Source organism: Mytilus californianus, unplaced genomic scaffold, assembly GCF_021869535.1.
Source record: "Mytilus californianus isolate M0D057914Y unplaced genomic scaffold, xbMytCali1.0.p SCAF_10, whole genome shotgun sequence".
NCBI lineage: Eukaryota > Metazoa > Mollusca > Bivalvia > Mytilida > Mytilidae > Mytilus > Mytilus californianus.
The window spans coordinates 62,906,000-62,978,088 of NW_026262582.1; the positions used below are offsets into that span (position 1 = coordinate 62,906,000).

Genomic DNA, 72,089 nt, shown 5'->3' on the forward strand with positions numbered 1-72,089 from the left:
AAAAACAATGCATAAGGATTTGTTCACATATATACAAAAACTGTCATGACATTGCAATGTCAAGACAGAGGTTTGTAAAAGGGCATACTGCAACACACTCATTTTAAATTTCTAATGTATCTGTTTTTAATAGCTTTCTCATTCTTAAATACTTAATTCTTAGTAATTCATTTTAGCAAATGTCCACCGTTGTGCACTTAATACATGTATTGTACGGTATTCCTATGTTACTTTTATAGGGTACAAACACAACTACAGTACTTAGGGGTAATTGTTCGTGCATACCTCGAAAATTTCGCAGTTCCAGAGATGACGACTTATCCTGCACCATAAAAGTACTTTATGTAAGTTTAAGAATTTTAGGAGTGCCCATTGACTTGTTACAATTTTTGAAGTTTTGGTAATGCAGATTTATCAATAAAATGTGCACCATTCACTTGTGTACATGAATCAGAAAACTAATTTAGTTAAATCCAATATAATTACATCAATTTAAATTGGAATTATCCGTATACAGATCATAAGTGAATTTCCTACATATCTTTTTGAAAACAGGCAAATAGTCTTTAGTTTTTGAAACGTTAGCAGTTAATTTAGTGACAAGTCTAAAGTCAAAGTTTTGCCTAAAACACCTATGACCATTTGCTGTACACTTTCTATCATCTTTTTTCAAAAAGCTATAGAACACGAGAGCCCCTATGCTTGAAAATACATGTATACCACTCTTTAACAAATGCATCTTATCAAATATTGCAAAAAAAAAATCTAATTATGCTGACAAATTTAATGGAATTGCAAAAACGAAATAAGAGTTTCTAATTCTTAAGGAATATCGACATGATCAATAATTTGTTTACTCATACACTTTATATTTGACATTTCAGAACTTACGGCTGGTGGGTAAAAAGGTTAAAGAATAGTTATAACCCAAGGAGACGAATCCTCTTTAAAATGGAAGCTCAAAAACAGTTGTAGAAGACTCAAATTATGTTTAAAAATACCCAAGGTAGCAGTGTTACATGAACACCTACTCGACTACTAGCAGCATATATACAGGGTATTTTATGTTTGATATTGACTATCTGAGTGCTATGGAGGCTGTGGATTATGGAATTATCGGTGATAAACGAGCCATTGGCGTCAGTTTTGTAAAGAAATTCAGGACAGTGCTTGACTTAAGAAGTTTCAAACGATGAGTTAAACTGTGTTCATACCCACTAGACTTTGTTGTAACATTATAATTTTGAATGTGACGAAAATTTTGTCTGATTAAATATTTGGACACATTTTGCCAATTAAATTATAATGTAACTTTTCGTTGTCAAATGTTATATTTCTAACTTGTTTAACTTGTCATTTTAAAGTTGCTTCAATATTTCACAAATTTTGTACTTTTTTTAATTTTGTCTCTTTTAATCAATTAAAGATGTTTTTAATCAATTAAATTATTATTTTTACAAGACCACAATAATGTTTCAGAGAATGGAACACTTTTTTCTGGAACATGTAAAATTGTGTTCAAGTAGTATACACTATGTGTTCTGGATATTAACACATATTTCTGGAACACAGTCCGAGTGTTCCAGAAGTGTTACAAGGCTTGGAACGCGTAAGGCGTACAATTGTGCTCACAAGGACATGTTCCAGATTCAAACACTAGGCGTTCAAGGAGTACACACTATCCGTTCAAGAATAACACACATAGCGTTCGAAATATGCACACATGATGTTAAAAACTGGAACACCAATGTTAATACTTAGAACACCTTTACGCATTCTAGAAGTGTTACAAAAGGGCGTTCAAAAAGTGTTCAGATTCTTAACACTTTTATGTACAGTGTACCTATTTTATTGCAACATATGCGAATTTCCACTATTAATGTCTCTTCCGTGATTCTAGAGGCCAAAATATGTAGAAATACAAAACGTCAAAGTGCTAGCTGATTAGACTAAAAAGGACCTAATTAAAAAGAATGTTTAATTGGGGCCAGGAATCAGACATTTGCATGCCATTCAAGATGCCATTCAACGTTTTTTCTCCTTATCCTTTTTGTATAGTCATCATTCAAATTGTTAATTCTTGACAAATAGTTCTAGAATGGTTGCCGTCACTGCGCACAATCAATTCAATGCTATAACAATAACAAACGCTGACTAAAGCAGAAATCCAATACAAAAAGCTCATTAGTAATTGAAATTTGCTATTGAAAGAACTCATTTGCTGAGAAAACAAATCTTTTAATGAGGACATTGATAGCTACAAAAATATATTCGAAGGAGGTATAAATTAAGGTTTTACAAGTAACAAATACAGTTTTTGCAATGGCTTTGAAAGAACTTAGAACATTTTGGATGCCACTACTCACCAATTTTCGATAACTATTTTTGATGATGGTCTTTATCAGTGATGTTGTTGTTATTGGTGGGATTCAGGAATACCGATATGCTACATCTATGGTACCGGTCAGTTCAACTATTAACACATCAAGTGTTTTTCAACGTGCAGATGAGTCGATACAAGATGTTTCATTACTGAATTCGTCATACATGTTGCCAGATACTGTTTTCAAAGTACGTGGAAGCCTTGTAATAAACCCTGTACTAAACACCGAAAATCAATCTGAACTGCACCAACTGATTTCGATCATTACTTTCGATGAACGGCTACGTGATATATTTGTGAATATATTTGATCGGAGTACAGATACTACGACAAGCGACATAATTAAACAATATTCAACATCGAATCCGAAACAATATTCAACATCGAATCCGAAATAATATTCATCATCGAATCCGAAACAATATTTATCATCGAATCCGAAAACTGAAATCGAAGAGCTTGTCTTCTTGGATGTGTGTCGAAAATATAGTTCATGTGAACACGTATCAAACCTGACCGTTAAGATCTGTCACTGCGATGATTTATGCCTACTTTACAATGACTGCTGCTATAACGCTGATATCCACGATGATTCTACCGTTTCCAATGATCTTCTGTTTGATTGTTTATCACCTATAATTGTTTCGATGCCGGTTGTAAAAGGCTATAAAAGTTGTGAAAACCTGTCCTGCAGATTTGAAAAATACTGAAATTGACATCAAATGTCAATCAGACGATATTTTTTCATTTGGTCCATGGGTTATTAACGATTCAAATATATTTTTTAAAAATCGTTTCTGTGCGAAATGCAATAACGCTAGTAACTACAATACCTTTGACGTCAAATTCACAAATGCAAAAGATACTGCTAATCAAAACACTCTATCCATAGTATTGGCTGCTTTGCAGGATCTATACAAGGAAAGGGTCGATAACTCATTAGTTGTAGAGTTTATACCACCTGTTGATGCAAATCTTCGCCAATGTGTTGTGACCAGGAATCCGAAAAATGAACGGAAACATTGTTTGATCTACTACACCAGCCCTGTACTAATTACAAGTAATAAAGACAATGCATTTGTCAGGAATACATTTTACATCGATCCGGAATATATGTTTTTGATTTGTGTGGGTATGATTAATCCGTTAAAGATACTGTTGTTGATTTGTATGCAGTATTTCCAATGACTGTATTATTCCAATTTCAACAGAGCTGTAAGGGCGAGGTCGATAAAACACACTTATATATATATATATCTATTTTGTTACATCTTGTGATCCGTTTATTTGGCAATCGCCAATGGCAGTCAGCAGGGTTTAAGAACATCAGTTGTTCGACCTGCTAGTCAAATGGGTTTTGTTAAAATATTCTTTTTCACTCATTTGGTCTTTTGGAAAATGTTGTTTGTGCTGTGTTTAGACCCCTTTACCAAGAATTTGTTTTTACATGCACACGTTTAAAAATTGCGGTTTTTATCCAACGCAATCATAGGTTTGAACGTTGTTTTCAATTTAGACTTGTTTATATTTTTTCGTTTGGGCTTTTATTATATTTGCCTTCGGGTTTATATGATCCGTTCATCCTATTTTGACTCTTTCAAAATTCAAGAGTCTATCCTAAATTGAGGTAAATTATATGGCCTTCCGAATACCGTTTCGATTCCTAACATCACTGAAGAGACATTGATTGTCGAAATCCGGATATGGTGTCCAATTTTTTGCACCTCATGTTTGCGGTATACCATCTTTTCCGCAAGTTTATTGTTTTCTGTTTGGTAATTAATTAATGATAAGATATATTTTGTTACATCTTGTGATCCGTTTATTTGGCAATCGCCAATGGCTGTCAGCATGGTTTAAGAACATTAGTTGTTCGACCTGCTAGTCAAATGCGTTTTGTTAAAATATACTTTTTCACTCATTTGGTCTTTTGGAAAATGTTGTTTGTGCTGTATTTAGACCCCTTTACCAAGAAATTTGTTTTGCATGCACACGTATAAAAATTGCGGTTTTTATCCAGGTTTGAACGTTGTTTTCAATTTAGACTTGTATATACATATAAGTCTATTAAAAGGACCAACCAGCAAATTTACTATGTACCGGATCGTCTAGAATAGACGATACTGTGCAGATAAGGACAAAATTATATAATTCTAGAGATTTGCACAACGATACTAATAAGATGGTATTATACGAAGATGTTGTTATTAAATCGTGTTGACAAATATTACGGCTTAAGACATAGCCTTCTTCAGTGTCAATAATTTTAACAATACTGATTATATGAATAAAAATAGCTCAGTAATACAGGTAAGTTTTGGTCTAATGATTTAATCCAGAGTCCTGAACATCATAATATAAAACAAAACTCAATACTCAAATATACGTGACTGTGTATATTTACATCCCAAAATGAGTGAAAAATAAAACTAAGTATTTTTTATTGATGCCGTTTGGATGATGTACATTTAGTTCCTTTATCTAAAAGCTTTCCCGAACCTGTCGCTGGGCATCACTCCAGTGAATGTTCTGTTCAATCACTAGGATCTTTATGCGGTTAAAATCATCAAGTTTGTGACCAGACTGTCTGAAATGCTGAGAAACTGGGAGAAGTGGCTTCTTAGAGATATCACTCCTGTGGCCATTGAGGCGTTTATGGAAAGGCTGCTTTGACTCACCAACATATTGGAGGCCACAAACCGAACATTCTAGAATGTAAATAACATTCATACTTTTGCAGTTACCATTGCAAAATATCCTATAGTTATTTTTGGTTGCCTTACTGTGAAAAGTTGATGAGTGATGCATCTGTAGGCAGCATTTGCAGCGTTTTTCCTCACACGAACGACATTCTCCAGAAGTAATTCTATTATCAGACACTTCAGCCCGCACCAGCAGGTTCCCCAGACTATTGGGTTGCCTAAAAGCTATCGGGAGGCTCGGGAAAATTCTTGGATAGTTTGGATTTCTTTTCAACTGTTTTCCAATGCGCACGAATGACACAGAAGCTGTTTTTGAGAGATTGGTGGTAAGTAAGAACACATGGAGTCCTTTTATTTTTCTTTTTGTATTTGTATTCTAACAGTTTACTCCTTGGAATAGTTTCCTCTCTCTGAAAACCTTTTTGGATAGTTCTGTGTTTGCAGCCCTTCTCTTCAAGCGGGTTTCGAGTTGACGTAGTTGTTTTATAGTTGTTTCCGTGTTGGAACATATTCGCTTGACTGTGAGTGCCTGACTGTACCGGATGCTCTTAGTACAATGAGCAGGATGACAACTTTTAAGGGACAGATATTGGTGAGTGTCAATAGGCTTAGAATATAAATCAGTGGATATGATGCCATCTGTGAGCGAGCTGGAGGTTCGAGGAAGGTGATTTTGGATTTAGATTTCTCATGAGTAAATTTGATACTTGGATGTATGTTGTTGGCATGAGTGATGAATGTATCTAAATCCTCGTCACTTTTATTCCATTTCATATCCACATCATCTATAGATTTAAACCAGGAAAGCGGTTTTTCGATGAAAGATTCAAGGAGTTGTTTTTCTAATTTTCCCATAAATATGTTGGCATATGATGGAGCCATTTTGGTGCCCATAGCAGTTCCATTCACTTGCAGATAATGATCTCCATCAAAAGTGAAGTTGTTGTTTTTTAGTACCAGCGTGAGCATTTTGACGAGGCATTCAGTAGGTGGATATTTCACTGGTCGGGAATTCCAAACTTCGTTACATGCATCAATGCCATCTGCATGTGGAATATTCGTGTAGAGGGAGGTGACGTCCAAAGAGACAAGTGTCGTGTCGGAGGGGAGTGGATTTAAGACCTGCAATTTTCTAAGATAATCGGTAGTATCTTTGATGTGAGATGGTAAGTCTTCAACATGTTGACGAAGATGGAAGTCAACGAATTCCGATATTTTTTCCGTCGGATGACCGTTCGCTGAAACTATAGGTCTTCCTGGGTTATTTGCCTTATGAATCTAAGGTAAAAGATAAAATCTGCCCGGTTTTGGATTTTCTGGTTTCAAATATTCAAGAGTCTTTTCATCGATGAAACCATCGTTGTGCATTTCTACCAAACTAACAGTTATTTCTCTGCTAAAAGATGTTGTAGGATCAGAGTCTAGTTTTTGGAAGAACCTTGCATCGCTAAGTTGTCGTTTAGCCTCTTGAATGTAGGCAGATTTATCCATGACAACCACTGCACTGCCTTTGTCTGCAGGTTTAATGACGATATTGTTGTTAGATCGTAAGTTTTTCAGTGCAGTTCGTTCTTCATTGGTATGGTTGTCATAATGTTTATTGTTATTTCTAGTATTACTAATAATGTCGGACTTAAAATTGTCAATAAATGATTCCAAGGTGGCATTTTTGCTCGGTTTAGGCATCCAATTACTCTTTTTTATAAATTTGTAGTTGTTCTCGTCTTCTGAAATTTCTGAGTCGCTATCCGAGCTTCTGTTGTTATTCTCCTTCAACGCGAAATATTCCTTAATGCGTAGACGTCTGGCAAAATTGTCAAGGTCTTCCGACAATTCAGTTTCATTGACAGGGGCAGGTAGAGGACAGAAATCTAAGCCTCTCGAAAGAAGAGATGTTTCAGCTTCCGTTAACTGGTGTTTGGAAAGATTGACCACAATGTTGGAGGGCGAATCGGTCTCTTCTGGCCTACGTTTAAAGCGTCTTACTTGTTTCCTCTTTTCATCAGATGGTAAAGAGGGATCAATAAAAAATACTAAGTTTTATTTTTCACTCATTTTGGGATGTAAATATATACAGTCACGTATATTTGAGAATCGAGTTTTAATTTATATTATAATGCTCAAGATTTTGGAGTAAATCAATAGACCAAAACCTACCAGTATTATTGAGCTATTTTTATATTGTTATTGACACTGAAGAAGGCTATTTGTTTAGCCGAAATATTTGTCAACACGATTTGATAACATCTTCGTATAATACCATCTTATATTAGTATCGTTGTGTAAATCGCTAGACTTATATATATTATGATTAGTTCCTCCTATTTTGACTCGTCAAAAATCAAGAATCTATCCTAAATTGAGGTAAATTGTATGGCTTGTTTAATGCCGTTTCGATTTCTAACATCACTGAAGAGACATTAATTGTCAAAATCCGGATATGGTGTACAAAAAACTTTGCACCTTTTGTTTGCGGTATACCATCTTTTCCGCAAGTTTATTGTTTAGTAGTAAATTTATAATTAAGATCCATTTATTACATCGGTGATCCGTTTATTTGGCAATCGCCAATGGCAGTCAGCAGGGTTTAAGAACATTTGTTGTTCGACCTGTTAGTCAAATGCGTTTTGTTAAAATATATATATATACATATATTTATAAGTACGTCTGAACCAGTGACAACTCTACAACAGATTTATCCATCGGATCACCAGCAGTGATGGTGATACATGGCTGTGTACATTCTGTATATACAACTCGTCTTAACATCAGCCCAACAATGTTAGATCTGTAAATTTGCTTTCGCAAATGTTTTGTTCTTCCCTCGCCGGGATTCGAACTCATGCTACTGAGATATCGTGACACCAAATATATATAACAGTGAATATATAAATAGATCAGTTAATATCTGACTGTTGCACTATCCCATATTTTTGCATTTGGATTTGCTCATATCAATTTACATATTTTAGAATTTTAAAACTACACATGTTGAAAAACATAATAATTCAAATGTAAATACTACTTTGGGTATATGGTTTGAATTAGCTATGATATTTGTTTATCAACTTGGTATTTTTAAAGAAACCAGATAAAGCAATGCCATTTTTGCATTACTTTCTTTTAAAGTCCCCGACTGAGTTATATTTTATGTATGAATTTTTAACATATTCTTTTGTGAGAGTGACGGACACAAATAGTATAACTTTTTGCCTATATATATATTTCAAAATTGAAAATATTGTATGAATTTTAATACTGATCTCAAAAGAATTCTTTGATATGTCAAGATCAACGAACCGCAGTGGCAGATCAAGGAGGGGGGGGGGGGGGGCGTGTACAAGGGTTGGAATCCCCTTTTTGTGACGACCAATGCTTTTTTAATATGGACATATGGTTGGAACTCATTTTTTAAAATTGATCCGCCCCTGATATTATCGTACTTATATCAACAATATTTTCTCTTATGTGACCGGTAAATCGAATTACATAGATATAAGAAGATGTGGTATGAGTGCAAATAAGACAACTCTCCATCCAAATCACAATTTATAAAAGTAAACTATTATAGATCAAAGTAGGGTCTTGGCCCACACCGAACAGCAAGCTCTAAAGGGACTAGTGTAAAACCATTCAAACGGGAAAACCAACTGTCTAATCTATATAAAAAACGAGAAACGAGTAACACTTATGAACCATATCAACAAACGACAACTACTTACAGATTCCTATAATTGATTAAGCAGGATTCTCTCTTTTTTCTTTGAAATAGTTTGATGTAAATGGAATATGCTTGGCACGAACTTACAAAAAAATATTTTTTTCTCTTTTTTCTAAAAAGCTTCATTTAAATGAGATATGCTTGGCACCAACTTACGAAAATCAATTTTTCTCTTTTCTTTTTCTAGATAGTTTGATGTAAATGAGATATGCTTGGCACGATCTTACGAAAATAACATTTTCTTCTTTCTTTTTCTAAATAGTTTGATGTAAATGGAATATGCTTGGCACGAACGTACAAAAAAAATATAGAACAGGATTACTCACTGATGTCATCAACAAATTTGTCGAGAAGCATGATAGAAGATATACTGACCATTATGACATGGTCGTTCAGTGATGAAATTAAAACAATGGACATCATATATTCTTATAAGTTAGAAAAGATCGACAATCTATATCATGTAAAAAACGTTTATTTTACTGGTCAGGTAATAGAAAAGGTTTCATCTAAAGAGTCTTTAAACATCGATAACCATCTTAAGAAAGCCAAGTGGCTGATACGTGTTTCCCGCCAAAACGGATTAACCTATGAAGTAAATGCTATGTTTGTAAAAAGGAATGAAATATCATGGGACAGTACTTCATTTAGTTTCAACAGTAGATTGAACCAATTAAAAGTTGACATCAAAGACAACTTCGAGAAACAGTTATGTGCTAAGAGTATTATTGAATGTGAGTCGAAGAGGGACTCGGACAATCCAAGAACAGTCATCAACAACGTAACTTGTGTTGTTGATTTTATCCAAAAACAACCAACTTTTGCCAGCAGTACGAATATGAATAAGAATGTAATAACGTATTCAGGTATGGGCATTTCTGTGGTTGCCTTGACAACATCTATACTTGTTTATAGAAGGTTGGGTATGCACAGAAGTATTCCTGGATCAAATGTATAAAACCTATCAATTGCTTTGTTTATTTCAGATATAATATTTATGTTATGAATAGGTGCTAATGATCTCTCTCTGGTTTGCTATAGTGTAGGGGTTGCACTTCATTATCTTTGGCTGCTAGTGTTTTCATTTAAATGTATTGCGTTAATTCACATGTGTCACACCCTTACGAAAATGTCACTTATCGCTGGAGATATTGGGGTAGGCATGTCTTCCAAGAAGTCCCATTTTACATTGCTCGGTCTCCTCCTTCCATTTTTGTTTGTTGTTCCAGCAGTTATAATTGATTTTTTGGAGGTCCAAGGTGTGAGTATTGATTACAGTGGGTCTATTTGTTTTCCAACGGGATATCCGGGTAACTTGATATTTGTGTCCGGTCCTATAGGATTGGCTGTTGTGATCAACATCGCATGTCTTTTGTGCATTGCAGGGGTGATAACAAAACAGTCGTTGGGTATACGACACATTCGAAGAAAAATTCTTTCCAATATCTCCCAGTGTTTGTGCGCATTAGTCTTGTGACAGGCATGCTATGGATAACAGGACTTTTAGGAGCCATTTTGCAAAATGAAGTAATGGAATACTTATTTGTCATATGTTGTAGTATCCAGGGACTGTTAATTGCCGTTTGAAACTTGACAACAAAACGTATTTACCGTGAATTACGGCAACGTAAACATTCCCTAACTAGTGAAAGGGTATCCTCAAGTAGATAAACATTGATACAGGTAGTCATTATCTGTTTTATCAGATTATATATCCAAAACAAACAAACATAAAAAACCACAAAGATTGTGTTTTTAATTTCCCATGGGGATTCATTTATAGATACTTGACTTTATTTCAAAAAGTAAAATCCTGACAGGTTTAAATGCAAAAATAATAGACATGTACACAATAAACATACAATACATGAAAAAAGTTCAAAACAAGTCAAGTTTAAATCAATAATAAATATATAAGTATATTTCTTCTTTGACTTCATGACGTTAAAATACTAAATCCCTGGGATGTAATTTAGTTGATTTTAGTTTTCCATGCATGATTATGTATCATTAATTGTTTTGACTTTTTACTAGCTTTTCGTTACTGCGAGTACAATTTACTCTCAAATCGTATATTCGTGTTAATATGACCTGTTGATACAATTTGTAATGTTTCGTTTGTTATTTGATGTTTTTACTTACTTAGCTATGATTTTCGTTTCTCTGTTTTTAATATATACCAGTTTTGATCAGTGTTCGGTATGACTATAAATTTTCACTTCTGTTCTCGTACTATAAACAACAAAACCATTTCTTTTGTAAAAAATATTTCCGTATTCCATTACTGTGTACCTTACAACAAAATTCTTTTCATTTATCTGTTTAAATTATGTTATTTGGGGGCATGTTGTCCAAAGTTATGGCTGTCTTTCTGATATAGTTTAACATATCACCCCTTATTTTTTTGATTTTGTATTTGCATTGTGTCATATATGAAATTTATTCGTTCAATGTATGTTCGATTGTTTGTGTTAATATTTTATAGTGTGTCTTTCTATGTTGTGATGTTACACTTTTGTTTCATGTAATGGTGAAGGTTGTTACCTATTAAAAAGTTTAAACCCGCTGCATTTGTTTGCACCTGTCCAAAGTCAGGAACCAGATGAATGGTAATACACTAGTCATTGTATGGTCGTTATAGGTTGCTGTTCGGTGTGAGTCAAGACTCCGTGTTAAAGACTGCACTTTGACGTATAAAGGTTTACTTTTACAAATTGTGAATTGGATTGAGAGCTGTGAAATTGGCACTCATACCACATCTTCTGATATCTATATAGAAAATTACATGTAACCTATCTTGACCTTATTTTCGCAACTCTATGGGTTGATTATATGGCCAACAACACTAGGCAAAATCTATTCGTTAGGATCTAAAAAAAAGTTTTAAGTTAACAGTTTGCGTTAAGCTTGTTAAAATTATGACAATGGGTTTTAACTGCATTTATAAGGGGACTTCTAATATTACTGCTGATTAGGCAATGAAGAAAAAAGTGTTCCTCATCATCTAAAATTTTACAAGTAGGGAATAGAACATAATTATCAATTTTTCTGTAAAATTAGTTCACTTAAAAATAGTATTGATTAGAATCGATATCAATCGACATGTTAGTTTTAGATGACGCTTTTGAACATCGTTTTAGCGTTTCTACGTTATCACATTGAACAAAATGATGAATATTGATTTAAGATAATGTTAATATCGATGCTAGTATAAATGTAAGCAATGATAAGAGGGACTGGATGGGGGTAGGGGAGGGGATGTTTCTCATTTCTTTATGCTTTAAAACTTTATACCATTATCCTCTTATTTATCTTTGCCCATTATTCTCTTTTCTTTATATTTTAGGATCCCATTATTTCCTATTCATAATTTGTTTTATTCTCTTTTATGTAAATCCCATCCAGAGCTCAGCCATGATTATAACATATTTAAGTAGACCGTTGAATATTCAGTGTTGTCTGCGTAAAATTTTTACCAGAAATGGTTTGGCTGTCAATGAGACAATGGTCAAGATAAAAAAGAACAAGGTTACTCATTTTCGGTGAGTGAAAGAAACTAATGGGCGATAGACTATTTTCATATTACCGACTTTTGACTCCGGATTCTATATTTTTTCGACAGGTTACCTACTCTTTGATACCCATAGAGTGTAGAAATCTCGTATTATAGTTGTATAGGGGATAGACCATTGCATTTGGATCTCAAATATAAAGCCACCTCCATTTTGATCAAAAGTGGACATACATTGTATAACACTATAAGAAAAATTTACTGGAAATGGTATGGCTGTCAATGAGACAATGGTCCAGATAAAAAAAACCAGGGTGCTGATTTTCGGTGAGGAAAAGAAACTAATGGGCGATTGCCTTTTCTATTTCTTAATAAAAAAATCTTTTTAAAACAGAAATGTCTAAATCACAAAAAATTGACAATCTTTTGTTTACATGTGAGGTTGAGATTGGTCAACAGATATATATCGTCGTGGGAATCTTATATTGATGTATTTGCCATTCGGTAATCGTGGTTAAATTTTTGATTAAAGTTTTAAAGCGCAATGTCATAAATATTTGACTGAGACATAAAAAGTTATATAAGAATCGAACTTACGTACATGAAGAGTAACTCTTTGTTTGATTGTCTTTTTTTTCAGTAGACAATCAACTTAGATAAATAAAGCATCCTCTTTTTTGGATTTAAAACATTTCACTACAAACAATGTAGTTTTAGAAATGTATTTCTATATTTCCATTGGAGATAGACCATGGATTTTTTTCTTTTGTAATATCCCTAATTTTGTACTGCCTAATTTGGTAAGAATTGCTCATAGATTGAGTTCAAACCATGCAAACCATTTATTCATAGTACTACAGAGATAACTTCGATATCAATTATTTAACAGCAGAAATAAATGAGAAATATAGTGGAGATACAACACTATAAAAATATATTTTTCTGAACTGTCTAGATGAATAAGCCATTATAATCCAATATATATGGGAGTGTGGAGATAGAACAGTGTAGTTCTGACAAAAGGTCGTAAAGTGTAGAAATGTCGTATTATAGTTGTATAGGGATATTGCACTTGGATCTCAAGTACATAGCTATATAAAAAAGAAGATGTGGTATGATAGACAACTCTCCACAAGTAACCAAATGACAAATATTGATCAAAAGTGGACATACAGTGAAAACTGTCTAAACCGAATCTTCCATAAACCGAAAACCTGTCTAAACCAAGCATGTTACTAATTCCAGTCGTATTAAATTATATGTGTTGTGAGCCTGATTAAACCGAAGATCTTCCAAAACCGAACATAATCTTAAGTCCTGAAGAGGTTCGGTTTAGACAGGTTTCACTGTATAACCCCATAAGATTCACACGACAGTATTAGTGTTCCTCGTTGTCTTGATGCGATGTTGTTTAGGATTTACCTACAGATTTAAATGCTGCCCAATGTTTTGTTTAAGATAAATTCAAGGGGCCTTGAATCTAAATAGATTTTTACATGGGTTGGCACTTAAGGGGATACGATACAGTTTTGATACGAAAGTTTGCATACAAGCTATTTCGTGTATTTTTTACCTATTCAATTCAGGTATGTAATAAAAAAATGTACCTTCATACGCTATTTCTATAGATAAATCGGGTAGAAATTTTAGACATTTACTGGAAATTTCGGTTTTTTGGAATTTCTATCCTTTAGAAAGACATAACTTTTTTGTTTTGAAAGATAAACGCAAACGGATTTTTGCCAAATCATCTGGCATATCTTCTCTATATATTTGTGATTTGAATTTGTAAGACAACTCTTTGGAAATTATTATTTTTTTTTGCATTTTTATGATTCTAGTCGAAGATCGGCATTTTTTGCTGTATATTTATCCAATTAAATAAAAAAGTTCATCGCTGATTTTTTCATAAAAATTGGCACAAATAATCTCCATACATAATCAAGCCAAATGTCATTTTAAAAAGAGGGGTTCATGAACTCGTTTTTAAGATCAATCAGTCTGAACGATAAAAATCAGTCAAAAATGCAACTTGTCTCGATATACCACAGTTTGACGTCGTGAAAAATAACATTTTACGTTAGCAAAGTAATTACCTCTACTGTAACTTCATCGTTTGCCCTTAATGATAAATATTCTACCACGAACGATTTCGAGGAAAAAATATCGGCATAAAGAGCCAATCCGTGGTAGAATCAATATTAATCCAAGGCCCTATGATTTTTATCATTATTGCTGTAAATAACAGGTTGAGTGACATGCTTAAATGATTTACAATAACATACGTCGACAGGATTTGATTATTTTACTATTTTAGAAAACGAGATTTCAACGAGTTTGTATCACCGTTTGTTTATGTGTCCATGTTTTTATGACTTTCAGTTTCACATTGGTGCATTTTCCCGTAATATGCTTATATTTTTCCGTCATCGTTCAATAACGTCATTTACACTGATTAACCTCGGGTAGCTCATTCATTTTTAAAAGTGGGAGTATAATTGGAACAGCCCAAACAAATCACGACGTTACCGATCAGATGATATACAGTATATTCGTATGTTACCACGGGTGTGCACTAAAAGCGTTTGAAGAACGTTATAATAGAATATTGATTAACCTATATTTTTAAATGTTGTCTAATGTTTTGTTCTGACGTTGTTTATGATTGACCTACAGTTTTAAATGTTGTCCAATGTTTTAATGAGCCGTTGATATATATCTATCTATAATTTTAAACGTTGTCTGCAAACAAAATACCAGATATGATATGACTGTCAACGAGACAACATGTCAGCATGAAAAATCAAAGAACAAAGATGGTTAACTGCTTGAGGGGATCGAACATATGCAATGATGATAAACATTTTCGTATGATAGAGGGTCTAAATAGGGGTTCTTATATTCTCTATCCTTTATCTTTATGCACCTCATTATTCTCTATTCTTTAGTTTTTTTGTCCACTTTTCTCTATTCTTTATAGTTTTTGCCTATTATTCTGTATTCTGTATACCCAAATCTACACCTTTATGGTAAGCCTTTAAAGAGTTCCGTTTAACAAAAATCATTATCATTATTAATTCCCTGATGCTTCAAAAAATTTTCTATTTGACTGTAGTTCGGTATAATATAAGTGTTTCAATGAGTATAAATAAAGGATATGAAATTTGTATATTTTCTATGATGTTCTTGTTTATTCGCCTGTAAAGGAATGGTTAATATGCAAGATCCTCGATGTTCCTACTTTAGATATACTTATTTATCTAAGACAAATGGGTTTGGCCTTTATCAAACAATTCAGACATGCTCTCTCAGATAAATGACAAACAATATTAAAATAAGGAGATGTGGTATAATTGCTAATGAGACAACTCTTCACCAAAGTTCAAATGAAATGGATATAGGCAATTATAGGCAACCATACGGCCTTCAACATGAGAAACCCAACACCGTATAGTCGGCTATATAGGGCCTCGACATGAAAACAATTTAAATAATGAAACTAACGGCCTAATTTATAAAAAAACAATTTACAAAAATCAAATATGATAGACATGAACCAACGACAATCAATGAACTACAGGCTCCTGGCTTGGGGCAGACACATCAAAAATTTGGCGAGGTTCAACATGTTTGTTAGCGCTCAACCCTCTTAACCTGGGACAGTGGTGTAACAGCACAACTTAAGAACAAACTGTAAAAATCAGATGAATTTGGCTTACTAGCATTTCAAAAGATCGAAACGAGGCTAAAAAAACAAACCTAACATAAATACAATAGAAACAAAGCACTGAAATAAGAGTACTCGCAGCTACTGAAAACTAGTTAAAAGCCAATTATAACTTATAAATAAATCATATTCTCCAAGACTAAAGTATCAGTACACACCCAAAGGTTTTAATGTACAGACGTCATAATTAAACAGTACTTCACTTTTTTCAAAAGAGACAACAGATAAAAAAGGGACAAAAACTATAAGCAAAGACAATAATTACAATATATTTTTTTATATGAACAATAGAACACAACAGAAAATGTAACTACCAATGTTGATTTTATTTGTAAAAAAATAATGCGCCACACCTGGTGTGGATTCTGACATTTCTTCGTTGACAGTCGATCCATTCATGCCCGATCATATTTCATCTCAGATTTTGTTCAAATACCAAAAAACAAAAAAATTAGCTTATTTTAAGTTAAGAGAAAGAAGACATAGATACTCTTTCCGAATGGGTTAAGGCTGTGAATCGTTAATACAAATAGAATTAAAAAAATGAATATGTCTATGAATACCTATGTTACATCAATCTTTAAAGACCAAATGTTGCAAAACACCTATCCTACCTCCATGACAAATATGTTGTTGTCCCCGCAGATAAATCCCCAAACAACATCGGTTTTGTGTGTAAATAAAATTACATAAACTGCTTGATAAATGAAGTAGGTATTGACAATTCACTTAGAAACTCAACATATGCCCCCACGACACTTACCAAGGAGGAAATCCTGCATAATCATAGGTATCGTCTATGTTCCTTTGGCATTTCAAACAAAGATGAAGAACTGGATCTTCCTTCACCGTATTGGATATCTAAACTACATAAGTGTCCTTACAAACAACGTTATATTGCTTGGTCTTCCAAGTTCTTCACGAAACCTCTTTCTAAAGTATTAACATTAATTCTTTCAGCAATCAAAGCCGGACTTCAAAGTTATTGTAAAAAAACCTATTCTAAAGATGGCGTAAATCAGATGTGGATAGTAAAAAATTCCAAAAAACTTTTAGAGTACATACAATCTAAGACTCTTCCGTCTTGCAATAGTATAAAAGCATTTGTCTTTTCTACACTTTACACAAGTATGCACCATTCCAAACTGAAAGACAAATTGAAAGAGTTAGTCCTGCTTTGTTTCATAAAAAGAATGGCCTATGTAGATATAAATTTCTTGTCTTGTGGAGGGATAAATCGTGTTTTGTAAAAAATCACTCTGATTCAAACAAAAATATCTCTGAAACTAACATTATCAAGATGTTTGATTTCTTGATTCACAACATATTTTTTACGTTTGGGGGACGTGTTTTTCAACAAACAATCGGCATTCCCATGGGCACCAACTGTACTCCTCTTCTTGCCGACTCGTTCCTTTATTCATATGAGGCTGACTTGATACAGGAACTTCTTAGGAAGAAAGAAAAGAAGTTTGCAGTATCCTTTAACTTCACTTTCCGCTATATAGATGATGTTCTCTCACTAAATAATTCAAAATTTGGTAACTATGTTGAACTCATTTATACCATCGAACTTGAGATAAAGGATACAACAGATACAGTTATATTTACCCGATATTTCGACTTGCATCTAGAAATTGACCATGAGGGTCGGTTGAAAACAAAACTTTACGGCAAAAGTGATGATTTCAGCTTCTCAATTGTGAACTTTCCATTTCTATGTAGCAACATTCCAGCAGCGCCTGCATACGGAGTTTATATCTCACCATTGATACGATATTCCAGGGCTTGTATTTCCTATCATGATTTCCTTGATAGAGAGTTGCTGCTCACAAGAAAGCTAATAAATCAAGAGTTTCAAGTGGTGGAGTTGAAATCAACCCTTCATAAATTTTACGGACACCATCACGAGTTGGTTGACCGTTATGGAGTATCCGTATCACAGATGCACCGGATATGTTCCAATTGTCGTAGCTACACGATCCCTTTTCCTCGAACAACATAAGCAACACGACGGGTGCCACATGTGGAGCAAGATCTGTTTCCTCTTCCGGAGCACATAAGATCACCCCAAGTTTTTGATGGGGTTCGTGTTGCTCAGTTTTTGGCTTTCTATGTTATGTTTTGGATATTGTTGTTTGTCTGTTTGTCTTTTTTATTTTTTACCATGGTGTTGTCAGTTCATTTTCAACTTATGAGTTTGAATGTCCCTTTGGTATCCTTCGCCTCTTTTTTAATTACATTCACAGTTAAATATATTTGATTCTTATAGTTAAAAAAAGGAAATAGCATGTATACTCAATAGAGTTTCAACAGAGGACGTTTTATCATCACATTCACATTCACACCGTGGACAGGTGAAAATTACAGAATTCACATCAGCTGTTGTGTAAGTAACAGTAGGGTGAACAAAGTCTCCGATTCAGTTTAAATGCATTTTTAAAAAGCTCTTCAAAAAGCTTTACAAATACATTTACAGGAAAAAAATTTGAAGACGAACCCGGTATAAAATACATGCGTCAGCAATATCGTACAGTTAATCGTAATATTCATCAATTGTGAAAAAGTGGCGAAAGATACCAAAGGAACATGCTAACTTATGAGTCGAGAACCAACTGTATGTCATTTGGTCTCTGCTGGAGAGTTGTTTCATTGGTAATTATACAACATTTTTAAATTGACAACGCCATGGCAAAAAACGAAAAACGACCAAAAGTTGGTTTGGGATATATTTCTGTGGATATTGAAAAATTTAAAGCTGTACAAAGCAATGTTCAACAGTCTCAGATTATTAACCGCATGTACAAGCTTGGCTTTCAAACCGGTTACCCCAACAAGACCAGACGTAAGCAACAATAAAGTATAACAAAGATACCAAACTCCAATGCAAATTCAAACAGGGGAGGTCAATAAAAACTGACAAAATCATACGATATCAAGCAACGGAACATGGGAAAAACAACTGCCATATTCCTAATTTAGTAAAGGCATTTTCCGAAGAAAACGATGGGTTAAACCTGGGCCTATTGTACAGGAAATACAAATATTTAGTACATACTAAGTAATAGGCGAGCGGCCTAAGACTGCGTCGATCCCTCTGCTGCAAAGACGTTTTGAAACAATGAATAAAATTTGAGTTTTTGGAAAAGGGAAACAACTTCTAGGGATGACCAACTGGTTCTATATAAAGCAGATGACACAAGCATGGTATATTGTGCAGGACTTGACATTAATATTGACTTCGTAACATCATGAGTATGGTTGAAAGGAGAATATAAGTTATGAAATCACACCGTCTTACACTCCTATATAAGTAGTTGTACTTCAGATAGGATTTCATTCAACAATATCATGAATAGTGCATCAAAACTATTTTACAAAAAAGGAAGCATCTACTGTATCTTGTTTAGTTGATTAAACCTGGTTTGTCAAATAAAATAACATATGGCAAAATTTGGGGTACTTTGCTAATTTGCATAGCGGCCATATTGCCTAATCATGAGGTTTATACATACCCCTAAAATAAAAATATAAATATGTCAATATTCCAAAGTTGCATCAACAATTTGTCCGCATATAGGTGAATTGTTGGTACATAGTGTTGTATTCTGCATGTTCTGTTCGTGTATACATGTACATTGTCTACTTTGAAAACCTTCGGCCATTTCAGTTTAAAAACTGGAAGCGTAACCGAAGTATACTTGCTGTATAAAATAACGTAAGAAAACAACATTCAAAATAGAAATCAACATAGAAGTGATTGGTCATGACTTGTCCGCATTTAAGGAAACACCTTCGGGTTAAATAACTTTTATCGCACCTGCTTTCTTAAGTTTTCGACCAAATTCTTTTAAAAACATGATGGTTTCATCCTTCTCACTTCGTAAATAGTCAAATTCTAATAATTTGTCTTAGAAATATACAATATATTTGTCAATATCCGCCAAAGAGAGGTTTTTAAAGAGACGTTCATTTTAGATCCAAGACGGAAAATGACTTGATCATCCGAAAATATGATATAATATTTATATTTTCTATCTACAACTAAGGGGAGTAATTAGATCAAAAGGGGGGAAGTAACGTGGAGCAAATCATATGAATAAAATACACATAATTTTGCCATAGAGGAATTGAAATTGGATGTTTTTTGGAAAAATGTTTAATACTGAGTCTACTATCGCGTTTATAGTTAAGTTTCATGCTATTCCTTGAAAAGTATTTTGCGATATGGTATTCATTGATTCTTTGAAGGGCTTTGTCGTCAAGCTGATAGGCTAATCTAGACGATTTGTTTCCGATTTACTAGTTCACAAAAGTTATTTCTATCTGAGATTGGTTGAGTTGAGTACAGGTTGGTTGCAATAGTTATTGACATTGCTTTACACATACTATTTAAAGACGTGAAAACTTCTTCCAAAGATGAAAAACATGTGGTTTTATTTAATGTAGAACTAGCTAATACTATCAATAATATCCATATTTTCCACAAACAATCTGTCCAGAAAACAATACCTGATTACTTCAAAGAAAATTCATCTGTCACTTTTATATACAAACACCATACATATTGCATCCAAGATTTTCAACAACAAGAGGGTATGTGAGACATTTACAATTTAGGATGTAACATCCAAACGTTCCGACTGCTATTGTTCATCTTCCATATACAAATATAATCCCTCTGTTGGTGTAATTGCTGGCGATCTTAGCATTGTATATAATTAACAACTCAAAGAGCTGCTTATCAATTCAAAAAAGTATCGAAACAACGAACTCTATAGCTTATTAAAAGAAGAAGAAGAAAAACTTTTTTGCGTTGCAGATGGATGCAGTTCAGGACTTTGCTAGGAGGGTAATGCGTGAAACAGATGAATTAAAAACTCAATTTAGATAAAAGCTGTTTCATCATGCTTTTAGAAGCACATTTATAATCTACGACGTACAATGAACACACGGTTCTCTAACCCTTTAAAGAAACACTGGGTTGTGGATAATTATATAAGAATTATTATTTGAAATGTCTTACTACAGAATTTCACAGCAAAGCTGGGAATCCAATATAAACCCTTCATAATTCAGGAAAGCTGATGTTTTTAGAAAATCACAAGTCTTTCCTTTGATTTTAACACAAAAAGGACGACGATTGAAATCTCCCGTCTCTATACTAAAAACAACCACTTTACAAAAATCCTTTAAAAGAACGATAGATTGCGGTGTCGACAATATGTTTGACTAATCATAAAACTGAAACTAGAAGGTATACCTCACATCTTGGTCTTTTCCGCGATATTTACAAATTATGGACGACTTGTAACTAGATCTTTAACACAAAATGATGATGTTATTTGTAGTGACATACACCATACCACCCATCGTTTGGCATTACCCTATTCCACATTATACGGACTTCACAAGGAAGGTTGTGCTCCTTAACACCTGCCCAAACACAATTTTCAGGAAGAGCGAATGCAATCGAAACTGCATAAGTGTTAAGATCATCATCACGAATTGATTGACCGATACGATATGTCCGTGTCTTAACTCATTAACAACATGTTCTCAAAGTCTTGGATCTTCATACTACTATCCTCTTATCTTTGATTTTACCTGTTGTGTTTTATTCTCGATCGTGACATTTTCGCTGAGTATTGGTAGAATCTTTTATAGCAGTAGACGCTTAACTTGTCGACGCACTTAGTTTCGCTTTTTTTTAAGTTTAACGTTGCTCTCAAATTTATATATGTCACCTATTTTGTTTTAAATCGATTTATTAGAGATTTGAACATCGGTTACATACTGGTGCATTAATGTAGTCTTTTCTTTTACATTTCTAATTTACCGACGTAACAATGATATTATCATCGGGTGTTTGATTCGCGCTGATTTCTTTCTTCCGCCTTTCTTTGGTGGCAGATGGGTTTTTTTTTAATTTTGTAAAATAACTATGGATATCATCTGAAGTTTGACTGGGAATATGTTTTGTAATGAGTATTAGGTTGGGACCAACTTGAAATTTTCTGTTTTCGCCCGTCTGTTTTTTTAATTTATTTTACTTTCCCAACTTATGATCATGTGCATAAATAAAGATATTTATGAAACGTGTGTCGAGCTCAATCAAATTTTGTGTAAATGATGTCGATGTTAGCAATTATAGGCCACCACAAGGCCTTCAACAATGATAAAACCCGACACCATAGTCGGCTATAAAAGACTCTAACATGAAAAATGTGAACAATTCATTGTATATGATCGTTATGGAATTTATATCTTTACATTCCTGCAGAACTATAAAAAAATATTGCAATATTTTCAATAATTCCATTATTTACTCTATTAAGCTCCACTGGTTCATATGGAGCTCCCATTTAAACGCATTAAGTGTGTACTGCATCAAAGTGAAATATATTTCTCAGATGAGACATTGTTTTCAAGCAGTCGCTGAACCATGAAAATGAGACCAAAAACAATTGAAATATGAGACAGACACATCTTAACATAAGGTATATGCAGAAAAGGTATGAAGCATCCAGGTCTTCTACCCACTGACATATAAAGCTGAATACAATTAGTTTACGCCGTCGCCATATTGCAATCCCTATGTCTCGTATTCTGCGACTTTGGTCTCAGGCGAGTCAAAAACGATGTATACAATAGAAACACGACATAAATATGGATGGAGTGCTGTTAAACACCCTGGTTAAATGTTACATGCATATTAGAACGATAACAGGTTTATGTTACATGAGCATGATGTTATGATATTGTAATAATTATATTTATCTATCTTGGCCTTATTTGTTTTGTGTGGCCTTATAAAATGTATAATACGTTTACATAATATTCATAATTGTTTACAACTGTGCAGTTTAGAAATCACTGGAACAATCATAGATACTGATGGAATAATTTTCTATTTGACTTACATAATAATTCTGGAATGATCATAATCTACGATGTGTAATTCAAATTTCTACCGTATTCTAGAAGTTTCCGTTCTCCAGTTTTCTAGGAGTTTCACTTCTTCATCGTTCTAGAGATTTCAGCGACAACTATATATATACAGACACTAAAGTTAAACTTTCCGGATAAAGAATAGACAAAAGATCGGACTTATATTTTGACAGTTAAGTTGACATTTCTATTTGTGTAATACTTCTTGTAAACTTGTGTATAATAAATCTTGCTAAATTTTATTATTGATTTGTGTCTTTTGTTGGCTACAATTTGAAGGTTATTTCTGGTCGTAACAGAAATTGGGGGCTTGTCCGGGATAACGTTAATATCTGATTAAAATTTTTTCATTATTTTTATTAGAATAAGGCAACAAAATTCTACAAAATGGCATTTGATGCTGGTAAATTTTTGAAAAATGCCAGACCTGGAAGGGTTTGATAACTTAAAGAAAGAGGAATTAGTGTTGCTTGCTAAACATCTAAAAATTGATTTTATTAGAGAAAACGCATTATAAAATATTTGGTAAAAGACAATTTAGTTGACGCAGAAATTTTCGGTGAAGAGGCTCTTGAACTTAAGGTAAAAAATGTTGATGCTATTTAGTTAAAACAGCTTGAATTAGAACAGGAATTTACATTAAAACAATTAGAAAATGAAGTTAAAATAAAACAATTGGAAAAAGAAGAAAGACAGGCAGAACTTGAAATGAAGGAAAGGTTAAAGAAAAAGAAGATGCATTTAAGTTAAAACAGGCTTAATTGAAATGAGGAAGGTTAGAGATGGAGAAAATTAAAATTGAAATGGTCAAAGAAGAAAGCAACACTAAAGTAGCGTCAAATCAGAACATTTTGATGCAGCAAAAAATATACGTCTGGTTCACAGATTTTGTGAAAATTTTTTCCACAGTTTGCGAAAATTGCTCAAAATTTGAAATGGCCAAAGTCTTTTTGGACTACAATGTTGCAACGTGTTTTTGAGGGCAAGGCTGCGGAAATTTTTTTCTTCATATCAAAGTTCTGATAATGACACTGTAAAACAGGAAGTTTTGAAAGCTTATGAGCTAGTACCAGAAGCATATAGACAGAAATTTAGGTCTTATAAAAAGTTTGATTCACAAACCTATGTTGAATTTGCTAGGGAAAAAGAAGCTCTATTTGATAAATGGCTTACGTCAAAGAAAATAGGTAACAATTTTTATAACATAAGACAATTGATGTTATTAGAGGAGTTCAATCAGTGTATTCATTTAGACTTAAAAACACATTTAGATGACAAAACTGTTGAGACATTACAAGATACAGCTGTTATTTCCGATAATTATACCCTTTCACATAAAAGAAGTTTCAAAGGTCAAAATTTTAATACTTCGAGCGGAAATTACAAAAATCAAAGTACTGAGCTTACTGATAGTAAGCCTGTTGCACATAATAAGAGTCAGTCTAGTTATAATATGTCTTTTCCAAAATTTGATACTTTTGAGAAGAAGTCACTGACTTGTGTTTATTTTAAGAAAAAATGGTCACCTGATTGCTGATTGTTTTAGACTTCAGAAGAAGAATGAAAGAGATAATAAGCCCAAGTCCAGGGATTGTACGACATCCCTTGTTACCAGTAAGTTGGAATGTCCTTCGAGTCAGGCTTTTAAATCCAGTGTTTGTGATCACATAGAAGATTATAAACCCTTTGGTGGGTTTTGTTTTTATTGTTGATAATACTACTCCTCAACCTATTAAGATTTTACGGGACACTGGAGCTTCTCAGACTTTATTTTAAGAAGGTGTGTTGCCTTCATCCGTGGAGACTTCTGTTGGTTCCTCCGTTTTGTTACAAGGTGTGGAGTTACATGTAGGTTGTATAGATGTTACCCTTCATCGTATTTATCTGAAGTCAGATTTGATTACTGAACCATTTGTTGTGGGTGTTCGTCCTAATCTACCTGTTGAGGGTGTTTTATTATTGCTAGGAAATGATCTAGCTAGGAACAAAGTGGTTGCTGAACCAATTGTTACCAGTGAACCGGTGGTGGATGTTAAATCACTTGAAGATGATGCTGAACTGTATTTAGCTTGTGTTGTTACTAGAGTAATGGTTTAGAAATAACAAAATGAGTATTTACAAGAAGACCAGTTTGATAACATGGACCTTTCGGACACTTTCCTTGCCGACACTGAAGGTCCAAGCAGCTCAGATAAGGCAAAAGTAAACTAGTACTAACAAGAATGTTAATTTGCCATGGTCAGACGTAAACAGACTGATTAGACAGAAGAAAATTTGTAGCAGAACAAAATAAAGATCATAAGGTTCTTCAGCTCTGTAGAAGGGCTCAACCACAGGAGGAAGCAGACAAAGAGGCCGAATGCTACTACCAATATTTTAATGAGGAAATGGAGGCCAATCGATGCTATCCAAGAGGAGGAATGGAGAGTGGTATACCAAGTGGCGGTACCTAAAGTCTATAGGCAAGAAATTATTGGTCTTGCCCATGACACCCCCTTGGCCGGATATTTAGGCATAAGGAAGACTTGCCTTAAGATCTTGCAACATTTCTACTGGCCCAGACTTAGAAATGATGTCACAGAATACTGCAAATCATGCCATATATGTCAGGTTGTTGGTAAGCCTAACCTGAAAATACCACCAGCACCACTTCTGCCAAATCCAGCCTTTGAAGAACCTTTCAGCCGAGTACTAATTGACTGCGTTGGACCTTTACTTAAGACCAAGACTGGAAATGCGTATTTATTGACAATCATGTGTACATCCACTTGCTTTCACGAGGCTATTCCGCTAAGGAATATCAAGACACCAACTTTTGTCAAAGATCTTATCAAATTTTTCACATTAGTAGGACCATCATCTAATTTTTTTTATAACTGGTTTTATATGATTTATTTTAAAAATGAACTTGCATGGATCTACAAAGATGTTATTTGTGGGAAACAATATTATAATCAGATGTTTTATTTTGTTTTTATTCCTTATCAAATCTTAATTTTTGTTACCTTAAATTGATTATATATTTATATATATCTTATAAAAGAATATAAGCAAGCTTTTCATGCTTAAAGCATGATGACAGTATTAACAAAATGGAGAGCCTCTAAAAAGTTTCACCAATACATTTTATATTTACTTTTTTCTTGAAAAAAAAACAGCTTATGACTTTCAAAATATGAAAATAAAATTAGATAAAATATAACCATACAGACATTTACTGATAAAAAGGGGAACTTTTCAATAAAATTTCTAAACTGAATTTTGCATAAAAATACTTTGTAGTTTTTAAAAATGTTATACAAGTAATGTCCAGTGGAAAATATTACTAAGGTTACTCATAGAAATTGAACAATAAAAAATACAACATCATGTATACAATAAGTTCAGTAATCACATGACATAAAACTAAAATGAAGTCCAAGTTTGTTTGCTGGTCAGCGTTATTTAAATTAGAAAAGTCACATGGTATAATGAAACAGGTTTAAAGCACATGTCTTATGTTTTTGTTTTGAATGGAAGGCTGTTACACTATTCATACTACTCCATCAAGTATTTTATATAAAAAAAGATAGGAGTAACATAGAGACCTAATGGGTAACATTTTTGATTATTGGCCTAAAATTATGATATTCATAGCCAGAGTTCGTATATATCATACATTAACATACATCAAGAAAAAAAATGTTTATTTGTAAAAATGAATTTTTAAGAATTATTTTCTGAAGATTTATAGAAGTCAAACGGATTATACTTATTGCGGTCCGAGAGGCTGTTCAAAAATCCCTTGGTTTTAGTCCATTTTAGTTGGTATTTGGTCATACTGTAAGGGGACCTTTGAAATTGGTTAAGGAAAAATGGCTTACTGAACACACTGACTTGAATCTTCTAGAATATGTATCTAGATTTATAGAAAAATTGTATACTACTTGTCAAATTGCGCAGAACAATTTAAAAAATGTTCAGAATAAGATGAAAATATGGTATAATAAAGATGCCAGTGACAGATATTTTGAGCCTGGTGATACGGTACTTGTATTTTTGCCAGTACCTGGACATCCTTTACAGACTAAATATTGTGGTCCTTATACAATAGAGAGAAATTAAGGATTTGAATTATATTGTAAAAACACCAGGTCGGCGTAAACAAAATAGAGTGTGTCACATTAATATGTTAAAACCATATTTTGAACGTACTAATGAAGGTGAGAGCAAACCAGTTGCCACTTTAGTTATGGTTGAATTAGAGAACAATCATGACAAACAAGATACGACGGGTGCCACATGTGGAGCAGGATCTGCTTACCCTTTCGGAGCACCTGAGATCACCCCCAGTTTTTGGTGGGGTTCGTGTTGCTTAGTCTTTAGTTTTTTATGTTGTGTCATCTGTACTATTGTTTGTCTGTTTGTTTTTTTTTATTTTTGGCCATGGCGTTGTCAGTTTGTTTTCGATCTATGAGTTTGACTGTCCCTCTGATATCTTTCGTCCCTCTCTTATATAATTGCACCACCTTTTAACATGTTTAATTCAAAGACTATGAAACAAACAGTAAGACTGAAAAATTCAGAAATTTTGACAAATTTAGACTCAAAACTTGCACATCTGACTTTTGATCGTAGAGAAAACTTGAAAAATTTTCTTTTTAAAATCTTTTTCCAGATGTGCCAAACATAACCACTGCTGTTTGTCATGATTTCGATGTTGGTGATGCTTCTCCAATTAAGCAACATCCTTACCGACTCAATCCACTTGAATAAACTATTGAGCCGAGTAACAGTGAATGGAGCTCTCCTTGTCTCCTTGTGCCAAAACTATATAAAACCTTTCATTTCGTAACTGATTTCAGAAAAGTAAATTCAGTTTCAAAATCTGATTCCTATCCGATTCCAAGGATAGACGATTGCATTGATAATATTAGGCAAGCAAATTTTATTTATTGAAGGGTTACTGGCAGGTATCTTTGAAACAGAGAGCTCGTGAAATATCAGCTTTTGTCGCACTAGACGGCTTATTTCAGTATACTGTAATGCCGTTTGGTATGAAAAGTGCTCCAGCTACATCTTAAAGAATGATCAATAATGTTATAAAATATTTAGACTGTTGTTATGCTTATATTGATGATCTCATTGTATGTAGTGATAGCTGGGTACAGCATTTAACACATTTATATGATATTTTTGATAGATTGTCACAATCAGATTTGACTGCTAATCTTGGTAAAAGTGAATTTTGCCAGGCCACTGTTGATTATTTTGGGCACACAGTTGGCCAAGGTCAAGTGAAACCTATTACGGCTAAAGTGGATGCAATTACCAAATTTCCTCCTCCTACAAATAAAAAAAAACCTAATGAGATATGAGGCATGATCGGATTTTACAGGAAATTCTGTTCAAATTTTGCTAATGTTGTTCAACCATTGACTCATCTTTTACGGAAAGATTCTAAATTTATCTGGAGTGATAATTGTCAAAACACTTTTGAATTTGGCAAATCACTTTTAATCAATAGTCCAGTTCTGATCACTCCAGACTTAGAAAAACAATTTAAACTTGCCGTTGATGCAAGTGATGTAGGAGTTGGATCCGTTTTATATCAAGAGACAGATAACAATGTTGAGAAACCTATATCATATTTTTCTAAGAAATTAGATAAACATCAGAAAAATTATTCAACTATTGAAAAATAGTGTTTTGCACTGTTGTCTGCACTTCAACATTTTGATGTATATTTAAATCCCACTATGCATCTTAGAAAGGATTATACTGATCATAATCCTTTCACCTTCAAACGTAAAATGAGAAACAAGAACCAGAGGTTGACTAGGTGGAGTTTATTGTTACAAGAATATGATGTTATTGTAAAACATAATAAAGGTAAAGATAATGTTATAGCAGATGCTTTATCTAGATCTTATTAAAACACTGTATACATACCATATATTTTTGTATATATATTGTTCATGAAAACTTTTTTAAAGGGGGAGGTGTAATGATATTGTAATTATTATATTTATCTATCTTGGCCTTATTTTTTTTTGTGTGGACTTATAACATGTATAATATGTTTACATAATACTTATAGTTGTTTACAACTGTGCAGTTTAGAAATTACGGGAACAATCATAGATACTGATGGAATGATTAGAACGTTCTATTTGACTTACATATTAATTCTGGAATGATCATAATCTACGATGTGTGATTAAAACCTCTACCGTATTCTAGAAGTTTCCGTTCTACAGTTTTCTGGGAGTTTCACTTCTACAGTGTTCGAGAGATTTCTATTTTCTGACAACTATATATATATATATATATACAGACACTAAAGTTAAACTTTCGGATGAGACATTAATATTCTCATAAGTTCTCTCAGTTGGATTGACATTTTTATTTACGTTAACTACATCATACTAGATTGGAAATACTCCGTACAGTTACGAGAAGGATTCCGGATAAAGAAAAGACAAAGGATCGAACTTATATTTTGACAGTTAAGTTAACATTTCTATTTGTGTAATACTTCTTGTAAACTTGTGAATAATAAATCTTGTTAAATTTAATTATTGATTTGTGTCTGTTGTTGGTTGCAATTAAAGGTGATTTCTGGCCGTAACAATGGATCCCTCTTTGTTCTTGACCAAAATGTGGAGTCCTATTTATACCATGCTACCTCGTAAGGTAACTGTCCTAAAGAAGACATATATTATCTTACCAGGAAATATTATTATGTCTACGAGCTATCCTTTCTTTCTTTAAATTTTTAATGCAACATGCTAAGGGAAGTAGCAGCAAATACAAGTTTTGAAGTTTTTGGTTTAACCCAGCCGGAGATCGAATCTACAACCTCACACATTTAAATCAACCGTATTACCACGATACTATCGAGCTTGTTGCAAGTGAATATAAATCAGGCAAACAAAAGAACGAATGTCATACTAGTACACCTAATATATTACTTTATAAATATGAATAATGTAAATGAAAAATATTGTCAAACAAGAACATACTATAAAAAAAATTATATACACTCATAACATGATTCAGTACATAAATACTATTTTCAATCAGTCTAATCAGTACAAAATCGTGAGTCCTCAAAGGCTCTGGACACAATTCACTGTAGAATTTACAGTATCAATCATTGTTATCATTGCTATGGATCGAACATATATATCACAATTTTGATTAAAGGTTGAAACATGTTCAATACCATTAGTTATTTGAAATCATAATAAATATTATATATTTTTTTCCAATTACATATGTTGCTTTTTAAATTAAAAAGAAATATATACAAATTTCTGCCAATTGATTTATGTTTCGTCTGTCCCTCTAGCTGCTGATTGTATTAAAATTGAGAATGGAAATGGGGAATGTGTCAAAGAGACAACAACCCGACCATAGAGCAGACAACAGCCGAAAGCCACCAATGGGTCTTCAATTCAGCGAGAAACTCCCGCACCCGGAGTATTGTATGCATAACTTAACAGGTAAAAGAAATTCAAATAGTTAACTTTGATTTATACACTCATCATTTAATTTACATTTACATACAATACAGTTAATATTGTTACATTACATGTACTAGGAAGCAAGAGTAATCAATAATCGAATACCACTATACTATTTACAGTAAGGTGTAGAGTGTCATGTTCTACTGTCTGAGGAACTTTTGTAAGTAAAAATAGCATCTGTAGATATAGTAGCTTTTATAATCCAATACAGTGGTAAATTTGATATGTTGAATTCTTGAATTTTCAGTTAATAGACTACAAAATGGAACCTTTTTAAACATAATGGCCAAATATGGAAGATCACATGTGACAGTTATATCTTTTTTAAATGAAGCTTAAGACATATATAAATGTATTGCATATGGATGAATGTGACGAAAACCTTAACTTATTATTTCGGTTCTATTTTTGTTCGTTTTATTTATTACTTTAACAATTATCTTCCAAAAGTGAACTGTATATGTATATCAATATTTTTCGTCTTTTGAAAATGTTGTTTATGCTGTATTTAGACCCCTCTACCAAGAAATTTGTTTTACATGCACACGTATAAAAATTGCGGTTTTTATCCAACGAAATCATAGGTTTGAACGTTGTTTTCAATTTAGACTAATCAATCTCATGATTATATCATTTAATTTCTACACTTTATTGTTTATAATAGGCTTATCAAATAGAAATGCATATATATTCTTAATCAAAAGGATGTTTCTGAAAAATGTGAAGAGTAGTTGAAATGACTTATATTGAAATTTCTGTGGTCTTAATTCCATTTTGAAAAACTTAAGTGAAACAAACTGTAAAAATAGATTAAAGAACCTTTGAAAGCACGCTAACATAACATTGCTACTGGGCAAACAAAATCTCAACACATTCTTGAGTTCAAAGACTCATAACTCCTACAAAAGTCGACTGATAAAAAATTCTTGTGGATATGCACATATACATATTATGTTTTCACAAACTACAAAGTTTCAAAAAATTTTGTTGTGTTTTTAGAGAAGTTGCGCTGTTGCAATAGTATATTTATGTAAAAATTCTGCGTTTAAAAAGGCATAAAAGGCATAACTCCTAGAAAATCATTGAATCAAAATTGTCTATCTATATGCACTACTTAATACATCTACAAAGTTGTTGTGTGGTTTGGAGATTGCGCTGACAAACTGTTGCAATAGTACATCATGGTCAACATTATAAGTTCAAAGGGACACAATTCCTAGAAAAAACTATCAATTGTAATTTCCTGTCGATATGCTTATCTTTATAGTATATCCTTATCATCTACAAAGTTTCATCAAATGTTTTGTGTGGCTTCAGAGGGATTGCGATCACAAACTTTTGCCGTAGAATATTTAGTCCAAAATTATAAGTTCAAAGGGCCTAACTCTTAGAAAAAAATTTAATCATAACTTCCTGTTGCTATGCACGTCTACATAGTATGTCTTGATTAACTACAAAGTTTCACGAAATTCTGTTGTGTGGTTTCAACGGAGTTGCGATGACAAGGGCTAGAACCAGACGGACTAACTGACTGAAAAATTAATGTAATGTTTAAATCATTATGACGGCAAGCCGTATAGACATAAAATAGTGGTCTATGCTCAGATTTAGACACAAAAGTTAAGCTATTAATTGGAAAAATGATGACTGCATTTAACAGAGACTATCAAAGGCCTGCCATAGACACATAATTCTTTTTGGGACAGACATATACATATATTCAGATGATAACAGTCAAAGCTGGTAACATATAAATGAACAGAGGACAATATTTGAATATAACAGTTATAGCAAAGGCTTGACCATCATTATATTAAACGACACCCCTTTTACTGCATCTGATGTGTTTAAGACAAAAATGTGATGCTATGGTGCTAAGGGCTGACATATAAGAAATAGAGAAAAATTTTCAAATGGTAAAGGGCTAAGTTTAACAGGAAAGGAAATAAAATGTTATCGAAACCTTGACAATTATCAGAAGCTATGTACTATAACATGTTTATAACTTTATACTGACAAACAAAATATACTCTTTTCTTTCTAACATGTCTATACAAACAAAATATTTATCAACAATTTTTACAACATTTATTATGTAGCCGTTATCCTATAAATATAAATGACGTTTCATGTTGACATGTTTGAAATGTTCCTAGAAGAGATGCACAATTTGTAGAGGTGTGTGACCTTTTTTACTACATAACTTTACATCAGTATTCCATGCAATTAATGATTGTACAATTTCAATGCGATCCACTTGTATCCCCTTATCATGCTTATATGCTTCTTCAAAAATGAGATGATGTTTAATAGAATCACTATTACAAAAACATGTTACGATGACCGCAATTCAAAATGTTCATGCTTAGACCAAACGACGTATTGCCTGATGCCTCTTGCAACGTGAAATAGAGACTCCTCGCTTGCCGCACACTGAGTGTATACTGTACTGCAGAAAGTTTCGCTTCATCTAAGTGCCCTACTTCACGTGTCCTATACAATGGACACCCTTAACTACTATTCACTAAGAGACATCAGCCATGTTCTGCATCAATATGTGCACTATGTCTGTATGGCCATTTGCACCAGCCGCTTAAAATGGCGATTCTCCGTTATTTTTACACTGAGATATATCAGCCTTGTTTTGCAGCAGTATGCTAACTATATCTGTATGGCCCCCTTTACAGGCCACATACAGCGGAGATTCTCCATCACTTTTATACTGATATATATCAGCCTTGTTCTGCAGCAAAATGTTCACTATGTTTTCATGGCCATTTGCGCAAGCCGCATATAATGGAGATTCTCCATCACTTTTATACTGATAGATATCAGCTTTATTCTGCAGCAATATCTGCATTATATCTGTATTGCCATTTGCGCAGGCCGCATATAATGGAGATTCTCCATCACTTTTATACTGATAGATATCAGCCTTGTTCTGCAGCAAAATTTTCACTATGTTTCCATGGCCATTTGCGCAAGCCGCATATAATGAAGATTCTCCATCACTTTTACACTGAGAGATATCAGCCTTGTTCTGCAGCAATATCAGCACTATATCTGTATTGCCATTTGCGCAAGCCGCATATAATGGAGATTCTCCATCACTATTACACTTAGAGATTTCAGCCTTGTTTTTAAGTAACAGTTTCACTATACTTGCATGGCCTCTTACACAGACAACATGCAAAAGAGTCCTTTTTTTAGTAAGGTCACAACGATTTATATCAACTGTTTTCTTTAGTAAAAGTTCCACTAATTTAGTATGTCCTTTTTCACATGCTACCCACAATGTCAAAAATATTTCAAATTCGTTAAAATCACAGCTCACATCATTATTCTGCAGTAACATTTCCATAATATCTGTGTGTCCTCCATTATAGGCTGCATGCAATGAAGAATTGTTTATATTGTTAGATCTGCTTAGTTGAGATACAGCAGCATTGTTCTGCAGAAGCAATTTAACTATATCTTTATGGCCTCCTTTACAGGCCGTGAACAATGGTGTCTCTTCTTTACTGTTGCACATAGAGACATCAGCGTTGTTCTGCAGTAATAATTTCACTGTGTCTATATGACCTCTTTTACATGCAACACACAATGGAGAATCTCTACTTTGGTGACTTTGGAAAGGAAACTCTCCATCTCTGTAACGAGACTCTCTACCTCTTTGAAAATACCCTCTAACTTGATTACTTCGACACATATCAGGAGAGATATATGAATGCTCTGTATCTGTATGTCCTTTTAAACATTCCATAAGAGATGATCTAACGCTGTCATACTGATAGACGTTGTTCTGCAGAAACAAATTCACAATATCTGTACATCCTTCTGCACAAGCTACATAGAGCGGACAAAATCTAGACGTTTCACAATTAAACATATCAGTTTTGTTCTGTAATAACAGTTTAACTATATTTAAGTTTCGTCCTTCAGATGCCATATATAAAAGTGACCTACCTCTTTGGTCTCTGTCGTTCATATCACATTTAACAGAATCTATCAGAAAGTGAACCAGATCATAGTAACCATATGATACTGATTCTATTAAAGGTGTTGTTAACCTATTATACCAATCCAAGAAAAACTCATCTGTTTTCATCTTGTTACCTTTGGGGTCAAAATCCTTTAATATTTGTTTTGATTCATCACTCCTTCCGAATATTCGAATTATTTTTTCTCTAAACGGCTGATATATTAATTGTTTATTATGAAAAGTGCTTGTAATGATGGATTCTTTTAAGTCACTTAATAATCTTTCAAAATATATATCCACTTTGTCTTCAGATAGAATAATAAAATCTGGATTTGTAGGTACTCCAGTGCTAATAGATTCCAAGATGAAGTGATCACGAATAAATATAAAAGGAGCATATTTTATAAAACATTCTGTAAGGTACTGGCCACAGATTATAGCTGCCATTTTAAGAATTCTGTCATGTATTATCCAGTACTCTGTACCTCTTTTTCTCAGATAGGTACCCACTAATGTAGTAAAACCAGCTTTTAAAGCATTTCTTGCCATTTCTTTGGACAAATCTATTTCAAATTCTCTTAAAATATCTTCAAGTTTGTTCATCTTTTTCTCTGAGATTAAATTTAGATTTAACCAATCTGTATTAAATCCATCATCATACAATATACATACAACAAGAGCGCAGAATTGTGTCTTGTTTTCCAGTATAATGTGGCGTATGTTATTCATAATGCTGTCCACGGGAGCTGTAAAAAGTTTAACGACTTCTTCCGACGTTTTGTTTTTTGACATTTTGCAGAGTAATGGAAAGAAATCAACGTTCTCCTCAACTTCCATTACAATTTCAATTATGGCATTTGGTAGGTATTTTTGCACCATTAACTTTCTTTCCTCTTGCAGTAGGCACAGTCCTGGTGATAATATATTGCATTCTTTTTCTGTAAGTAGCTTGACTAGTTGAAATTGTGCTTCTTTATATATATGCAATCTACATGAAATCAGTAATTTTGAACCTGATACACGTGAAACAGTGCCACAAGTTTCATTTTCTACAGTTTTAAATATTTTTTCCATTTTTTCTGAATAATCTCTCCATAACTGTAATTTCTGTATGTTGATTGTTTCCTTCCCACAAATGTCATCTACGACAAATACTTGTTTATTATTTTCATCATAATAATTTATTATATCTGACGGTCCTGTTAAAACAGGAACTATCTCATATTCATACTTGTCACGTAAGTGTAAGGCAACATGATGTATATTTGAAGATTTTCCGCAGCCAGAGCTCCCTGTTATTACAATGCAGTTATTTAATGGTAAGGATCCAAGTATGTGAAGTGTTGCTCTGGTTACAAGAAAGTCAGTCTGATCTAGCTCCCACTCGCTTATTTCCTGTTTATGTTGAGCTACAATGAGAAGAAAGGAGAATCACTTTTCTTTACCATTCGGATATTCAATATTGTTTATTAAGCGAAGCAAATAAGTTGCGTTCCTGGTTTTAGAAAAAAAAACCCAACTTTTTCAGAAAGTGAGTACAAGTACATGGTGAAATGTCTCACCTGTTTACTTGAATATGACAGAATATAATGAGGATACAAATGCCCCTGCTCAGCTTTGCAATTTTCCTGGTTAAAAAGGGGTATAACTCCAAAACAATAAATGACTCACTACTCAAATTCGAACTCTGTCTATGTTTGTTGTTTTAAGCATAACGTTTCATAAAGTTCTGGGTGAGGTAAACCTAAGTTACAGTGCGGAAAAGATAAAAATTGAAATTTTTCCAGTTATAAAGGAACATAACTCTAGAAGGCAAGTGAATCGCTATCCAAATTCAAACTCTGTCTGCAAGTTTGGGTTCTTAGCATAGTGTAAGAATTTCGTAAAATTTGGATGAGAAAGACTAAAGTTAGAGTGCGGAAACGAAAAAATTTGCAATTTTCTAAGTTATAAAGGGACATAACTCTAGGACGGGAAGTAACTCGCTGCCAAAAATCGAACTCTATCTTCTGGTGTTGGTTCTTTGCATTATGTATGAGTGTTATCAAAATTGCATGAAGCAAACTTAAGTTAGAGTGCTGTTTAATACGAAAATGGAATGGACGGATGAACGGTCAAGGGTAACACCGAATGCCACGTTGCCTACGGTGAGGAGAATCAAAAGTTTGAAGGTCTTATAGTTCATTCCATATGTTTCATAAAACATTTATATTCATCAATGAACAATGGAAAAAGTTCATTAACAGTCGTTTTTTTCCAGTTGGAACTTACTATATACCCTTATAGGCCGTCTTGTTTTTGTACTCATACAAAAGATTCCCAAACAAATAAAATCGAAGCATCTTGGCTAATACTTTTCTTTCACTTTGAAATATATTGATGATGTCCTGTCACTCATAACCAGATTTCAGTGAGTGATTGCACCTCATACATCCCAGTAAACTTGAGAATACGGTTGATATGAAAACTAGAAAGTCTGCTTGGTATTATGATTGTTTCCTTGATCTTAAAACAGATGGACAACTTCAAATTATAAACAATGACAAACGTGATGATTTTTCCTTTACAATTATCAACTTCATATTTTTCATCATCATATGGAGTTTAATATCTCAAAAAATACGTTACGCTCATGTATGTTCACTTTTTTAGCTTGTTTTGGTTTTTGGTTTAAAGTACCGTTCAATGGTTGTATCAGGTTTTGAATCTTCAAATATTTGAATCTCAAGCATCACTGAAGAGATATCAATTGTCGAAATGCTCATCTTTGGCAGTATAATTGGTACCTATAATTCTATTCAAACTATACGGACTTCGATAACAGAGATGTGTTTCTGACAGAAAAACGCGAAAGTAGATTTACTGGGAAGAAAGACTGAATTCGGCGTTTGAAAGTGATCATCTCAAATTGGTTGATCAATACGCGGCGACTGTGTTCTACCTGACTTGCAACATGCTTTCACGGTCGTAGATCTTTAAATAACAGTTTATATGTCTTATCAGTATATTGACCGATCGTATACAACTCCCTATTGCGACATTTTGTCAAGACCTGGATTCGCATGACGGGTTATGCACATACAATAGAAAAAATTTACCCTGTCAATATACCCAGTCTTACTGATCTTGCTGATGTTGGAGTTCTTGCGTTTATCCAAGTTCTTAACTTTTTAACCTTGATTTCTATCATCTAAATAGATTTAAACATTTGTAAACTACTATTACCTCTAATTTATCATAGTTAATGTTTTTGTGACTTTAATCTTTCACCCACATGTAAAAGAATTAAATCTGACAGGAGTCCTGTCTAGTGAGTAGTACGGATGTTAACTTTATATCAATAAAAGACTTATCCAAAAGAAAGCATTTTTACAATCTTTTACAATTCCCAGAGGGGCATCACGTTTACTAGGCTAAAGGTGGAGGCAAATATATGTGCGGAAGCGTATAACTCCCGAAGAAACAATAATAGATTATTCCCTTGTAGAGTGTTTATTACTGGACAATAATTAGATGACAATCCATGCACCTGGCCTCATTATCTTTATTGCTTTCAACTTTCGTGACGCGAATGTTCTACCAAACTATATTTTTGTTTATAATAAGAATCATTCATTCATACATACCTACTACAGTTTTTGAATTTTGGACTGACTTCTGAAATTTTCATGAAATGCAAGTTAAATGTCGATTAACCTTGAAATTGGCTAATGCCTTACCACTTTCATCATTTTATTTTAATTTGTTGTTTTACGGATTTTTCACATGAAAAAGTCCGGTCGGTCGGTCGGTCGGGAAAAAAAAATATCTTACAAAACATAGATATGTAAAAAAATATATATATTTCAGCTTACTAACAATATTTTTGGTATGCTACTTTGTCATCATTTCTTAAATCTTAGTTCAAAACATTATTGCTCAGCTGGTTTAAACATACAATATGTGCCATCGTCATATAATTTCGAAAAAGGGGGTATAACGGACAAACATGAAATAAATCGTCATTTCAGCTCCGCGTTGTTTTTTATCAATTTTAAGGAAACAGGGTGAATAATGATCTTCAAGCACGATAACATGTGAAATAAAATTGCAAACACGTCGACTTTACCATGCGTGTCAAAAACGAAAGTACGAAAATAAATAAATCAACCGTTTTGAAAATAATATAACCATTATAGGTAGTAGCTTTACTCGTATAGTTTTTGAGGAAAAGCCTATTCTCCAAAACTTTGCATCTAGAAATTGACAATGAGGGTCAGTTGAAAACAAAACTTTACGACAAAAGAGATGATTTTAGCTTCCCAATTGTGCACTTTCCATTTCTATGTAGCAACACATCAGCAGCGCCTGCATATGGAGTATATATCTCCAAGTTGATACGATATTCCAGGGCTTGTATTTTCTATCATGATTTCTTTGATAGAGGGTTGCTGCTCACAAGGAAGCTATCAAACCAAGAATTCCAATTGGTGAAGTTGATGTCATCCCTTCGTAAGTTGGTTGACCGTTATGGAATATCCGTTTCACAGATGATAACGGATATGTTCCTAATGTCGTAACTACAATCCCGTACCCTTTTCACGAATGTGACCTACCGAATTAGACTTATTACCGGGTTTGTAATAAAATGAGCAGCACGACGGGTGCCATATGTGGAGCAGGATCTGATTACCTTTCCGGAGCATCTGAGATCACCCCAAGTTTTTGGTGGGGTTTGTGTTGCCCAGTCTTTAGTTTTCTATGTTGTGTTTTGTGTACTATTGTTTGTCTATAATTGGTCTTTTTATTTTTTAACCATGACGTTGTCTGTTTATTTAAGACATATGAGTTTGCATGTCCCTCTGGTATCTTTCGCCCCTCTTTTGCATTGGTCAATACACCATCCTTTTTTATCTCAGGAATATATAGAAAACTCTAAAACTTTCTAAGTTTTTCTCACACTTTATTACCAGACATTTTGACAGGTCAAATCTAACCAGTACCAGATTTAATGAATGCCATAATACAAAAGCAGAATTTGTCCTAGGACTGTTTTATGACAGGTGGAAAATTAACTTTAAACAGGTCTGCTACTGAAGGTAATTTTAATAACATTTCCGTGGCGCGCAGCTTGATACAACCGCAGAGGTCAAACTCTGAACGGTTTGGCAAGTATGGACACTACATTCAAGCTTGATACAGCTCTAAATTTGGAATGAATTTAAGTATTTGACACATGAAAGGTTTTTGACACAGGATAAATGTGGCCAAAGAACTGAAAAATTTTGAAGTTGGACTTTCACTTATTATGGTCCAATATCCAGAATCTTGACCGTCCCTCTGGTATCTTTCGTCCCTCTTTTAATACACGGTTACATTGAGCATTTTCTTATTGGCTATAAGTATACGGAGTCTTCTTTGATATACCATTATATTTACCACGGGAAAAATCATAAGAGGTTAATATTTTAAACAGCCAAATTGTACCTGCATTGAGGTCCAATGGGTCCAAAATTAAACTTTGTTTGATTTCATCAAAAATCAAATTTTATTGAAATTATCTTCAGTAACAGAACTGTTTAAAAGTTGTTTTCTGTGTCAGAAACCTATGACGTGTAAAATAATTAATCACTATCCAAAATATCAATATTCCAAGGCAACGTAGCTTAGGTTTATGACATCATGCAAATTATGTGTTTTCTTTTTTTTTGTTTTAGATATAATTTTTTCTCTTCTTCTTGTTTTCGATGTATTTTTTTAGTAAACTTTATTAAACCTAAACTTATAAATCAGATATATTAAGTATAAAGACAAGGAGCAGTTTTAAAATTTATTTTCCGCAAATACTAGAAAATTGGAGAAGGATTAAAAAGTCATAAAATAAACAAATGTTGACTTTTGGTATCAGTTGATTCAGTGATTTACCAAAACCAGAGATACCAGAGAGACAGAACAGCCATTCAACAAATGCATGAATGGTCATCGAAGTGACTACACCTGCAAGCCCGACCTCCCCGTAAGTCGTAATTTGAGATCACCTTGGCACCCCCAAGCTGATCTCAAAAACCTTACCATTACCATCATAGACCACAACGAGGGTTGGTCAAGGGCCGACAGACTTGCTCGGGGAAGTTAAGGACAGTTTCCCCAGGGGGCATTAATGAAAAAAACATAGAACGATCACTTGTTTCCTGTAACTCAAGCTTCAGTACAGGATTATTACAGTTTTAAGGAATTTATTCCTCCTCCCAAACATCAATATTGAAAACATTTACTAGCGTATTGGTTCATGATAATTTGTATGACGATCAAGATTATTATTTCAGTTTGACTACCACATGTCAAGATAAGAATTATTTGACATCTTACTGATGAAGGATATTAGTTATCCGAAATATTTAATATTTGTTCATGATTTTTTTTTTTGGTGATGTTGTACCCTTTTAGACTTGCTTATTATATATTATATTTTGTAATGTACTGTATCATAACTATATGATCCATCGCCCCGTAAGATTTATCGTTGGCTATTATTCAGACATTTTATATAGATTGCTATAGTTTAATATATAGATATAATTGCATATAGCTATTCAACTGTTTCGGTACTTATACATCCCTCGGATTTCAAATGTTTGGCATTGAGCGTTCCTGATGAAGGTAAATCCAGAAAAGCGCTTCGGACGCATGAAATTATTAAACGTGTTGTTTTCAATTTTTTAATAATCAGAATAGATTGTTCTGATTCATTTTACATCGTGCTCATACTGATGAAGGATGTCTGTTATCCAAAATATATTTATAGTTACATTTGTTCGTTTATTGTCATTTTTTGGTGATGTTGTACCCTTTTAGACTGGTTATATATATATATATATATATATATATATATATATGCATATATAGCATTCTAAAAAAAAACTTATACAGAACAAAAAACAAACCTACTATGAACATGAGGATGAAGTTCTTCAAAACAATTAACCAAAAAAATGACACAAAATAGTTTTCAAAATATCTTTCCTCATTATTGTCTTTAAAAAAATATATAAAACTTAGCTTTGATTATTTTTTTAAATATCTAATAATTAACAGTAAATTTTACGTAATACATATGTGTATTCATAAATTCTTCTCTAAAATTAGATTAGAGAACCTCAAGAATTTAATTTTTGCTGAAATCAAACAAAATTTAATTTTAGACCCTTTGGACCTCAATGTGCACCAATTTGAAAACGGGGCCAAAAATCCAAAATCTAAATACATGGTTAGATTCAGCACATCAAAGAACCCCATATATTAATTTTTGTGGAAATCACTCGAAGTTTAATTTTGGACCCCATTTGGAGCAACTTGAAAACTGGGCCCAAAATCAAAAATCTAAATACATCTTTAGATTCATCATATCAAAGAACCCCTGAAATTCCTTATTTTTTTTCTTACAATTAAACAAATTTTAATTTTAGACCCTTTGGACCACAATGTTGATCAAATTGAAAACAGGGTCCAAAATCAAAAATCTAAGTACACGGTTGGATAAAGCATATAAAAAAACCCCCATATATTCAGTTTTTGATGAAATTAAACAGTTTAATTTTTGGACCCTGATTTTGACCAACTTGAAAACGGTCCCTAAAATTGAAAAAAAAATAAATACACGGTTAGGTTCAGCATATCCAAGAACACCAATAATTTAGTTTTTTATGATATCAAACAAAATTTAATTTTAGACCCTTTGGACCTTAATATGGACCAATTCAAAAACAGGACCCAAATTCCAAATCCTCCAGAACCTCAAGAATTCAAACCTTCCTTTTATGGTATGGAACCTTATAGTACAATTTTATAGAGATACATAGACCTATACTCAAGTTATTGTCCAAAAACCAGAAATTCCTAGTATTTTTTTGCTCTTTTTTTTTGCTCCTAATTCCTAACTATTTTGAGCCATAACCCCCATAATCAATCCCAAACTTCCTTTTGAGGTATGAAATCATGTGGTACAATTTCATAGAGATCCAATGACTTATACTCAATTATTGTCTAGATACCAGAAAAATCTAAGTTTGTTGGCCCCTTATTCCCTAACTGTTTGGGCCATAATTCCCAAAATCAATCCTAACTTTTCTTTTGAAGTATGGAACCTTGTGCTTATTTCATAGAGATCCATACACTTTAGCACAAGTCATTGTCTTGAACCAAGAAAAATGCTTGTGTTTGGCCCCTTTTTCAACAGCTAGAACAATACACCCAAAAAGCAACCCCAACCTTCCTAGGGTGGTATGGAACCTTGTGCTACAATTTAAAGGTTATCCATACACTTATACTCAAGTTATTAAACCAAATGTCCTCGGACAACGGCGCAGACATCGCAATAAAATGATACGAACGCAAAAATTTTCCTTGCCTAACGTACTCACGTTATTTGAGAAAAAAACTGTACCTTTTACAATTTTATCTTCAAAATATAATGATATCACTCACAAGATTGGACTATATTTCAAATATTCTGTTAGTTATTTATCGGTATTTATTGTGAGAAGAAAAACAATGTTTTAATGTATAAACAATGAATAAAATAAAATCTTAATTTTAAGAATATTCACAAAACAAGCAGGTCTGATATAACAGAGTTTGACCGCTAGGTTCGTTAGACTTAGTCAAATGATGCAGTTTATCAGTTAAATGCAAGCGATTGATTAGTAATGTTTGACATGTTTATCTTAGTTAGATTTAGGCGATTAATTTATTTTGTGATTTCAACTTAATTAATATCAATCATACAGTTAAAATCCCATTTACTTTTGTTACATTTGTAGCATCTTGTCTCCATTAATAACATAGATTGTACTGCACCAGATGTGCATTCGAACAATAAATAACCTCCTGACACTCAAGGATAAGTATCATATCAAAGGAGACCTTGCACCTCCATGTCTTCATTAATAGGTCCTTAAGTTTGGTCAGTTTATACTACTTTTTTCCCATCCAAACTAAATGTTTGGGCTATTAACTCAAAATTTATAAGTAACTATCAAACAAAATGTAAGAAATGTAATATGATCAGTACAAAAAAAAAAACGATACAATAGATACAACTATACAAGAAAATTTAGCATTATGCAGCACACTTGCTGACTTTAGAATAATACAGAATAAACTGTTACTGATATTGATCCCAATTCGCAATACTGTTGGGACAAAACAAGACATTGCCATAAATCAAAGGACTAAGCAATAAAAAAATTAAAAAAATGATATGTATATTTGTACAGCCTATTACTCTTCATACGGAAACCCTGTCCCAGTTTAGGGTAGAGTGGCGCCTTCAAGCACGTTTAACCCCACCACATTAACAATGTACTTTTTATGTAAACATTACACTTTTATATTGACAGCAGCATTCGAAGGCAAGACAAAGGTTTCCATGGAACTCCCTGAAAATTTTCAAATAACTCCCTAAACTAAATGTGTAATTCGATAAAAACGAAGTGAAATCATTCAATTATTGGTTAAGTTAGCATAAAATGGATAGTGATAAAAAACATAGACAATTTACTAGGTAAAACAAATGTTCATAGAAAACAATTTACTGTGGATTTCCTTTTCATGCTATCTCGATATAAATTTCTTGAAGTAGTACATAGTCGATTTCAACAGACACAACTGCGGACTATGTGCTCATTTATTAGCTAGAAAGAGAAAGCGTTGTTGTTAGAAATCGCATTTCCCTTTTAAGCTCTAAGTTACGATACAAGTATTGTTATTTTCTAATGCAACATTGTTGTGCAGCTATTCCTGTAGTACTTCAAAACACTATACGGGTGACTGTCATCTTCGAATTTATTGATAATATAAAAGTAAACAGTCTTAGTGTACCTCCAATTTTATGACATTGCAGTAGATTTCTTGTGCCTGCATATAAAATTTATTCTTTTCCATTGCGAATACTTTCTAATTCGCGTAACTGATTTCATGATGATAGTGATTTTCCCGCTAATAGTGAATGCCTATTATAGGCAACGCATTGTAATTGGCTGAATAATTATGCGCCCTTGTTTCTTAAGCATATGCCTTAAACATAATATGAATGATATACAAATAAGTCAACATTGCCGAAAATTAAATATTTACAGTGTTTGTGGCTATACAAGTTGAAACAAACAACAAAGAACAAAATAAAACAAAACAGTATATAAAAAAACAAAAACAAACAAAAAAAAACCTATATAACTCAAGTGATAAAATTTCAATATTACAATATGCATAACAATGTCGGGTGACTTATTTGTATATTAATTTAACTTTATGACGGTTTGTCAAAGTTATTGATGACTGGAAAACTTTAACCTCAGACTGAATATGAATGTTTACTGTAAGATAGAAAAAAGTCCATTAATCAGTAAAATACGGAAAAATGAATATAAATATTTTTTCAAAATTTTGCTCTGGATACTGTATTTTGGTAATAAACAAGCTTCTGCCACATTTCATAAATTCCATGAAGGTTTGAAAAAGTTATCGGGTCTAAAAAACTTTAACCACAGTCTGAATCTGAAAGTTGAAGCCCCCAACTCCCACAAATATAGGATCGCTATGTCTCGCTTTCGCGACATAAATGTTGCAGAGTCGACAAAAACCAATAAATTGACAAAAATTGCACACGCAAAAAGTTCTTGCCTACTTTACTGACTGTTGTCATTGAATGATTTAATATTGATACATGTAGTCTAAGTTTCAATACAAGTATCACATACACAGGTCAGAAAAAACAAGCTAGACAGTCAATTGATAATTTAGCCAACTTGACTTATTTATGTATCTTATCTTGCTTAACATATTTGCTTTACACATTTTCTCTCTAACTTATATAATTACTGCAAATAGATATATATATATTTATATAAATAAAAAAATAAACCAACAAGAGTGCACATGCTGAAATGTCTCGCCTTCTTTACTAACCATTGACATTATGTTGATAGTCCAAAACATAAAGCTTTACTACAACTATCATATAAACTTAACATGATCCAAGAAAATGAGGACAAGGTCAGATACACCACACTGGAAATACATGTACACCTGTCAAATAGATAAGAAAAAAAAACAAAAACCCAACAACAAGAGTCCACACGCTGGTAAGTCTCGCCTTCTTTATTAACCATTAACATTCTTTTGAGGAAGTGATATACCAAATGTTGTTATTCTAACGTACTCGTAATAAAAGTAAAATAACAAAAAATACCGAACTCCGAGGAAAATTCTAAACGGATTGTCCCTAAGCAAATAGCAAAATCAAAAGCTTAATCACATCAAACGAGTGGATAACAACTGTCATATTCCTAAATAAGTGAGTATTATTTCACATGATAAAGAAAAATATTTAATAATATAACCATGAAATGAGGTCAAGCAACGGACGTATGATAGACAAAAACTTCATAACATAAGATATATTTATACAATGTATGAATCATCCATGTTTTCTACCATCTGAAAATATATAGCTTTATACACATACTTCACGCTGTCGATGCGTACTTGTATTCCATATGTCTCGCATTTTTCGAATTTCGAGGGATGGTTAATCTAATTCCAAGAAATAAATTTAAAATCTGATCTCTTAAAACATTGAAGGAGTAGATGACCCTATGTCACTTAAAACCAACTGTTACCTCTTATATTCAAAGGAACTGTATCCTTCTGTGATAATTTTATTTCTTCCATTTCTTTTGCTACAACTTCATGAGATTGTATCATTTCAGTGTGTGATCGCTTCAGACTTTCAATTGATTCTTTGAGCTCCCGTATTTCATTATTAGAATGCTTGATGTCCATCATAATTTCTTGGTTGGTTTGATCTAAAGGTTTGGTTTTCATATGAACACATTCCTGTTTCATTTGCTGTCCACATAATCTTTCTATTGCCTGTGAAATATACGATGAAACTTCACTATTAATCTATAGTTGTATGTACATAATACTGTAAACTAAAACAAATGTTGCGAGGTTTTTACTAATGCAAAATGCGACAGGCGGAGTATCGCAATAGTAAGAACTCGTATTCTAAAATCTGCATGTTTTTGAAATCGCAATAATACATGTTGCGAATATATCATTATCATACTATTGCATTAATTGTATGAGATATTCCCTTTTTTGAATTCTTGATGATTTGAATCAAACTTGCAGGTTCAGAAGGGACTAACCTATATGAAAATGCCTGTGCCAATAGTTATCAAAGGCACCAGGCTTATAATTTAATACGCCAGACGCGTGTTTCGACTACATAAGACTCATCAGTGACGCTCAGATCAAAATAATTAGAAAGCCAAACAAGTACAAAGTTAAAGAGCATTGAGGACCCAAAATTCCAAAAAGTTGTGCCAAATACGGCTAAGGTAATCTATGCCTGGGATAAGAAATCCTTAGTATTTCGAATAATTCATACTTTCGCAAACAGTAAATATATAAAAATGACCATATTATTGATATTCATGTCAACACCGAAGTGCTGACTACTGGGCTGGTGAAACTCCAGGAACAAAATGGCCACAAGCAGTGGCATCGACCCAGTGGTGTAAATAGTTAGCAAAGGTACCAGGTTTATAATTTAATACGCCAGACGCGAATTTCGTCTACATAAGACTCATCAGTGACGCTCAGATCAAAATAATTAGAAGGCCAAACAAGTACAAAGTTAAAGAGCATTGAAGGCCTAAAATTTCAAAAAGTTGGGCCAAATACGGCTAAGGTAATCTATGCCTGGGATAAGAAATCCTTAGTATTTCGAATAATTCATACTTTCGCAAACAGTAAATTAATAAAAATGACCATATGATTGATATTCATGTCAACACCGAAGTGCTGACCACTGGGCTGGTGATACTCCGGGAACGAAATGGCCACCAGCAGTGGCATCGACCGAGTGGTGTAAATAGTTAGCAAAGGTACCAGGTTTATAATTTAATACGCCAGACGCGAATTTCGTCTACATAAGACAATTCAATGACGCAGATCAAAATAATTAGAAAGCCAAACAAGTACAAAGTTGAAGAGCATTGAGGACCCAACATTCCAAAAAGTTGTACCAAATACGGCTAAGATAATCTATGCCTGGGATAAGAAAATCCTTAGTATTTCGAATAATTCATACTTTTGCAAACAGTAGATTTATAAACATGACCATATTATTGATATTCATGTCAACACCGAAGTGCTGACTACTGGGTCAGGCACATGACAGTTGTTATCTATTCGTTTGATGTGTTTGAGATTTTGATTCTGCCATTTGATTAGGAAACTTCCGTTTTAAATTTTCCTCGGAGTTCAGTATTTTTGTGATTTTACTTTTTATAAACAAGGTGGGGCACAATCAGCCATACACTTAAAAAAAATCCATTTATCTTTGAAAAACATGATTATAATTGTGAACTATATAATTCAGCTTCTTTCACAATTTAAAAATGTTCAATGAGAACAGAGAGTTATAAAAACTGCTGCACTAAAAATATTTTTTTGAGAAACTTTGTTTACTTTTAGTAAAATAAAACGAAGCAAAATTTTTTTTCCAGTGATATACTAGTATAAGTGAGGGGACACAAATCTGACAGAAATCAAACCGTCAATGCTTCTATGTTGAAAATACAATGTAGATATAAGAAGATGTGGTATGAGTGCCAATGAGTCAACTCTCCATCCAAGTCACAATTTATAAAAGAAAACCAATATAGGTCAAAGTACGGTATTCAATACCGAGCATTGGCTCACACCGAACAGCAAGCTGTAAAGGGCCTCAAAAATTACTAGTGTTAAGCCATTCGAACGGGAAAACCGACGGTCTAATCTATATAAATACCAAGAAACGAAAAACACTTACGAATCACATTAACAAACGACAACCACTGAACATCAGATTCCAAAATTAGGACAGGTGCAAACTAATACATGAACACAACAAGAACAAAACACAGAATTAATTGTTCATGAGATGCATTATTTTCTAACGATCTACTGTTCTGTTATTTAATATATACTTTAAGTTGCAAATGTTGTTAAAAAATAAATTCGATAGATACAATGTCAGGACGGTCTCTATCATCGAGCATTGTACTTATATGCATTAATGAATACAGCAATAGGAACATCTGCAAATTATCAACAAGGAAAAAAAAATATAATGCTCATTCTAGGTACAAAAGGAAAAATAAAAATAGACGTTTGAAATAAAGTTTTTCAAAGATTTGATGCTCAATCTTACAAGTTGAATACAGACTGGCAACAACGTGAACAAGGACACATAAAATAAAGACAACAACAAATAATTTGAATTTGGTTTACTTTGTTTCAAATTACATAAAATTTGTGAAGAACAAAATGAAGTATACATACATTAGTTATATCATCCCATGCAGTGTTGAAGAAAGTAATATCTATTTTGCCATCATCCAAATGAGCCAAGTAATTCCTATAGTATTTGATTCTTGCTAAATCTGCAGCTGGTGTGGTTTCCATGGCAGCAGGTAAACGGTCAAATCCACAAAGTGGCGAAGTCATAGGAATCAAGTTCCTCAGTAATGTTGTCATCAGAGTCACATCAAATGTTTTAGAATCTGGTACATCTGAAAATACGTACGATAATAAATGTAGTAAGGGTAAACACAAATGATAAACAGATATATAATAAAAACAATTAAGTGAACTCTTTCAAATAAACTGCCTTAAACACTTTACTGAATAAGTGTATGGTTATCAATTGATAAAATTCTTACTCATGAAACACCTTTACTTCGTTTTCTTAGTGCATTGATCAAAGTTAAATTATCTTAATCAAATCTGTTTCTTAGATACTGTGAAAGTACTTTTATTCAGGGGGTATCAATACCGGTGACGACAAACGATAATGCAATGTTCAATTTATCTCCTCATATTTCTCATGCGAAAAAAATGTTTATGGCCCAATTACAAATGTGCAACAAGTGGCTATTATGATGGTTCTGATTAAAATATCTTAATTCAAGCTGCCAAAATAGCCTATTTCTATATACATTTCTATGTTACCGGCACACACTATTTTGTTTAAGCATACGCAATTTGAATAACTGCCTTTTATTTCAAAAGCATGTTTAATCTAATCATTTTTGAATCTATGTGATCGACTTTATTACATGGTATAATGTTTAAATAAATTTATGAAGCAATTAAGTGTTAAACTTTTTTGTTATAACATACAGTTGAAAAAACTGAGATCTTATTCATATGCATACTATCAAACTTTCATTGAAATAATATATGATAAGTCAAATTAACTTAATGTTTAATACAGAAGTCAAGCAAGTTGAAGGAATTGTAGAGTAAAAAATTTGTGCACGATAGTTACACGACGACCTTAAAAGCAAATGCTTTTGAAAATGATGAATGTTGTCAGTAATGAAAGACAATTGAAGTAAGTCAAAATGAACACTTAATATTGGAATGCTCTACAAATTACAAAATAAAAAAAGAGTCAGGAGTGTGTAATTCAGTGGTTGTCTGTGTAACATATTTGTTTTTCGTTCATAAATTTGTACATAAATTAGGCCTTTAGTTTTTTTGTTTAAATTGTTTTATATTTGTCATTTCGGGGCCATTTATAGATAATGTAACTATGAAGTTGGCTTTGCTCACTGTTGGATACCACACAGTGACCTATAGTCATTAATTTTTGTGTCATTGGGTCTAATGTGGAGAGTCAGATGTCTCATTAGCAATCATACTACAACTTCCTTTTGGTTTCAATTATTATTTTCAAAAATCTTGAAGACTTCAAATTCTTTTCCGATTTTTTAAAATAAAACATAAATCCACGATTTAAAAAACGAACATGTAATTTTTACTCAAACTAGGAAAGTTGATACCCAAAATTATAATAAATTCACAGTACTTTAAGCAATATGGTTGACTACATTTGGTGCACGAAATGATTGTAAGGTGTACATGCATATGTCTCTCTGGCAAGATTCATCTGACCATGTTTATTGTTTCTTGGTCAATATAAGTTTTGTGGTTTGTTTTGTTTCTTGTAAACTGCATGTAGAAGCAAAAAGTGAACGATATTTGGCGTATGGAATAATTGTAAGGTGTACATTCCGTCTTACTTGGTCTATATGACCTTATTCCTATTGATAACGATAAATTTATGTGAAACTCATAATCAGGACTATCAATATACAATGAATCATGGTAAGTAAAGCAGGCAAGACATTTCAACGTATACACTCTTGTTAAGTTAATTGACAAAAACTTGTGTATCTTTTAAAAGGTTCCATGAAGTAAACTAATTGTAGTCACATCTTCATTTCCGCATGTGTATATCTTCTATTGCTCATGCTCAGTTTCTGTCTATCTTATAGGTCCATTTCGGTCATTAAGCTCAAATGTGTTTAAGATTTTTATTTTCTTTCCATTTAAATGTTTCGGAGTTTGAGCCTTTCTGATGAAGGTAAAGGTCTTATTCTTATTTTATTGCTTTTAAGATAAGAAGTAAAATGCTGAAATTAGTATCATATATAAGGTTAACATGGTCCAAATCTTTTTACTTAGAGTCTTAAAAATATATGAATGAAAGCATCTAGCATGTATACTAATATAAAAATGTATGTAGATTTTCGAATAATGGCAGACAAATAATTGCATAAATTGATTTTTGTTTACTTAATATTTCATATATATCTAGGATGATTATTTTTAATATAGTTTTAGGCATTGTAACATGATTGGTGGTTGACAGAAATGGAATATGTGAATTTTCTGCACTAGGATTTGATTTGATTAGAAAATGAAAAGATTATCTACATGGCTTTTTATTGACTACTAATAATCATTAATGCATGTTCTTGTAAGCACTGAAGGGTAACATCTGCCTTCTCACATCAGTAAAAAACAGAATAAAACATTGCATTGTATAAAGCATTGGTTTTAGTTGATTCAATTATGGACAAAGGAAGATAATTTCAATTTTGAAAATTAATTTTAACAATGACGTCATTGATAGTTTTAGAACAAATTTTGAAAGTTCTGATATATGCACTTTATTTAATGTATATCAGTGATAAACCTTAAAAGATATAAATATCAAGTCAGTACCATTGCGTTTTGATAACATTTCAATAGGATATCAGATATCATTTCAGCACTTACCAGGAAATCTTGGAAACAAGAGGTTCCACTGTGACTGGTTGATTCTGTGCTCCTTTTTTAAGTCAAACAGTTTGGCATACTCTTTCTTCAATGAGGCATCTAAACATGCTGGAGCAAACTCGTAATCAAATTTGGTTCTTACAGCACGTGGAGAGATTCCTGTCAGTAGCAAACTCATTCGAACATAGTTTTCTTCCTCTAGAGAAAGAGATGCCATAGTCGGGTCTTCTTTATTCCTTGTTCAAAATAATCGTCCGGATTCTATTAGACAAAATAGCTTTCAAATTTACATAACTCTTGATACCATCTTGTTTCTATAAGCATTATGAAATCGGTTACATTTCCTGAAAAAAATGAAGAATCGTCAATTAAAAAGCCATAAAAACCTCTCACCCTAATGTCAATTATGATTTTAATCAGTGATATTTTGTTATGCTTATGTATCCTTAGTAAGTATGTATGACCTTAGCCGTACACGAAATTACTTGAAAATCAAAAGGAATAATACATCCTGGAACCAATTTCATAATTTCAGTCTTTATTTACCTTGTCTGAAAACATAGTGACCTCTATATTTATTATACTCCCATTTCCTATGACAATTCATCCCAGTAGACATGATTGAATGCAATGCTATTTTTTGTTATATTGAGCACTCAGAAGCGATGCTGTTGGCATTACACGGGGTCTCTGACTGTTTATGACGTCTTTATACTAAATCCGTTGGCTGTTGGATTTGTTCTGATTCATGTGATTGATAATGTAGTCTTAGATACATTGTATGAGAAGTTCTCTTCTTGGAATTTGTCGACCAGAAGAGTAATTGTATAGCCATTTGATAGTTGATATTAGTTGTACATGTAACTTTTGAAAAAAAAATACAGAAAATCCGCTACTTATAAAGTTATTCGACCTGATATTTTTACAATTAATAAAAGTTAATTAATATTTCGAATTAAAAGTGTTTTTGAATTGTTTGGTTCGAAACATATATACATAAAATATTAAGATAAAAGTCGTTTTTACAAAATGAAATAAATGTACAAATATACACGAAGTTTGATTATTTTATAATTAACACAATCAGTTAACGCAAAAAGTAAACGAGTGTCACTTTTAAGTGCACGTAAAAATAAACTTGTGAACTCGGAAGTAAACGCCCGTTTACTACTGATTGAACAGACACAGAGTAAACGCGCGTTTACTCGGGTAGACATTAGAAATTTCCATTTTGACCGCATTAACGTAATTAAAGTAAACCCGCTTTTACTAGTAAACGTGAAAATTTAAGTTAACTAACGAAATATGTGCACGCAGCGTTAACGTGCGTTTACTTTATGTAATGTTTGGTCTGAACCAAACTGCACATGAAGTTTTTATACGTTGTCATTGACTTTGAACTAGTCATCAGTACATACAAGTTCTCTCAGATGTGTACTTAATTTCTAGTTGTAGTGATGTATTAATACCGCGATCTGTCAGTTTTTGTGTGAACTGATGAGCTAAGTCTGTATCAACTGAGTTTATAATTTGTTCATATGTAGAACTGTTACATCGTTGTCCCAGATTTTGGACAGGACTGTGCGTCCTCTAACGTGTTTAATCCTGCCACATTCTGTATGTGCCTGTCCCAAGTCTGTAATTCAGTGGTTGTCATTTGTTGCTGTATATCACATTTTATTTTCGTTCATATCGTTTTTCAAAATAAATCAGGCTGTAAGTTTTCTCATTTGAATTGTTAATCACAAGTCATTTCGGGGCAATTTACAACTATGTTGTATGTGTGTTTAATTGTTGAAGGCCGTAATGATAACTATGGTTGTTAACTTATGTGTCAGTTGTTCTCTGACGGAAAGTTGCCTCATTTGCAGTTATACCACATCTTCCTAATTATATATTTTGGAACTATGTTCTGTTTTATTTGGTAACCTTTACCTTGAATATATGATGGCGACCCCAAAATCAGAAACGATTCCCTCTCATCTCAAAATAATTTTAGACCATTCATAGCAATCTAAAGTACCACATCATTGGTATTAATATATGTATTTAACATTAAACGTGAACCGTAACACAGAATAATAAAATAGCCGATACTTTAAAATACTTAGCTATATCACATTTGTACGACTTTTGCCCCCAGAAGAGTTATAAAAACAGTACATTAACGGGTGTTACACAGCAACTTTTTGGCTGATACACGCACACTTTTTATTTGTTACACGGACACTTTTTATGAATAAAACCACTTGTGCATGATAAGTCAGTTCATGGGCACTTTAAATTTCAGTTTGATTTAAACTTTTTGTTTCATAGACATATTTCCTGTCTTTATAAGTAAAATATTTATGTAAGCATCGATAACTATATTTTTCAAACAATTCCAGTGAATTACTATCCATATCAATACACCAAGGGATTGACTATTTAACTGAAAAAGAGGGTTCTGGTTTTTTACTTAAAGAAATAAATTGATCCCAAATTTTATGGGAAAAATATATTGATGTCGAGCAGATGACAAAATAATGTCCCGCTGGAATGGCAAACCAGTAAAAAAATGATAGGGAGATTCATTTTATCAATTGGCCTATGCAGTAGTGTATTGTTTGATTTTGTTTACGATAAGAGGACAGTTGTCGTAAATCTGAGGGTTCAAGCCCCTCAGCTCTAAAACGACACAACCAAACATTTATCAAATCAAAATTGAATCATGGGAATTTTCAATAGGTGAACTAACTATCTAAAAGTAATACCGATACACCCTCTTTTTGATGAAAATTATAATAAATTGTAAAAAGTCTACAGAATCAACAGGAAAATTATAATAAGTCTACGTTCTTTCTGTACTTAGAAATTGTAATTAAGACATTGTCCTTCAAATAACTCTTAGTGTGATGTTTAAGGGTATTCGGACCAATAAAAAATGTTAACGTAATTGTAAAAAGAAAAGACGCTTACTGCAATGCAATGTAGGAATAATTTCTTACAACTGTCAAATTCAAGAGAATATTAATTCGACACTTTTTTCGGACGCAACTGGATGTGATGCACTGTGATATGTGGTATAACACCTTCAGCCATTATGGAAAGTTTCTAGCAAATCAATAAACGCATGCTCAATAAGGCAAACATAACGTAAATCTGATAGCTCAATCCTGTACCGTTTGGATGACAAATTTAAACCAGAAAAAAATGAAAGGAAGATTTCTTTTATCAATTGATCTATGCAGTATTGTATTGTTTTGATTTATCATGATTATTGTGCGAAAAGAAGAAATTTGTCGGAAATCTGAAGGTTCAAGCCCCTCACCTCTAAAACGACACAACCAAACATTAATCAAATCAAAATGGAACACGTGTTTCTATTTTTAATTTAAACGTGTGAAACATTCATTGGAGTTGATTGAGAAAATTTGAGTTATAGTACGCAGTGTTGACAGACTACGGTATACGATAGGTGTTTCAGGTTATGTCAATGTGATACTATTTTATCTCTATGGTTATTCGATTCAAGATCACAAAACAATTTTTTTGGTAACTTTTACTTACCTTAAGTTTTTTGGATTTGATTCGTTTTTTCCCCTCTAGTCTATACCTTCAAATTATAAACAAATATTGTTCAGCTTGTTATCTATATATATTTGTGTTAAGAGTGTTATCGGACCTGTATGCACTACTCATGTGATAATACATGTACTTATTTCAGGACATGTACTAATCAATAAGGTTACAGGTAAAATCGATGCGCCTTCTCATCTAAAATAAATTGTGTGACCTTCAATCTAATTTTTAGCAAAATGTTAATATTTTTTCTTTCATTTTTGACTGGTTTATTGTTTTTTTTTGTTTTCTTTTTGTGTGTAAACTACTTCCACAAACTACTAGATTATCTAAAATCAATTTTGACCAATAAAGTATCTCTGTGTACAGTTTGCTATCAGACTAGAGCTCACAAATCAAGTGGATAAATTTCATTATCATTAGGTGAACTAACTATCTTAAAGTACTACCGATACACCCCCTTTTTTAAAAAGAATTATAATAGATTGTAAAAAGTCTAAAGAATCAACAGCAAGATTATATTAGGTCTTCGTTCTTTCTGTACTTACGAATTCTAATTTAGACACTGTCCTTCAAATTTACTCTGATAACACCTACGTGTCTACTTTTAAGAGATTTCGGACCAATAACAGATGTTAACGTAATTGTTGAAAAAACGACATCAAGTCAAACTTGCATTTCTTAGTTTTTACCAACTTCCGCATTTCTACAAACACTTACAATATTTCTGTTTATTTGATACAGCGTTTTTTCATCGTGCAGTTTGGCTTAAAATTGATAAATTGTACTTATCGCTATCTTACGAAAATTTCGTTTGATCCTTCAGACTGATATTTTCCTTTCTCAGCGTAGTCGAGTGATATGAAAATTATCGCTAGAAACTAACGGGGCACGTGCCGTTGCTTATGAAATTGACATGAAATTGACAACTTCGTCATAGGTAAAATAGCGATAAACAGATTATCATTGGTCATCTCAACTCGATTGCTTTTCTCGCTTTCGCCGTACCGGATCAAGCGAGAAAATCAATCTCGTTGAGATGATCAACGATAATCTATAAATACCGTTGTATTATGTTCATAAGATATAAAATTAATTGACGAAGATTAAAATAAGAACGTAAACTGAATTTACTCGACAATGTTAGGCTGTATTCACCAAAATCGATGCGAAGTGTAAACTTGCATACAATGAGTTTCAAGTAATGAATACTCGTGTTACAAATTATTCTCACCAGTAAACATGTTTAAACTACCTGTTCATAAAAATTGATCACATAAGTAACTATAAGTAATTCAAATATACATTACACTTGCAGTTATGATACAGTTCCTCTGATTTAGAATACTTTCACAACTATAAGGATAAAAAATCAGATGCGAAAAAAAGGCATGGATTTCAGGTGTTGTATACAAATGTATGAAAATGGTTGCAATAATATAATGAAACATTTAGGAGGCATCTTAGCAGACGCAAGAATATGTATAATGCATGTACATATCAATTGGATTCATTGATTGGATTCCGGTTTTAAGACACCAAATTATATTTTACTTCATAAAATCCCTTTTTTTCTGTTATCCTTAAATTTTCATGCTTTTTTTCTATTGCTTATTTATTTTTGTCCATTATTCTCTATGCTCTATTCTAATACGACGTCGGTATTAAGCTTTTTACGCAAAGCCGTGTTCTTATTAACACAATATATGTTTGACGCATGCGCACAAACTTACTGATTACATTCTCGATATTTTAATTGTTATCCAGATGAAGTATACATTATTGCTACTTCTCTTAACTTTAATTCTATACTATGTATCAAGCAACATATGTATCCACCCTGTAATTTGTTTTTAAACTTATTGAATATGTTGAATATGAGAATCCAATGTACATACACCATGGGAGGAAACAGGAACAACAGAACATGTATACGGCATTTTCGTACGCTTTGACCTACAAAAATACTGTGTTTTTCCTATTAGAATCGAAATAATTTACCATTGTTGACACCTCGCTAACGCTAAGTGCAAAATAGCGACAAATATAATGCCTACCCATATTAAAACGAGCATAGACATGATAGAGCACGACACGAATGAATTATTTCTCAATTCATTAAAATTTAGCATCCGATTATTATATATTTTTCAATTTTCTTTCTATGTTTTATTTCCCCTTTATTCTGCACCTTTTGCTTTTTATTTTCTATTTTGTAAGCCTCATTCACACCCTCTACATGTAGAACATAATGTGAGGTATACGTCGATGCCACAGCATCCCAACAACACACACATTATAAAGAAGACATCTGAAAGCAAAGATATATCTTTAATAAACAAAAGTTTTGTAATTTTTATTTATGAAATATGCCGGCCTTTCGAAATTCAAACACTAGCAGCCATGCAAAAACGTGTACCTATGTTTTTGTTGTTTATTACACCGGTTAAAAAGTCATGAAAGTGTAAAGTACTTTTTCTGAACTGTTGATGTTCCTTGTACATTTTTATTTGATTTCTATTAAAATAAAAAAATCGGGAAATCTAACTCCATTCTGCTACAATTGTTTATAGGACAGAGAACTTCAGCTATACAGATCTAGACTATTTCAAAATTTAAATGACGTGAAATTTCACATTCTCATATCAAACTGATTTTGATAAATTTCTTTTCGTCTCATATTTCTAACGGCATGCAACTGTCAAATTGATTTCAATGACAAAATGTTAAGATTAAACAAATTATGCGAGATCGAATTTCTACAATACATATAAAGAGATTTGATGCATGGAAGGACGGCCTATATTGAATGAATGTATGACGTTGGCACTGTATTTTTGATTAACGATACTAGAATGTCGAAAGAATGGAATATAACCCCAGATATTGATGACAAACAGATAATGGATTGATAATTACATGTTATGTCGCGATACTGCTTGCAAGTAATAATCATAGGGTCTTATGACCTGTCGTCTCAATATCTTCAACGAGAAGGATGAGACTAGTTTGAAAAAGCAAAATAATAATGGTGGGGTTCGTGTTGCTCAGTCATTAGTTTTCTATATTACGTTTGTGAACTGTTATATATATATTTGACTTCTTTTTTTTTTCTTTTATTGCTAAGGCGTTGTCAGTTTATTGTGACTTGTAAGTTGAATGTCCTTAAGGTATTTTTCGCCTATCTTTTAATAATTAATTCTATATGGTTTATGCTATATTGCAAATACAGCGAAAACAATTGTTTAATATAATGCACATGTTCTACGGTGAACCGATACTCTTGTTAGTTAACGAAAATAGAAAATCATTGTAAATTTCATTATTGAAGGGTCCGTATTAAATTTCAATCCCTTAAAATTTCCTAGGCAATCATTTCTATTATACTTGAAACCATGTATGTTGCCTAATCACTTACCCGTACTACATTTGATTCCCTGTAAAAATCTGAGACACTTACCTGTATAACATTTGATTCCCTGTAAAATCCTGAGACACTTACCCGTACTTCATTTGAACCCCTGTAAATTCCGTAGACCCTTACTCCTATTGCATTTGAAATCCTGTAAATTCCATAGACACTAACCCGTATTACATGTGAATCCCTGTTACTTCCCGAGACACTTACTCGTACACTATTTGAATCCCTATAAAACCCTGAGACAATTACCCCTAACTTCTTATGAATCAATCGAAAATCCTGAGACACTTACTCGTACTACATTTAGATCCCCAAAAAATCATGAGACACTTACCCGTACTTTATTTAAATCCATCTCAATTCCCTAGACACTTACCTGTATTGAATTTGAATCCCTGTAAATTCCCAAGACACTAACCCGTACAACATTTGAATCCCTGTAAATTCCCTACACATTAACCCGTATCACATTTAAATCCCTGCAAATTTCCTATACATATAAACGTACTACATTTGAATCCCTGTAAAATCCTGAGACACTTACCAATATTTTTACATTTGAACCCTTGTAAATTCCCAAAACACTAACCCGTATTAACTTCAATCCCTGTAAATTCCCTGCACACTTACCAGTATAACATTTGAATCCCTGTAAATTCCCTAGATACGTACCCGTACTACATTTGAGTCCCACTAAAACCCTGAAACACTTACCCGTTTTTTTATTTGCATCCCTGTAAACTCCCTAGACAGTTACCCGTTTGAAATTTTAATCCCTGTAAATTCGTAGACACTTACCCGTATTTCATTTGAATCCGTGTAAATTCCCTAGACATTAACCCGTATCATATTTGAATACATGTTAATTTCAAAAACAGTTACTCGCATTACATTTTGATCCCTGTAAATTCCTGAGAAAGTTACCCGAATAAGATGTACATTCGAATCCATAGAAATTTCAAGACACGTATCCGTAGAACATTTGAATCCTCAAAAATTCATAAAACAATATCTGGACACGTACCCGTATAACAAGTGCATTTGATCCCCCAAAATTTCTTGAGACACTTATCCGCATAACACATGTTACAATTGAATCCCTATATATTCCGGAGACACTTACCCATAATACATTTGAATACTTGTATATTCTCGGGACTCGTACCCGCATTACATTTTAATATCTGTAAATTCCCGAGACATTAACCGTATTACCATTAAATCTTTGTAATTCTAAAGACACTTACCCGTAATGTATTGGAATTCTGATTAATTCCCGAGACACTTATTCTTATTCAATGTTAATGCTGATAAATAACCGAGACTTTATTCCGTACTACATTTAAATCCCTGTAGTCATCCGTAGTACATCTGCATTTGAATGCCTAAAAAACATAAGACATTACTCGTATTACATTTGATTCCGTATAAATATCCGAGGGCATTACCCGTAGTACATTTTGAATAGCTTCGTGAATGCAGAAACACACATTTCCATTCAGTTATTCATCTGCATGACACGTTTGTTCTGATAAACAGTCATCAATTGTTTAGCATTCTATATAATCTGTAAGAAAGTAACACGATTTTTTAAAACAACTTGTTGATGATGACGATTACTGAATAACATAAACGGTACCTATTTTATTGCAACATATGCGAATTTCAACTATTAATGTGTCTTCCGTGATTATCGAGGCCAAAATATGTATAAATCCAAAACCTCGCTAATACAAACATCGAAGTACTAGCTGATCAGACTAAAAGGACCTTATTAAAAGTAAAGCCCAATTCGTACCGGGATTTAGACATTTGCATGCCATTCCGGGTGAGGGGGTTTCTCTCTGCATTGAAGACCCATTGGTGGCCTTCGGCTGTAGTCTGCTCTATGGTCGGATTGTTGTCTCTTTGACACATTCCCAATTTCCATTCTCAATTTTATGTACACAATAAACATAGAATACATGAAAAAAGTTCAAAACAAGTCAAGTTTAAATCAACAATAAATATATATAACAATAAGTATATTTCTTCTTTGACTGTTCATGACGTATAAATACTTAATCCCTGGGATGTGTTTAAGTTGATTTGATGCATGATGTTTTATTATTAATTGTTTGTTGGCTTTAAACTAGCTTTCAGTAACTGAGAGTACTATCAAGTCGTACTTTCATGTTAATTTGACCTGTTAATACAATTTGTAATGTTTTTCTTTGTTATTTAATGTTTACTTATTTAGCTGTAATTCATGATTTCAGTCAAAGTAAGTCATTTGTTCAATTTAGAAATAAATCATAGGTGATTTGTTCATAAAATTTACACAAATAATTGCCATATAGAATCAAGCCACATTTCATCTTAAAAAAGTACTTCATGAACTCGTTTTCAATTTAAGTCAGTCTGTATGATAAAAATCAGTCGATAATGCCATTATACCACAGATTGATGTGGTGAAAAATAACATTTTACGTTAGCAACGTCATTACCTCCCCTGTAATTGTATCGTTCACCCTTAATGATAAATATTATACCACGAACAATTTAGAGGAAACAAATATCAACATAAATCCAAGTACATTGATTTGTTTTTCTATACGAAAGGACAAAGACTGTAGTTCATTTTCGACCGAATTGATCTAGGTCAGCTCAAGGTGAAGGCAAATATTTGTTGTTTACATAATTCAACCCAATATCAATATTGCTTGAAATAGCTATTAACGAAAATAGACTTAGCGACATGCTTAAAGGGTTCAAAATAACATCTTTCTGTAGTATGCTTATTTTCCGCCGTCATCGTTCAATTACACCGATTGACCTTGGGTAGCTCATTCATTTTAAAAAGAACACAAGGCGTGGGGGTATAATTTGTACATCCCAAACAATTCACAGCGTTACAAATCCGACACAACAAGCGTTTGAAGAACTTCATATAAGAAAATTGAACCTATAATTTTAAATGTTTCTAATGTTTTGATGTGATGGTGTTGATGATTTACCTCCTGTTTTAAATGTTGTCTCGTGTTTTGATGTGACGTTGTTTATGATTAACCTCCTGTTTTAAATGTTGTCTCATGTTTTGATGTGACGTTGTATATGATTAACCTCCTGTTTTAAATGTTGTCTCGTATTTTGATGTGACGTTGTATATGATTAATCTTCTGTTTTAAATGTTGTCTCATGTTTTGATGTGACGTTGTATATGATTAACCTCCTGTTTTAAATGTTGTCTCATGTTTTGATGTGACGTTGTTTATGATTAACCTCCTGTTTTAGATGTTGTCTCATGTTTTGATGTGACGTTGTTTATGATTAACATCCTGTTTTAAATGTTGTCTCGTGTTTTGATATGACGTTGTATATGATTAACCTCCTGTTTTAACTGTTGTCTCATGTTTTGATATGACGTTGTTTATGATTAACCTCCTGTTTTAAATGTTGTCTCATGTTTTGATGTGATGTTGTTTATGATTAACCTCCTGTTTTAAAAGTTGTCGCATGTTTTGATGTGACGCTGTTTATGATTAACCTTTTAAATGTTGTCTCATGTTTTGATGTGACGTTGTTTATGATTAACCTCCTGTTTTAAATGTTGTCTCATGTTTTGATGTGACGTTGTATATTATTAACCTCCTGTTTTAAATGTTGTCTCATGTTTTGATGTGACGTTGTATATGATTAACCTCCTGTTTTAAATGTTGTCTCATGTTTTGATGTGACGTTGTTTATGATAAACCTCCTGTTTTAAATGTTGTCTCATGTTTTGATGTGACGTTGTATTTGATTAACCTCCTGTTTTAAATGTTGTCTCATGTTTTGATGTGACGTTGTTTATGATTTACCTTCTGTTTTAAATATTATCTCATGTTTTGATGTGACGTTGTTTATGATTTATCTCGTGTTTTTAGTGTTTCTAATATTTTGATGCCATGTTGTTTATGATTTTACTCCTGATTTTAATGTTGTCTCATGTTTTGATGTGACATTGATGTAGATCCATTAATAATATTTAGCGTTGTCTGTAAACAAAATAATGTGGATTCATTATTATTCGTTGGATACCTATTTTCGCGGGTTTCGTGTGTACAAGTGAACCACGAATTCAAATGTTCAACACATAACGTTCAATAGGCTATATTTACAGAAATTCGCAAAACCACAAAATTAAATATCCACGAATATGCAAGTGTTTAGCAAGCCACGAAAATTGATATCCACGAAAATAAATTATTCCACAGTAACGGATATTACATGATATTAAAAAGACAAAACTTCACAACAAAGAACAAGTATGGTTAACGGCTTGGTGGATCTAGTTGTCTCATTGGCACTCATACCACATCTTCCTATATCTATCTACTAACCGACTCCAATGATGAGAAATATCTGTGTATGGTTGATGGTCTGCTTGGGAGTCTTTTATTTGTGTTTTCTTTAATTTGAAGGCCATTTTCTCTTATCTTTATACTATGTTACCCAATATTTTCTATATCTTATCTTTAGCAGATCTATCTTTTATGTTGTACCTTGTGTACTTTGTGTACTTTGACGTTGTCGGTTTTTTCTCGACTAATGAGTTTGAATGTCCCGATGGTATCTTTCAATTCTGTTTTAGCCATGACGTTGGCAGCTGTTCTCGACTTATGAGTTTGAATGTCCCGATGGTATCTTTCAACTGCCTTTTGGATTAATGATTGCATCTTAGTGCTTGTTATGAGTATTTCTTTTGAACAGATGTTTTGAAACATTATTTTCCAATCATAAAAAAAAAGAATTGCATCTATCGAGTATACTTATTTCGTTCAAGTTATTTGAAAAAAATATCGACATCGGACGAATTTTTACATTAAGGAGGTATAGCAGTGAGAAATCAAGCTTCTTGGTGATCAAAATTAGTGTTCGTTCATCTGCTATGTATCCGATCAAACTCAACTTTTAAATTGTGATGTTTAAATTTAATGAAAACTCACTTATAATTTTTGTCACCATATCAAAGTAAAATTTTTTTTTCAAAATTGTATGGAAATTAAACGAGCCAAATATATTTTAGTAAAAGTGTTGGGTCCCCCCTTAGTTCAACAATATCTATATCTATTCGTTTGTGTTATCATGATAAATTCCCCGATGCTTCACAAAATGTTTTGTATGACTGTAGTTTGTTATCATAAGCGTAATGAGTATGAATAAAAGATATGAAGTTAGTGTATTTTCCATAGCGCTTTTGTTTATTCGCCTGTAAATAAAGGCAACAGTATTATACTGCTGTTCGAAATTCATAAATCGATTGAGACAAAAAAAAATCCGGGTTACAAACTAAAACCGAGGAAAACACATCAACTATAAGAGGAAAACAACAAAACAACAGAAACACTGATGTGAACAAAAAACAAACGACAATGCAACACACAGAGAAACGAACTATAAGATAACAACTACCATTTTCCTGACTAGTAATAGGACATTTTAAGAAAAAATGGTGGGTTGAACCTGGTTTTGTGGCTGGTAAAACCTCGCACTTTTAAGGCAATGTTAAATATAACACTAAAATGAAACCATTACATGACAGGAACACATACAAATAAATGCAGGAACATTCAGGACATAGAAGTACATAATTAAACAATACAATAGTACATTTCGACATGCTAACCACAGAATAAAAACAAACACGTAAAACAACATAGGACAGCACACAAAACAGCTCAACAGATCCACGAACTGTCTTTCACACGACTGGGTCAACGCCACAAGTGACGTTACATGTAAATTTCTAAAACTTTTGATATTTTTCAAGATCGAGTGTGTAACAATGTCATTTGATGTACTTTATAACAATTACAAGAATTTTAATATAGAATTGTGTTAGTGATTATATAATTAATTGTGTTATCTAGCAATGTCGGTATTTTTGTCTAAATCAAACTGTAAATTAAATAAATAGTGTACCCATAGTTTCTTAAAACTATAATTTTAGAAATGAACTGGGTGATTAATTATCTTTACTTTTACATACGAATAGAAAAAAATTCGACTTTGACAGTAAATCCCTTAAAGTCTACTCACATTCAACGTTAGACTTTGTTCATATTCAAATAAAATATTTAACTGATTATTATTCAACTCACAGTTAAATATGTTAGATTCTTACGATGCAAGAAATTCAATACTATGTAAACTCTTTACAGTTTCAAGAGGGCATCAGCAAGACGTTTTGCCCTCACACTTACATTTAAAACATGGACAGGTAAGCAATAGAGAATTCACACAAGCTGTTGTGTAATTAACAACAAAGTGAACAAATGCTTCCTCTAACGATTCAGTTTGAAATCATTTTTGATTAATAAAAAGAATAATTACTCTTAAAAACCTTAACAAACACATTTAAAGGAAAACATTGAAGACGAACACGGTATTGAATACATTTTAATATTAACTAAATCATCAATAATAAAACAAATGTATATTTATAAAAGTGAAGTTTAAACTTGATCGCTGTAATTTCTGTGTACAGAAAACACAGAGACGTATACCCAGTAACCCTTATGATGTTAAAATGTAGTAGTTGTATTGAATAGGTTTTTTACTTGTTACTTAAATTTAATAGGTAGACGGAACAGTTATTGCATATGCTATAATCTTTTGTGACTTCATCTTGTTTTTCAAAATGTTTAATTATTTTTTCACTTAATAATAACATTTCCAAATGTAATGTGTAATTCAATGCATTATTTTGCAAAAGTAATTGTAATATAATGCATTACTTTGATAAATACATGTAATTGTAATTGTAATTTAATGCATGCTTTTGACAAAGTAATTGTTATAAAATGCATTACATTGCAATGTAATTTGACCCATGCCTGATGCTGAATCATCAAAATAAAGTTATCTTATGGTCTTAACATAATCATCTATCGATATCAATAAGATTAAGATCGGATAAACCCTGGCATAAAGAAATGTTACACCTTAAAATCATTTCATACACCAAATCAGTTTCCCTTTGCATTCAGTAACGAAGACAAATTAAAATGAGGACAAGGTCAGTTTATACAATTCTGACAAACATGTACATCTTACAATCATTCCTTGTACTATTGGCAAAAATACAGTTACATGTGTAATCTATTGCCTATAATATCTAAGAAGGAGGCTTAACAACAAACACTTTAAATTGACCATTGACCCATGAAAACAAGGTCAAAGACAAATGAATCAGATAAACTTAACATCTTTACTACTAGTAGTATTTGTTGTAACTAAGAATTGTACCAAACTACATAAACTAAACATTGACCAATTAATAATGACAATTAGGCCAAGGATAAATGATAATTACATGACAGACATAAACATTTATTCCGAATCCGTTATATTTTGATTTTCCCTTATCTATTTATATCTTTTGTAACTGTGGAACAAGTTCGTAGAACAAGTTTGTAGAACAAGTTTGTAGAACAAGTTTGTAAAATTAGTTTGAAGAACTAGTTTGATTAGTATCTATATATAAGTTTTTGGTTAGTACTGCACGGGCATTTCTAAGGCGGTATTACGGGTAGGGTTCTATAGTCATATATAAGTCCGTTTCTTGAATTCAACATTCGTATAATTCCGAACGTTTGGATAAACTTTCCGCCTTTGAAAGCTTTTTAAAGTTGGGCAACGTTACAGAAGTTATTAGTATCGTTTCCGATGAGAAAGATATACTTCGTAAACGAAATAAGATCCTTTAAATAGCTGATAAACACTGTTGGGACACGGTAAAGGAATATTTTGATAGTCCGTTGGCAGGAAATAAAGAAGATGCTAGTGATTTACGTGCAGCTATTTCTAGGGCTGCTCGAAAAAGAAATTATAAGGCGTACAATAAACACGATACTGGTTCCAGTCGAGGAAAATTTAATTCCAGAAGCTTGTTTCGTTGACTTAGCCAAGTCAGTGGTACAGACGGAGACAAAGAATCATACAAGTGCATCTATTGCAATCAACCCGGGCATTTCGCACGGAGCTGTCCCCCAAAGAAGCACTCCTACAGCCACTCTTAGTGCACCAAAGTCGAAGCAGGATCAACACACAGGAAAGACACAGTAACAGCACAGAAACAGATGAAGTTGAGTATTTATTTGAAGTTGGTAACAAAATTCTCTCAAAAATCTTGTAAATGTTAAAGGAAATTTGAAAAAAAAAATTCTTCATTGTGGAAAAAATGTACTTCATGCTTATCATTTTATTATGAACGTTGTTGATTTTGGTAATAAAATTCTGTTTTTCTTAAAAATAATGATCAGCATTACAGCACTCCGAGTTTGTTGAAAATTCTATTCAGGAACTTTTATCAAAACATTAATTGTATAACAGAAGTTAATTGTACATTTGTGATTAATCCACTGTCTGTTTCAGTTAATAGTTCAGGAAAAGAAAGGCTAGGTTTAGATTTAAGACATATCGATAAATTTGTTGAAAACCAGGAAGTAAAATTTCAGGGAGTAAAAGAAGCTTTAACCTTTGTTAATCATAACAGTTTCGGGTTAGAATTTGATATGAAGTCTGGTTATCATCATTTTGACATTCACCCTGATCATCAAAAATATATGGAATTCTCTTGGAAATATGGCGATACGTTAAGATATTTTAATTTTACAGTTTTACCTTTTGGACTGTAATCAGCTGGTCATATATTTACAAAGACTGTACGTGTTTTAGTTAAATATTGGAGATCATTAGGATTTCCTTTGGTAGTTTATTTAGACGACGGTATGGGATTTGCAGAAAATTGTAAACAATATAAAAAATAGTCGAAAAAGATTTACTTCTTTCTGGTTTTATACAAATATTTCAGACCATATTTATATTGAAAAAAAAAACAACGGCAGACAGTATCTGTTAACCAAGGCTTGTCCACTACCTGTAAACACATTACATAACATTTTAGAGGATTGCAACACAATTCCATTTTGCAGTCCTAAGTATGAAATCGTTCAAATTATAATGGCATATTGTTATTCTAAACTGTTTCCAAAAAGTGATCGCCCTGAAGATCATCAAAAACATTTTATTAAAATCTAGTATATCAATAAAGGTTTTGATTTTGTAAATATTGCCGGTATTTTTAATGATATTTCTGTTAAAGAACAAATTCCTGGATATTTCATTAATACTGAACTCCCTCTTATTTGTTATGTTTACAAAAAATCTATTCGGAAATATGTGTTAAATTATAGCCAAATCTGTAAAGATGTAAATACCAGTGACAATACACCTACGTCATGTAATTGCAGTAATTCCGAATTTATGGCCCCCGTTCTCATATTATAACAGGAGACCTTAACATCGTTCGCGACCGAGAGTTAAAACCATTCATCAGTAAAGGACCTAAATATCGTCCCCCGCCAATTATTAATTGGAATGAGTGTCGTAATATCATCTACGACTCACTCCGTACATACTGTTCGAAATGGATAAAACGAGATAAAGCTGACAAGAAATCTTTGGACTCTTTTCTAATTCAGTAGTGAACATAATTGATATACGTATACAACATTTTAAAGAACATTTAAGCCTTAACAACAACCATTAAAACCCTATTTCGCGTATCAAACATAAACTAAAAGAACTCGCCAGGGAATTTATTTATGTCCCAGCTGATAAAGCTGCTAATAATATCATTATTGTTTGACGTAAATTTTACATTGAGGTTCTACAAAAGGAAATCACGAATTCACCTACATTCCAACTGACTCCATTTTCGGAAAACGACATATGTAACAAACATCCACTTTTAACTACTTCTTTACAAGCAAAACCAAATACAATGAAAGTTTCAACTATGTACTGGCTTCCGAAACTACACAAAACACCTTACAAATATAGATTTATCTCGTCTTCAAGCCATCGTTCCACTACTAAATTGTCGATTCTACTAACTAGTACACTTGGTACAATCAAAACCCTAATACTAAATTGTTCAAATAAGGCCTTTGAAAATAGTGGAAATAATTACTTTTGGAGTGTCAAATATTCGTTGGAAGTACTTGATGAATTGCATGCTTATATTGATGATGTTGAATCTGTTCAACGTTTTGATATTTCTACCCTATATACCACTTTGCCTCATATTCTTATTAAGAAAAAAATCACACACCTAATTAAATGGGCATTTAAAAAATCAGAATGCGAATACATATGTTCAAACTCTCTTAGGTCCTTTTTAAATAACAACAAACAAAAGAACTATGTCAATTGGACATGATTTGATATTATAACTGCCCTTGATGTTTTATTATATAACATTTTTGTTCGCTTTGGAGATTCCGTATATCATCAAGTTATCGGAATTACAATGGGGACTAACTGTGCACCACTTATTGCGGACCTGTTTCTGTATTGTTATGAGTTACAATTTATGACTAAAATCAGCAATAACCCATCGAAACAACATCTGATACAAAAATTTAACAATACTTTTCGACATTTGGATGATATATTGGCTCTCAATCATGACTACTTCATTATGTATACTAAAGACATTTATCATGTTGAACTAACTTTAAATAAAGCTAATACTAATTATGAACACTGCCCTTTCTTCGATCTTGATATCTATATCATTAACGGGAAGTTTAATACAAAAAATTATGATAAAAGAGATGATTTGTCATTTCCTATCGTTAATTATCAATTTTAAGATGGTGACGTTCCCTTGACACCATCTTATGGTGTTTATATATTCCAACTTGTACGATTCGCTCGTGTATGTAACAACGTTTTAGATTTTAGCGAGAGCAATTTATGTATTACTGAAAAATTATTACACCAGGGTTTTCGATATCACAAACTAGTCAATACATTTACTAAATTTGATCATCGGTACAAGGACATCATTCGTAAATATAATAAAAACATGCAGACATCTTATACGTTCAGGTATTTCACAACCAATCTTTTATGCTAATTCTCTTTACAAAGCACAACAATGTCAGTATTCACCTCAAAAACTAACACAACCTTTAAACAGAATAATTAAGAAGGGAAATGGTTACGATACTGTTGTCAGGTCATTAAAGATTGCATATTTTGGTTTTAATATTGATTCATTTATAGGGTCTTTGCATCGGAATTCAACACATTTATTCTAAAACCAGTTGTTGTACACGGGTTATGTTCTTCTCAAATATTTGATGATGGCATAATACTTAACCCCTAACAGGAGGGATTGTGCTTGATATTCATATGATGAAGGCCTTTGTTAGTCTTGTATGATTTTTAATTTTAGTTTCTTGTGTACAATTCGGAGTTGTGTATGACGTCCATTATCACTGAACAAGTATACATATTTGTTTAGGGGCCAGCTGAAGGACGCCTCCGGGTGCGGGAGTTTCTCGCTGCATTGAAGACCCATTAGTGGCCTTCGGCTGTTGTCTGCTCTATGGTCGGGTTGTTGTCTCTTTGACACATTCCCCATTTCGATTCTCAATTTTATGAAAAAAAACCCAGACATAATAGTAAAAATGTCAAAAATACAGCAGTTATCATTATGTAACAAACAAATTATGTCAACCAATTAAACAAGAATCATATAGACAAAGCACATTAGCAAAAACGAAAGCGAGAATACAAAAAAAATATCATTATATATCACAATTACACAATGACAAGATGTATAAGTACCAAGCCAGCATATCACAAAAAAAAAAGGAAAAAGACTTGACAGTAAAGTATTAATTCAAATGGACAAAAAAAAAAAGAATATTATAACACGTTATTTAGATGATCAACAAGGTAAGCACCAAGAATCTACACTTCAAGACCATAATGTATTATTTGTGAAGTTGATACGGATTATTTATTAACAATGTCTTGTTACCTCCCGAAGAACTTTTTAAGACAAAGACGATACGTTATTTGACATACTTCTGCTTCAACTTTCTGCTCAAAATCTGAGTAGCACTTACAAGCTCTTGATTACTGATTGAGTTTGAAAATGTTTATCCCATATGCAGGTGAAGTTATTATATTGCTACTAATCATTGCTAATGGTGGGGGATATTTTCAAAATTAAAAATCGTCTCATTTGACAAAGATTCTGGAACTCAAATGACCGCTTATGTCAAGTTCGAGGTATACGTAAAAAAATGAGACAGAGGAAGCCGTGTTTGTTTTCTTAATTTAATTTCTAGTTCTTGAGGATATATTCATAAAACCCAATCAGAAAAGTTTGGAATGTAAATGGAAAGAACATCATCAATATATCTGAATGTAAAATTAAATGATCTGGCTTGTTTGATCTTCTTGTTTTGACAAGTTTCTGAAGGACTCAGACTAATGTGAAAATAAGAAGAGGTTGACAAGGAGTCCGTTTCCCACAAAAGACCAAGTGACAAAGAAATTACCAACTATAGGTTACCGTACGGCCTTCAAAAATGGAAACAGTTCATACCACATTGTCAGACTTTACAGGCCAGGAAATTTGTCTATTTCTCTTTTAGTAAATGCGTAATCAGTTTATTTTCAACCTAAAAATTGGAGTGTCTTTGTGGTATCAGTCGCCTCTCTTTTGCATATATAGTTTAATGCTGGCCCTTAGTCGGAAGTTTCATGCTGGTAATTTCGGGCAATGAAGCACTAACAGTTAAAAGCCAAGCAAGTCGGAATCTTGTATTGAAATGTTTTTTTTCCTAGTCATCCTATGGTTTTCTGTTGATCAGGCGAACTATCTAAATTAATATCCACTGTAAGCAAGTGACATATTTTTACGGGTCTCGTTTCTTTATGGTTCTTGGATTCAGTCGATCTCCTTGTACTTTGGCGACATTGTAAATCCCAGATACGACCTACTCACCGTTGCGTAGTAGTGACGTTGTACGGATATCTTTTTTTAAATCCAAAGGCTGTCTGTATTGCCTTATCTTCATAACTTGATTATGTGAAGTATGCCGCTCGTATGCCGCTGTGCCGTAACAGTGAACTGCTAGATAGTGTATTTACTTTCACTAAATAATATGGCTGGTTTCTACTAGATTAGATCTTAAACGTGGTATTTATCTTTCCTTTGCTCACAAGGAACAAGAATGCATTCACAGGCTAGGTATCTGATATGACCCGTTTTGGAATATGAAATCAAAAATTTCACAGATGCGTAAATAGTTTGACAAATGGATAAAAACAATCCAAACAAATTCAATTTACAACACTGTAGAATTATGTTGTAGATTGTATATAGAAGTTTTCGGAGATTATCATTTGTAAAATTTGATAAAAAGGTTGTAAAATGATTGAAATTAGACTGCATTTGAATAAATAACCCGAAAGATCCAGAATTATATGTGTAGTCACTATCTATAACTCCATTAACATCGAGAGGACACATACTGATAGAGGGCGATGAATCATTAGAGTTATAAAACAACACTAACAAGTTCCTGAAACACTGCGACCGGAAAGGAAGTCTGTTATGTTTACAGGT

General features: G+C 32.8%; 1 protein-coding gene across 2 annotated transcripts; it reads right to left on the reverse strand.

Annotated features, from left to right (window-relative positions):
* Positions 1 to 29,925: 29,925 nt before the first annotated feature.
* Positions 29,926 to 53,653, reverse strand: LOC127718366 (uncharacterized). Of its 2 annotated transcripts, XM_052224354.1 has the most exons (5): positions 53,584 to 53,653; positions 51,649 to 51,992; positions 48,862 to 49,091; positions 46,146 to 46,398; positions 29,926 to 35,897 (listed from the first exon to the last, which is right to left on the reverse strand). In XM_052224354.1, the coding sequence occupies exons 2-5, from the start codon at positions 51,863 to 51,865 to the stop codon at positions 33,100 to 33,102; spliced, it is 3,498 nt and encodes a 1,165-aa protein (XP_052080314.1). In that variant the 5' UTR covers positions 51,866 to 51,992; positions 53,584 to 53,653; the 3' UTR covers positions 29,926 to 33,099. The 2 variants fall into 2 exon arrangements, with proteins under 2 accessions (XP_052080314.1, XP_052080315.1); XM_052224355.1 differs by lacking the exon at positions 29,926 to 35,897 and having other exon boundaries at positions 41,644 to 46,398.
* Between the last annotated feature and the right edge of the window lie 18,436 nt (positions 53,654 to 72,089).

Excerpts from the sequence above, each read along its gene's own strand:
- LOC127718366 (XM_052224354.1), bottom strand. The coding sequence starts at position 51,865 with ATGGCATCTCTTTCTCTAGAGGAAGAAAACTATGTTCGAATGAGTTTG. Across the intron at positions 46,399-48,861 it reads CATGGGATGATATAACTAAT|GCAATAGAAAGATTATGTGG; the intron begins GTATGTATACTT and ends TATATTTCACAG. Across the intron at positions 35,898-46,145 it reads AGTTCCTTTGAATATAAGAG|CTCAACATAAACAGGAAATA; the intron begins GTAACAGTTGGT and ends TTCTCATTGTAG.